We start from the raw sequence: 72,089 nt of genomic DNA on the forward strand, positions 1-72,089 counted from the left end.
ATAAGAATAAAACCACTCTGGAGTGCATGTGGGGGAGAGAGAGAGAGAGAGATCCTTCTTCCAGCATTGAACCTCTGGTGACTTCTACTGATATAGATTAACATTACATTGTGCCAGCTGATAAAGGAGAAATAATTTTTCATAGGATCCAGCTCCACTATCAGAAAATGAGGCAATAAAGGGAGGATTTGGAACTGAGAAGTGACAGATTAATAACTGGCATGGCAATGGGTGAATAAAGAAACTAATACACAGAAGTAAATCAAAATAAGCACTTGTGTGACCTAAAATAATAATGATGACTGATTTGGGGGACAGAAAAACTGAGGTGAAAATAAAATGCTGGCCAATAGTAGCAGGCAGATAAATAGGTGATTGGAGTTAAATTATTCTAAGGTCCCCATAACATATAATTTTAAAATGAAAAATTTTAACATTTGCTGCCAGTGGATCAACTTTCAGGATGCCCTATTACATGGCACTTGGTGAGGATCTCAGTTCCTTGTTGGTTGTTTGCAAAGGGTTTCAATTATTTGTCATGTGGAGCTTTTTTCTTTCTTTTTTTTTAAATTTATTTATTTTCTTTTTTTTTAAATTTCAGAACATTATGGGGCTACAAGCATTTTGTTTACATATATTGCCTTTGCATCACCCAAGCCAGAGCTACAAGCATGCCCATCATCCAGACCGTGCCATAGTAACCTTGATACCAAAACCTAAAAAGAATATTATAAAAAGGGTAAATTTTAGGCCGACATTAATCATGAACACAGATACAAACATCCTAAACAAGATATTAGCTAATCTAAGCCAGTAGTATCATAAAAAGATTAATGTATCAGGACCATGATGGCTTATTGCAAGACTTTAAGGTTGATCTAACATTGGAGAATCAATTAATGTAATTTATATTATGTCTTAGTCTGTTCTGACTTCTATAGCAAAATACCATAAACTGGGCTCCTAATATATATAAAACATAAATATAAATATATTCATAAAATATAAATATATTTATAAAATTATATTTGTTACATGTAAGTATAAAATATGTAAATGTATACACATATTTTTTTTTGAGACAGATCTCGCTCTGTCACCTGGGCTAGAGTGCCCTGGCGTCAGCCTAGCTCACAGCAACCTCAGACTCCTGGGATCAAGCAAATCTCCTGCCTCAGCCTCCCACGTATCTGGGACTACAGGTGCATGCCACCACGCCCAGCTAATTTTTTCTATTTTTAGTACAGACGGGGTCTCACTCTTGCTCAGGCTGGTCTTGAACTCCTGAGCTCAAGCGATCCTCCCGCCTCGGCCTCCCAGAGTGCTAGGATTACAAGCATGAGCCGCTGCATCCAGCCTGGGCTCCATCTAAGCAACAGAAATTTATTTCTCACAGTTCTGGAGGTAGGGCGTCCAAGGTCCAGGTGCTGGCAGAACCCACTTTATGGTTCATAGAGGTGCCTTCTTGGTGTGTCCTCACACAGTGGAAACGTCAAGGGATTTCTCTCATGCGTCTTTTTTATGGGCACTACTCCCGTTCATGAGGGATCTGCCTCTATGACCTAATCACCTCCCAAAGGCCATACCTCCTAATACCATTACACTGGGAGCTAGGATTTCAACACATGGATTTAGGGGGGATACAATCAGACCATAGCACATTATTAACAGAAACAGGTGAAAAGTCATATTACCATCTCAATAGATGCAGAAAAATCATGTGATTTTCAAGTATTCATCCATTCATGATAAGAAACCCTAGAATATTAGGACTAGAAGAGAACTTCCTTAATCTGAACAGTATAAATTTTTTAAAATACTTTTTAAAAATTTCTACAGAAATCCTATGCATAGCCATATTAAAATGCTGAAAATTTTCCTTTTGACATTGGAAATTAGACAAAGAAGTCTATTATGTGCACTTCTTTTCCTCATAATACTGAATGTCCCAGGAGTGGAATAATGCAAGAGAAACAAATAAAAGGTATAAAGATTAGAAAAAAAGAAATAAAATTGATATAACTATATATGTAGAAAATTCAGAAGAATTTAGACATTAACTATTAGAAATAAGTAAATTTATTACTGTCACTAGATGAAGGCCAAAATAAAAAAATCAACCGTATTTCTTTCTTTTTCTTTTTTTTTTCGAGACAGAGTCTCACTCTGTTGCCCAGGCTAGAGTGCCGTGGCGTCATCATAGCTCACAGCAACCTCAAACTCCTGGGCTCAAGCAATTCTACTGCCTCAGCCTCCCAAGTAGCTAGGACTACAGGCATGCGCCACCAGGCCCGGCTAATTTTTCTGAGTATTTTTAGTTGTCCATATAATTTCTTTTTATTTTTTAGTAAAGACGGGGTCTCGCTCTTGCTCAGGCTGGTCTCGAACTCCTGACCTCAAGCGATCCTCCCGCCTCGGCCTCCCGGAATGCTAGGATTACAGGCATGAGCCACCGTGCCCGGTCTGAATTGTATTTCTTTCCATGAACAAAAACAAATTAGATTAATAATTGAATTGTTATTTAGATTATTAAATTTTAATTATTAATTAAATTATTAATTGATAAATAATTAGAAAATAAAATTTTAAAGAAATCATGCTATTATTCTATTAACAATAGTATTAACTTATCAAGTGTTTCTGGAAAAATCAAGTGAAAAATGTGCAAAGCCTTTATACAGAAAATTGTTAAATATTGAGAGAAATTAAAGAAACAAAAAATTGGAGAGATAAACCATGTTCATTGATTGGAAGACTCAATATTGTAAATATAACAACTCTCAATTTTCTCAAATTTAATAGATTTATTGCAATAGGAAACAAAATACTAGAAAATATGGTTTTATTTTTTTAAATTGGGTGGTGGTTAGAAATGACATCTTGACTATAGAATTTATATGAAAATGCAAAGAATTAAGAATAACAAAGAAAATTTTCAAGAAGAATATGTTTGGAGTAATTATTCTAGTAGATATCAAGACTTACCGTAATACTATGATAATTAAGATAATTAAGACAGCATGGTATTGGTGCAAGGATAGATAATGACAAACCAGTGAAAAAGAATGGAGTGTCCAGAAACAGAACTATGCATAAATGGACACTTGATTTATGATGGGGATGCCACTGCAGTAAATGGGGTACTGATGCAATTGGATATCCATATGGGAAAAAGGAAAATGGGACTCCTAACCTCACACCAGACGTAAAAACTCATTCCGGGTGGATGGTAAATCTAAACATGAAAGGAAAAACAAAACAAAACAAAATCTAAGAAATAATAGAGAAAATATTTTTAAGACCTGGGAATAGGGAAAGATTCACAAAAAGGATCCATATTCGCTAAGCATAATGCAAAGGATTGATAAATTGGGCTATTTTAAAATCAGGAACTTCTGGTCATTAAGAGACACCTATGGGAGTTTCCATTTCCAAAATGGAGGTGTAAAGGTAAATTGGCTTCTCTTCCCCCAACAACAAACCAGAAACAAATATACAGTGCCAAGATCTTCACCAGCAACAACCCAGAGCTCAAGTATGAAGACAAGACAGTTCCAGGAGCACAGAGAAACGGAAAAACTCCAAGCAGACAGTAGGAGAACCAGACTTCCACATCCATCATGCCCCTACCCCCATTCTGTGTGCACCCATCATGAAGAAAATCTCCCTTAACTCATGGTTTCTACGTTGGAAAAAGTGAAATTAAAGTGATCAACCAGTTTCCCTACCTTCTTGGATTCCCTGCCAGGAGATCCGTCATGATCTCCATGATACTCATGGGTAGCTTTGTGACTATCTGAGGGGAGAAATATCCCTAAGGGTAGGCAGAGACAAATGAGGCAGGCAGGACTACCATCTCCAACCCAGAAACTCTGCTCTGTATCTTGGCCAAAGGAGATGCCGTATAAGAATGGCTACAGGAGGTATGTTCCCTGGGCCCCCTGGGCACTGACCCCTAGCCAGCTTTCCCACACTGCCAGGATAATCCCTTTGGGTCTTCTGCCATTTGGGACCATTGTTTACAAAATAAAGTGTTGTTAAACCAAGCCTGTTATTGTGCATTCATTTAAGATAATATATATATTCAATGCGGAGCAACTGGGAGCAATGCATACAATATAACACAAAGTGGAAAACAGTATATAATGTGAAGTGGAAGAAAGCAGTCTACCAAATGACTAGTGTGCAAAGAGTGCAAGTTTACACAAAAATATGTACTTGATAAATTAGTGGAAGAAAATATACTGAAAAGAAAATGTCATTGATTTTAAAGAAGTGGGATATGGTTGATTCCCTTTTCATATTCCCTATCTTCCAGTCTTTCAGGAAAATACTCCTAACAAAATGTTGACTGGGACTTTTCCTGTTATCTCCAAAGTTTGGCTAAAGTTTTACTTTTTAAAAGAGCCTTGATGAATTGCTAGACACAAACCCATCCTGTGACCATCACTCTATTATCTTACACCTGTAGACTACATGAAAAGACTTGAAATGTGAAAGGGACAAGTAGGAGCATTTAGTGTAGTCTTTGTTCCAGAGGGAGAGCAATGTGGCTCTTTCCCTCCCTTTTGAGTGTGGGAGGGAAGTGGAAATGAGGTCAAGTGAGAGAGGCTCCAGCAGAGTGGGTCAGAGAGGTTGTGGAGAGAGATTTGTGCTGAGCTGGTTTCCCCCAGAGTCTCTACGTCTCCTCCCTATGTTCATCCCATAATGCCATGGGACAGATGCACCAGAAAAGTCTGGGAGATTTTGATATCTGTCCCCTGGAGTTTGAAGGATGAATGAGTGCCTCCTTCGCAGCTGGAGAATTCTGAAGGCAAGAGGCTGGCTGGAGAGGCCCTTAAAGGCAGGAAGAGGAGAAAGGGCAACAGTGGGGCAGCCTGCACTTCCCCACTTGGTGTTGCAAGGATGTTTACCATGGGATGCTGCAGTGTCTACACTGCTTGGAAATGTGACTTGGCTCCTTGGTCCCTGCCCTCATGGAGGTTATACTCGGGGAGGGGGCAGTTAATAATCAAAGAATCATATAAATAAATATAAAGTTATTTGGTGGAAGTGCTGAAGTAGAAAGATGTGTGGTGCTACATGAGCACATAATAGGGACATTGTAGCCTCGTTAGAGAGATCTGAAAAGCTTTCCTTGTGGAAGTGATGTAAGAGATCCTAAATAGGAGTTAACCAGAGGAAACTGATGGGAGTGTTGAGAGCATTCCTGGGGAGTGAGCAGAGAACAACCTATGCCAACTTCCTGGTGCTGGAAGGAGCATGACCTGTGCAAGGAACAGAAAGAAGTCCAGCTAGGCAGAAAGCAAGGGAGAAGCAGGTGCAGATGTGCAGGGCCAACCATGGACCCTGTGGGCCACATGGGAATTTTGTTCTTTATCTTAATAGTTCTTAAGAACTATTAAGTCCTTAATAATGCTTAAGTTATTAAAGTATTTAAACCTGGGGGTGATACTTTAAGAATCATAATTTGAATGGGTCATTCTAGTCATAGTGTGGAGAAGAGATTGTCAAGTGAATGTATGCAGATGTAGATCCCTTTATTAATTTTTCCTGGAATATAGTGGGACATTTCCATATTCAGAGTATTTCTTTTGAGATTCTGAAATTTTTCCTATATCATGCCTTTAGATATTGCCTCTTGATATATTTACTACTTTCTTCTTTAGAAATTCTTTAATATTTGATCTATGCAACTCAATATTCATTCTGTAATTTCAGAATTTTCTTTCTTTTCTATTGCATTCTGGGAATATTTTCATTTTTATGCAAGATCAATTTTTCTGATTACTGTTTCCAGTTTGCAGTTATATTTTGACCACTGTGTCAAATTTTATTTATTGTACTTAATGCATTCTTCTTATCTCAGCTTATTACTTTCTTATCATCACCTGTTTTGTCCTCTTGCACCTGATTGAAATAACAAAACATCTATTTAAAAAATTTTTTTTGTCTCTCTTTTAAGTAAAGGGTTTTTCTCTGAGTCTTTAGTACATTTTTCTCTTAGTGGTGGTCACGGGAGTGGTGGGATGATGAAGCTGAATGATGGTGTTTGCAATGATAATGGGGATGGTGATAACACTGAGGATGATGATGATGGTTAGATGAATTGCATGATATTGAGAGTGATAATGCAACAGGGGAAGGATAACAGTTTTGGGGTGATGTTTGATGAAAGTGATGATGAGAATACTGATGGGATGATGAGGCTGTGATGATGTAATGCATGGTGACAATAACGGGGTGATGGCAGTGCAAGTGAAGGTGCCTTGGGTATGTGTTGAGTAGCTGGTGTACACACTTGGGATAGAGTTAGGTAAAAGTTAAAACAAGTTTCTTCAGATGCCTCTAAGGGACATTGAGTCACTTCTGCTTTTTCTGCTTAGCTGCAGGTGTTGGCCCAGCTGCTTAATAAGCTGAGGGTTTTTAATGATGTTCCTTCCATTTTCTTAAGCACTGAACTTAACAAGCCTCCCAGGAATTCTTACTTCAGAGCAACTCAATTGTGGTTTAATTGGGCCACAGCCAGGAAGGAAGACTCCTGGGGCAGAGGGACCCAGGAGTGGCCCCCAAGAACTGCAAATAAACTTGGAAACTCACAGCAGAAGGGTAAAAGAGGAAGAGTAGAGACTTTCAAGATATTAGCTTAATTGGGATTAGAAGAGTGTATAAATTGGCAGTTCTTATATTCTCCTGGGAAGTGTCAGCCTAATGCAGAGCTTGTGTGAGATTCTCAGTAGCTCTAAGGCTGGGGCCTGTGATTGTGCCTGCAAAGCCACATACACAATCCTAAGGCAGGTCGCTGAACCGGGGACTATATGCTTCTGTTTGAGAAGTTTTTTCCACCTTGAGCTGGCCTTGACGTGCAAGCCAGTCACTGAAGACCAGTGCTGTTAGGAGCCTTAAAGTTTGGTTTTGCTAGTTCTTAAGCAACAGTTCAAGGACCACTGACAGCCTGGCCACATCAGAAACTCCTGAAGTTTTTATTGCTATTATTTGTAATTTCTTTTCATTTTTCTTTAATTACACAAGTAAACATTAATATACTCATTATAAACATTCAAACAATAGAGACAAGTACAAGTTCCCTTTGATCCTCTCTTTAATACTAGTCCCCACAGCAGAGATTAAGTCTACTTCTACACTTTAAAAAATATGCTTTAACATTACTTATATGTGACGGGTAGAAATACAATTTTTTTTTGTTTCTTTTTCCTAAGAGGGAGGGATATAATGACATTAGAACATAACATAAAATATTACAAATGATATACTATTTTTATTGCTAGATCAAAGGTATATATACTAACTTTTAACAGGTACTTCCAAAAGGGCACTATTCAATTTAAAGCCCTATCAAGAATCTATGAAAGTATTCATTTCCTCCTATCGCTGCCCAAACTGGAAATCTATTACTTTTTCATTTTCAGCCAATCTAATGGGTAAATTAACAACTTCTTTAATTTGAATTTCACTGATTACTGATTCACTGATTACAATGAGGTTGGACATTTTTTAAAATGTTAGTTGGTCGTAATTATTTTTATTTTTTGTGAGTTATGTATTCATATAATTGGTCTGCTTTTTCTATTTTGTCTTTTTAAAGAGTTATTTATATGTTCTGAGTATATTCCTTTATATAGTATTTTTATTGTGTATATTTTATATATTGAGTGTATATATCTCCTTTGTGTCTTATGTGTGTTGCAGATATTTTTTCCCTGCTTATAATCTTTCCTTTGACATTTGTGTATTTCCTTGTTGTTGTTAAATCAATCAGTCTTTTCCTTGTGTGTGTGTATGTAGTCTTAGGAATGCAATCCACATCCTAAAATTCTAAAAACATTCTGCATATTTTTTCACATATATTTTTAGCTCTTTAACTCATCAAGAATTTATTTTTGTTGTGGTGTGAGAAAGGGATCTAACTTTTTTTTTTTTTCCCAAATGGAGAGCTGGATTGTCCCAATACCATTTATTGAATAATCTGTTCTTTACCCAACTGATTTAAAATTCCATCATTACCATATGCTAAAGATCCAGGTAATTATGAGCCTATTTTGGACTTTATTGTTTTATTGATCTGTCCATCAGGATGTTTTACTATCTGGTAGGGCAACTTTTCTTTTGTCTTTTTTCTTTTTGGCCATTTTTATATATTTTCTCTTCCAAATGAACTTTCAAATCAGCTTATCAAATTTCATAAATAAAATTTTGAACTTAGATTGGGTTTAGAGTGAATACATTTGCAGAAGTGACATATTAATAAGCTTATTTCTATAAAATTTATAATTTTTAAAGCTATTGCAAATGGTAGTCTTTTTTGCCCATTATATTGGTGATGATTGGAGAGTGTTTTTTCTTTATCTGTTCATCCTGTGTATGGTTTTATCCTTTTAACCTACTGATATAGTATATTAAATGAATATATTTTCTAATTTGGAATCACTTTTGCATTCAGTGGATAAACCCTACTTGTTTATGATGTGTTATTATTTTAGTATACTCCTACATTTCAGTTAATATTTTTAAAGGATATTTATATCTATTATTTGTAAAAGAAAATAGATATTTATATCTATTATTTACCAAACAGGTAAAATAATGCAATTATCTTTAAAATATTTTTATGTTAGTACTACAGATTAAATATATAGCCTCTATTAAATTAATTCTGTGCTTACAACCATAGTTTTTCATTCATTATTCAATAAGAGACCATAAAACTATATTTCCTGAGTTCTTGCATATAAAAAGTTTTGTTACCCATGTATTGGAATAAAGTTTGGCTAGATATAATATTCTTGGGTGATACTTTATTTTCCACTGAGAACTTTGGGTAATGATTGTCCCACTGTCACCTGTCTTCTATCACTGAATGATGTTGTGGAAAAGTCTGAGGCCAACCTAGTATTTTTCCCTTATAAGAATTTTTTTTCTTTGGACCTTCCAAAAGAGATTTTATTTATCAATGAAGCATACTGTATGTATTATAATAGGCTTCTTTGTTGATCTTCTATATCAGTTTTTACTAGCACATTGCATTGTGTCACCTTTCAATCTATAGAGTCAAAGCTTATTTTTCTTTTTAAATGTTCTTGCATTAAATTTTGAATATTAATTTATTCATTTTAGTCTCCAAAGACACATTATTTGCATATATTGGCCTTTATGCGTGTTACATATCTATCATTTCCTTATAATCCTTTCAAATTCTTTGTTCATTTCCATTTCACTTGCTTAAGTTTTCATTTTGACTTCCCCATCCCTTGATGTGGTTTTAGCAATGTCCAGCTGTAAACTAAAATCAAATCTTAAGCTCCCCCCCCAACCAGCTGACTGAATGGACCCCCTCTTGGCCAAGGGGATATCCTAAAACTAAATTGCCTGCCACAAGGAGGGAGGTCAGACAAGCCTCATCATGCCCCCCCCCTTCTTGGAGATATCCTTTGTAACCCATTAACAGGCCTAAGGGTATGCAAGATAAACCTGAAGGTCCTCAATTTACACAACAAATGTATGTCCCCTGGCTTGTTTCTGATTAACCGACCTCCTTATCTTAAAACATTTCAAGCCTTTAGACAAATCTTCATGTCTTTAACCAATTACAAGTCAAAGAATCTTTAAACCCACCTATAACCTATAAGCCCCCGCTTGAGATGGCCCACCTTTTGGGGCCAAACCAATGTATGCCTTCCACGTATTGATTTATGACTTTACCTGTAATCCCTATCTCCCTGAAATGTATAAAACCAAACTGTAACCCAACCACAGCAAGTCCCCATGCTCAAGGCTTCTTGGGTGTGGCTTTGGGTCATGGTCCTCAAATTCAACTTGGAATAAATTTCTTTAAAATTATTTTACAGAGTTTGGCTTCTTTTCTGTTAACAAGATTGGCGCCCAACTGGGGGCTCAAAGACTCAGGATCACCGAAGGAAGAATCCGAACTTGACACCAGGTACTGGTATGGCCTTTTTGGGCCCCCTTGACTCTCTGCTTCTCCTTTGGCGGAACTGGTAAGTCCTCCTGAGCTCCAGACCTCCTGTTTTTGGCTGATGGTCTTGGTTTACTCTGAACTGGTTCTTTTCCTAGGAATTATTGTTTGGGATCCTAATCTGGATTTGCAGTTGCATTCTAAAGGGTCTTCTCCATTGTCTTTTTATCCGAAAATTAATCTCAATTGGCTTTTCTGTGCATTTTCAAAAGAGGAAACTGAACTGTCTTGTTTGCAGATAAATGAGAGAGTGAGTTCTTCAGCTCCAAAGAGAAGGGGCATCTTAATCTCCTCCCAGCCTTGGCAGCCCTGGGTGACCGGGGTCCTGAGTGAGAGTTGCCTGGGCTGATTCCCTGAGGCAGGAATGGCCCCACAGGGAACTTCCCAACAAATTAATTAAAAGAAGGCTCATCCAGAAAACACATATAAGAGCTGATCACTTTCTGGGAGGTACTAGACCTCCAAGAGAGAAACTGAGACACGTAAGAGGGTGGGACTGACTCAGTGGTGAAACATTGAGGAGCCCCACCCTCAATCAACACACTCTGATCCATAACACCAAACCCTAGACTACAGTTTGGTTGCTTCTTTTAAGGAAAAATTGGAAACAAATCCATTAAAAATGAGGAAAGACAAGGAGGTGCCCTTTGGGCACCCCAGTTGGTTTGTGGTGCCTCTACTTCCAAGTATTTTGTAAATGAAAAGATTCAAAGGCATGCCAGGTTTTCTAGGGCTCCATCTGGTTATACTAATTCTTGTGCACAGGTCTTTATGAAAGGGCAAATTATATCAAGGAAAATTCAGAGCTCAAATGGTCGACCTACCACTACAGAGTTAAAATGTCTCAAGCTATTCCTCTCTTTTCTTTTCAGGCTACTCTAAGACCTGCTAACATTTTCTATTGATGTGAAGATAACTCACTGTTTATGGTATTTACAATTGAAAGGCTACCTGGAGATTCTGCAGCCAGTTTTAGCTAAAATGCAAACACTGAAAACTCATTTTGAACTGAAGGGAAAAAAAAGAGTAAAGAGTTTTTTAAAAAAATCAAACTGCCATGGAAATAGCTTTACCCAAAACTTTGAGCCACAGGCCTAATTAGGCTACCTATTAGGGCAACTAAAGTTTGCCATATGAACAAGTTCCAGTTTCGTCAGAGGAGATTTTGATCCAGCTGTCTTTTACAGAGTGGTGAGTTTGTGTTACCATCTCATGGCTAGAGTTCTACAGTAAAATCTATTAGAACTTTCTGTGCGTGTGTGTGTGTGTGTGTGTGTGTGTGTGAGTGTGTGTTTAGGTATGTTTTGTGTATGTCTATGTATTACATGTTTGTGCTTACATGGTTCAGGACTGGCTTAAAAATAAGGGAGCACTCATAAATTAAAAAAACCCAGATGGTCCACGTGAATTTAGTAATCTTTAGTAAATAAGCTGGGTTATTATTATTTTTTTTTTTTTGAGACACAGTCTCACTCTGTTGCCCAGGCTAGAGTGCTGTGGTGTCAGCCTTGCTCACAGCAACTTCAAACTCCTGGGCTTAAGCGATCCTTCTGCCTCAGCCTCCCGAGTAGCAGGGACTACAGGCATGTGCCACCATGCCCAGATAATTTTTTCTATATATATTTTTAGCTGTCCAGATAATTTCTTTCTATTTTTAGTAGAGACCGGGTCTCTCTCTTGCTCAGGCTGGTCTCGAACTCCTGACCTCAAGCTATCCTCCTCCTCAGCCTCCCAGAGTGCTAGGATTACAGGCGTGAACCACCATGCCCGGCCTAAGCTGGGTTATTATTAAAAAATAAAAAAGTGTTATTAGTAAAGGAATAGTAAAAATGTTTTCAAATTGTCAGCATACATTTGTTTTTGCCTGGGTTTTACTAGACATTTTTATGTTCGTGAGATGTCAAGATTTGACATAAAGTTTACAAAACTATAAACTTAGCCAAAGACAAAATGATATGTGTTTGTATGATTTTTGATAAGCAAGTTAAATTTAATATTTGGTCTAATGATAATCACCAAATCTGAGTTACCAACAAAAAATACCTATGTGTTTAACTTTAAGGTAAAAATGCAAATGTGCCTAAGTGTCAGCAAATTAGAATAAATAAAACACCAAGTAGATAGAGCACAAAACCAAACTTATGGTCAAAGGTTTATGAAAATATTTTGGTTTTGGTCTTTTAATCCTAACTGCAGATATAGTTTACTTCCACTGATTTAATGTCTGTAGAAAGATACACACAATGTGTTTCTAACTCACTGTCATCTGGTATTAACAGTACTGTTAGGGATTCAAAGTTGTCCTAAAAGTTGTAGTTACAAGAGCTTAAATTGAAAGCTTCAGTTTTCCCTTGGTCTTGTCCATTTTTGTCCTACTCTTTACAAGCTAGCCAGTTACCTGTATGTTATGTTGCTGTCACAAAGTTTTTACCTAAAAAAAATTTCTAAACTGTTCATTTTTGTGTAGTAATTTATTTAAGATAAAAAGTGAATGATTGGTAAAATCTAGAGAGAATCTCAAAACAGTCTTAACTCTTTGGAAATACTGCATGTACTCAAGTTTACACCCAAGGGAAAAAATGTTTTGAAACTATTTAGGTTGTTTTTAAAACAGCTTAATCTTGATCCTCGTGTAAAAAGCATGTTACCACTTTGTATCATTGTTTGAGGTGCTAAGGATTGGCGCTGAAGTTTTTTTTTTTTTTCCTCAGTCTATAGTCAGGTGATCTTATGTTGATGGAATTCAGAAAACTAACATATAATGAAGGCTTCAAAAGCAAAAATTTTCTGACCTTGCCTTGTCTGCCTGCCTCTTGTACCAATTCTTCCCTGAATCTAGCCATGAAAACCAGAATCCCTCTTCCCCAAGGCAGGTCATAAAGGCTAGAACCCCTTTTTCTGAAAGCTAGTCATAAAACCTAAAATTATTCTATGTAAAATGGCCATAAAGTAATTATCTGTCTTACTTTGTTTTACTGTAAACCCCAATCCAGAAAGGGCCTTGCCCTGCACCCAGAAGGAAGGGTGCACACTAACAGGTACCAAACGGAATCTAAATATAAAAGCCTTGCTGAGTTCTCCCATGCAGCCTGATTAGCTTATAACCTTTTGGTCCAATCACATTTCTACATGGCTGTCCATACTTTAAACATAAAAATGGACAATTTCCCCTGTATCTTTGAGTGTTCTTTCTGAAGGTATCCATGTATACCTTTTAATTCTTTCTCCTATTTATCTTCATGTCAGTAAATTTTCAGTAAGTCTTTATGAGAATAGTGGCCTTTGGGGGCCCAAACTTTGGGGGCCAGGGATGCTTTGATCCCTATGATGTCAATAGATTTTGTTTTGGGATGTGGTATTTTGGAAAGATCCAATTAACTAATGCCTTTAAACAGTATATTCTAAAATGTCTACTATGTTTATAAAATTTAGAAGTGATGTTATATTTGTTTAAAATAACAAATCTTATTGAAATACTTATTTGTTTTTCTTGGTAAGATTTATGAGTTTAAAAGAAAAAAAACTATAGTTAAAACTATACTTTGATCCTTGTTCTATGTTACATATCTAATTTACAGGGTATAAAAATGGTTAACAGAAAAGTAACTTAAATGGATAGCGGGAATCTAAGTGAACTGCTGAGATAAATAAATAACATAAATTAGGTAATATATATGGAATAAATACAAATGAAATTTTCATATAATTTAAAATCTTAAAGTCATTTTGTTAAGTTAAAAAAGATAATCATAAAATGTCTGAGTCATTTATAAGGTAAAATACTAGAACATTAATTCTTAAAATTAAGTTTAAGCTTATACCTTGATATCTTATTTTTATATTTGGGAATGCTAATAAAATTGGTGACTAATAGTTCAAAGTCACTTTAACTTCATAAGTTTTTCTAAGAGTTGACATTATGATTAATATATGTAATTGAAACTTCTAGATGGAAGGGAAACAATTATATATAAAAAAATTTTAATAAAAATGTTATAAGACATAGATATTAGTTTTGTTAAAAAGATAATTTTGTCTAATTTATTGGTTTTTGAAACTGCTTTGAAATTCAATACATAAATCATCATTAAAAATTAAGTGGATATAAAAGTTAAAGGTTATAAAAGGTTTATAAAAGTCTTAACTTACAGTCAAATTGGTTAAAATTAGATGGATTTGTTTATAAGATTTTATTGAAATTAACTTTATCATTAATACACTAATACAATGAAAAATTTGGCTTTCTCTTTTGACCTAGATTTTCATGTGATATTAATAGTAATAAGAAGATTTTAGTAATAGAAAAAGATTTCTTTAATTCACTTTTTAATAAGCTTCAAAAAGGAAGGGAAGGAGAGAAAGATTCAGCCTGCCTCCTCATTAACTTGTACTTCAGTCTGTCTATTAGGTCTTATACTTGTTTGAGAAGCTGAGTCTCCTCTCTATCAAAGAATGGGATTTTTTTTTCATTTTAAAAATATTTGACTGTTATTGGCATATATAAATGCCTCTGATTTGTGTGTATTGATTTTGTAACCTGAGACTTTACTGAATTCATTAATCAATTCCAGGAGTCTCTTGGTTGAATCCTTGGGGTTTTCCAGATATAACATCATATCATCAGCAAAGGTGAGAGTTTGATCTCTTCTTTCCCTGTTTGGACTCCCTTGATTCTGCTCTCTTGCCTGATAGCTCTCGCAAGGACTTCCAATACTATGTTGAAAAGTAATGGGGACAGTGGGCAGCCTTGTCTGGTTCCAGTTCTAAGTGGGAATGCTCTCAATTTTTCCCCATTTAGTATGATGTTGGCTGTGGGTTTGTCATATATGGCTTGTATCATTTTTAGGTAGGTCCCATCTATGCCTATTTTGTTAAGCGTTCTTATCATAAAAGGGTGTTCAATTTTGTCAAATGCTTTTTCTGCATCTATTGAGAGGATCATATGGTCTTTATTTTTGCTTCTATTTATGTGGTGAATTACATTTATAGATTTACGTACGTTGAACCACCCCTGGATCTCCAGGATGAAGCCCACTTGGTCGTGATGGATTATTTTTTTGATAAGCACTTGGATACAATTTGCTAGGATTTTATTGAGAATTTTTGTGTCTATACTCATAAGAACAATTGGTCTGTAGTTTTCTTTTTTGTTGCATCCTTTCCTGGTTTTGGTATCAATGTTATGTTGGCTTGGTAAAACGTGTTGGGGAGAATTCCATCCTTCTCGATATTAGAGAATAGTTTATGTAGGATGGGCACCAGTTCTTTGTATGTGTGGTAAAATTCGGGTGTGAACCCATCTGGACCAGGGCTTTTCTTTTTGGGAAGGTTTTTTATTGCTGTTTCGATTTCATATATGCCAATAACAGTCAATCGGAGAACCAAATTAAAGACTCAATATGCTTCAAAATAGCAACAAAGAAAATAAAATATCTAGGAATATATTTAACTAAAGAGGTAGAGGACCTCTATAGGGAGAACTATGAAACACTGAGGAAGGAAATTGCAGAACATGTAAATAAGTGGAAAACCATACCATGCTCGTGGATCGGAAGAATCAACATTGTTAAAATGTCTATACTACCCCAAATGATCTACAGATTCAATGCAATCCCTATTAAATTACCAACATCATTTTTCACAGATATAGAAAAAATAATTATATACTTTGTATGGAATCAGAGAAGACCCCGTATAGCAAAAGCAATTTTAAGCAATAAAAACAAAATGGGAAGTATTAATTTGCCAGACTTCAAACTATACTACAAGGCTATGGTTCTTAAAACTGCCTGGTATTGGCACAAGTGCAGGGACACAGACCAGTGGAACAGAACAGAAAATCCAAATATAAAACCATCCTCATATAGCCATCTAATCTTTGACAAAGCAGACAAAAACATACTCTGGGGACAAGAATCCCTATTCAATAAATGGTGCTGGGAAAATTGGATAGCCACACGTAGAAGACTGAAACAGGACCCAGAGATTTCACCTCTCACAAAAATCAAATCACGGTGGATAACAGACTTAAACCTTAGGTGGGAAACGATTAGAATTCTAGAAGAAAATGTAGGAAAGACTCTTACAGACATTGGCCTAGGCAAAGAATTTATGAAGAAGACCCCTAAGGCAATCACAGCCACAACAAAAATAAATGAATGGGACCTGATTAAATTAAAAAGCTTCTGGACAGCCAAAGAAACAGTCACGAGAATAAACAGACAACCTACAGAATGGGAAAAAATTTTCGCATACTACACATCAGATAAAGGACTGATAACAAGAATCTATTTAGAACTCAGGAAAATCAGCAAGAAAAAATCAAACAACCCTATCAAAAAGTGGGCAAATGACATGAATAGAAATTTTTCAAAAGAAGATATAAGAATGGCTAACAAACAAATGAAAAAATGCTCAACATCCCTAATCATCAGGGAAATGCAAATCAAAACCAAAATGAGATATCACTTAACTCTGGTGAGAATGGACTTTATCAAAAAGTCCCAAAACAACACATGTTGGCATGGATGCGGAGAGACAGGAACACTCATATACTGCTGGTGGGACTGCAAACTAGTGCAACCCCTGTGGAAAGCATTATGGAGATACCTTAAACAGATTCAAGTAGACCTACCATTCTATATTGGGCATCTACCCAAAGGAACAAAAGTCATTCTATGACCAAGACACCTGTACCCGAATGTTTATAGCAGCACAATTCACAATTGCAAAGATGTGGAAACAACCCAAATGCCCATCAATTCACGAATGGATTAGTAAACTGTGGTATATGTATACCATAGAGTATTACTCAGCTATAAGAAATAACGATGATATGACATCTCTTTGGTTCTCCTGGAGAGAGTTGGCACCCATTATATTAAATGAAGTATCCCAAGAATGGAAAAACAAGCATCACATGTACTCACCAGAAAATTGGTTTCCCTGATCATCACCTAAATGCACATTGGGGAATGATACCAATTGGATATCAGACTGAGGTGGGGGTTGGGGGGAGGGGATGGAGGTATAACTACATGGTGAGTGCCAGGCGCACTGTGTGGGGAATGGACATGCTTGAAGCTCTGACTCAGGGGGATGGGCAGGACATGGGCAATATATATAACCTGAACTTTTGTACCTCCATAATAAGCTGAAATTAAAAAAAAAGAAAAAAATATTTGAATTATCAGTTTGGCTATAATTTTATAGTACCCTGCAATCTTGCTTTATGACAAGTGTCTTATGATGAACAATTCATGACTTCCTGCTTTTTAAGCTTTCACTAAAATTTAAAGTTACTGAAAATAAGAATTCTAGTCAATGCATGTGACTCTATATATGAAGTGTGCCAAAGAATAAGATATATTTTTAATAAGAAAAATTATAAAAGAAACAGAATGTGTTCTTATTAAAACATATATAACTTTGTCTAATTCAGGTTGAATCAAATGGATTTACAAAGAAAATAAAAACAAAATAGAAAGTAACTTGTGAATAAGAGAAAGATGTAAAAAGACAATGAATATAGAAATATATTTTTTTGGTAAGAAAGGTTGAAAAGAAAGAATAATGTAAAGAAAGGATCTTATATTAAATTTTTGTCCTAAAATGACTGGTTATTTAGGAAAAGGGGATGTTAGGACAAAATAGAAAGTTTTTTGGCATGTTTTATAGATAGTCTATGGTCCATGCTGGTTGGGATAAAGTTTATAAAAGGGAATTTATTAAGAAATTTTATATGTGGTCCACTTGGCTATAATTTAAAAAGGAAATTTTTGTTAAAACAAACTTTTCTGTAGATATTAATTTGCTCTTAATGAAATGACATTATGTACTCATTTTGATTCTATAACCTGTTTCCTTTTTAATAAAAAAAAAAAATACCACACTACAGAAGGTTTTTCTTTACTTTCCAGTAACTGACCTAAAAGAAGCAACGATTTTATGCTTTATTAAGATAATCCCTATGCTCTCTTTATTAGGTTTTGACTAACTAGAAAAACTAAACTTTAAAAAGGTTAAGGTTTACACCTATATAACCTACTTTATCACCTGTAGAATCTTTTTTTTTAATTTCAGCTTATTATAGGGGTACAAAAGTTCAGGTTATATATATTGCCGATGCCCCCCCCTCCCCGAGTCAGAGCTTCAAGCCTGTCCATTCCCCAGACAGTGTGCATCGCACTCATCATGTAGCTATACACCCATCCCTTCTCCCCACCTCCAACCTCTGTCCTTGGTTAAATAAATGACCCTTATTTTATAGTGGTTTGTGATTGTATTTGAACAAATGTTTTAACCTTTGATATTTGACAAACTTTCCAAAACCTGAATTCTAAATCCAGCCTTTTGACCTTAAACTAACTTTTTATATATTCAGGCCACTGAAAGTTTAAGACAGACATTAGATTTATTTGGTGCATTAAAACCATACAGGGAACATTGTCAAGTATGAAGTGGCATTTAACTTTCTTTGGGGTATATTTGTATAAGTATGTTATCAATATATGTTCCAGTATTATAAAATATTGACATGTCTTGGTGTATGTTATCAGAAATAATTATGGTTATTATGTAAATTGCTGTATGCCACAAAAATAACCAGTTTTGTTTGTCAATTGTCTCTTTAACTATAGCTAGCCCAAGTTTTATCACCCCTAGACAATTATTATTTTACTTTGATTCATCTCAGAAAGTGGTTCTTTCTGGCTAAGTCCAACGTTTGCTTCTTCAAGTAAAGTCATGGAAAGGACCTACAAGTTCACTTGAATACTGGTTTCTGATAACTTTGGAGATTATATGCCACTGGACTAAAACAAAACAAACTTCCAGCACTTTAATTTAGAAAACTAATATGTCCATGAGTATTGCTAACTCAGCCTCATGAGACCAAACTAAATTTTCATTAAAAGGCTCCTTATTTAAAACATTGCTGATTCTTTTGTTTTCCAGTTTTAAGTAAATAGCAAGTTTACCTGATATCTCCAGGACCTAGAACTATGGAATCTGCCAAAGCCCTGTTCAAATTTCTTCCCTCTAGGCCCAGGGACTATCATGGAAGAGGGGGCATGTGAGATTGTAAGGGCCTATCCTGAGGGATGGAATTAGTTTAGACCCTCCAGATCAAGGAGGGGCACACAGAAGCCTAAACGAATACTAACTGAAATACTTTGTCTTTTCAGGCTGCATGCTGCAGAAATCCATCCCAATCATAAAATTTTCCCCCCTGCTTTCTATAGACTTAGAACTTCCTGATTATGATTGTTCTCACTTATGGGTTTATACAAAGGAGATATAACAAGTAATTTATTAGCCACATTAGTATAAATTACTAAAGAGACTGAAATATTGTGATATAATAAAAGTCTCTAAATTCCCTTAGCTTAAATATTAACAATGCTTATGTTTGCAAGTCTACCACCAGACCCAAGAATATAGTAGCTCAACACTTATAGATAAATTACTTTTGTAGCCTTGCCTTTGACATTTTGGATTTTACTTTTATATTGCCTAAAAGGTTTTAAAGTGTTGATGAGTGCCTGTCTACCTCCAGTCCTGTTTGTCCTAAAATATTTAATTGGCTGTAAGCCCCCTTTTGGCTCTTCAGTCCTCTTGGCCACAAGGGTCCCACTGAGGGACTGGATGGACCAGGGGCAGGTAGCCACACCACCCTGGCAACAGATGGGACAAAATAAGAGTTTGGCCATAGAGGCTGCCTCTGGCAGATCTTGGCCAAAATGGGGGAATTGTGAACTAAAATCAAATCTTAAGCTCCTCCCAACCCCCACTGACTGACTGAATGGACTCCCTCTTGGCCAAGAGGATATCCTAAAACTAAATTGCCTGCCATGAGGAGGGAGGTCAGACATGCCTCATCATGCCCCCTCCCTTCTTGGAGATATCCTTTGTAACCATTAACAGACATTACAATACACATATCTAACTTTTAACCATGTTCTTAGAATTAATATTTTACTACTTTTAGTATAGGAAATTGATCACCATATAAGCCCTTTACACAAATACTTATCATTGTGTTACAGTTGCTTACCATATTCAGTACAGTAGCACACTGTACAGGTTTGTAGCCTAGGAGTACTGTATAGCCTAGGTGTGTAGTGGGCTATACAATCTAGTTTGTGTAAGTACACTGTATGATGTTTGCACAATGACAAAATTGCCTAATGACACATTCTCAGTGATGCGTATCCCTGTCATTAAGCAATGCATGACTATGTGTATGTATGTATATATGTATATTAATATATACAAATTATATATATATTATTTGGTTTTGGAAGGTGAGCGAAAAAGAGGAGATGTGGATACCTGACTTATTTTTCTGACTTGGATAACTGGCTGGATGATAATTTTACTCATTGAGATAGAAAATAGTAGAGTATGACAAGATTTGCAACAGTGAGGAGATATAAATTTAGCTTGTATATATCAAGTTTCAGATGCCTGTGGATATCCTTGAGGTGGTGTCTGTTGAACAGTCCACCGTATTGTCATGGAGCTCAGAAGAGAGGTCTCACTTGGAGACATGGCTTTGTGAATCAGCAGCACATTGGTGGCAATTAAAACAATGGGTGTGGTTGGAGTTTGTTAGGAAGAGTGAACCAAGTTGGAATTTTCAGGTGCAGCAACATTTAAAGGATGGACAAATGAAGAGAAATGTCTAAATATATGAAGAAAGCAAAGAAAGAGTAAAGCCACTGAAGCTGAGGGAGTAAGGATTTATGAGAAAGGAACAATGCTGAGAGGTCATATACGACAAACATTTATTGGAATGTGTTCAACAAGTTTAGAAAACTGGAGGTCACCAAAGACCTTGGGGAACACAAATGTAAAAATTGCTCAGGGGAGTTGGCACAGAGGAAGAGGTTCTAAGCAAGTTGAGAGGAGATGACAACTGAATTGAGTCTTGAAAAGCCAGAGTGGAAAACACTAAAGCAGAATAAATTCCAGGCACATGAAAATTTGAATGTCACTAATTAAATCTAAGAGAGGCAAGAGTCATCATTCCTGTTCACTTCATAGGACTGACTTGAGGAGGAAATGAGTTTCTATATGTGAGAACAGTGCATAAAACACTAGATACAGCACTACCTGTTACTATCTTCTTCTGCCCAGCAGCAGCAGGCCTCAGATCCCGCTTCCTTTTGCAAGTGGCCTGCTGGAAATGTGGTCCCAAATCCTGCCCTGCTCTGATAGTGGGCCACTGGCCCATCTCACACAACAACGCTGGACAGACCAGGAGCAGGGGTGTGTTTCCTACATTCTCATGTTCTGAGTCAGGTCCAGGGAGTTTACACAGATGCTTCTAGGCTTAACCCCTAACTCTTCACATTATGTAAGGAGAAATGTCCAGGGCCACTGGGAACAATGGACATTGTTCAGTCTCCAGCTCATCTTCTGAATCAAGCAGGTGGCCTGAGAATGCTCCCTCCCAGAAGCTCCAACTGACTGCTAGGGTGGCTGACAAAGGGGAGCTCAGGATGGCTTGGGGACAAAGCCTTCCACATCCTGGATGGGGCAGCTGGACCTAAATATTGTTCTATTCAGGACTTGATGTCACTGAAGGGACTGGAGGAAATTCCGAATCTATGGCATCCCTCCCCACTATGGTCCCCACCCTACCCTTCTCCCCAGCACTCCCTTCTGTTTTACAGCCATTATTCACAGATAGCTTGAGTCAGAGGCCCTCTGAGCTGGTGTTTCCCACCTTAAACTCTGCACATTGCTAATATTCAAGGGACAGTAGAAGAGCACTGGGCCAGGAATCAGACTCCCGAGTGGAGGTCCCAGCTCTGCCATTTACTAGTGAGCGACCGGAGGATAAATGTGTGTTCTCTTGTGGGTGTTCTATAAATGCCAGTTAGATTGTCGTTCAGTTCTTCTATGTCCTTACAGAATCTTTGCCTCCTTATTTTACTGATTCCTAAGAGAGGAGTGTTAGCATCTCCTGTAATAATTGTGGAAATTTTCTATTTCTCCTTTTAATTGTATCAATTTTTTGCTTTATGCATTCTGAAGCTCTCTTTTCAGGTGCATGAAAATTTAGGACTGCTATGTCTTCTTGATTAACTGACCTCTTCATCATGACACAATGTCCTTTCTCATTCCTGCTAATGGTCCTTGTCCTGAAGTCGGCTACGTCTGATACTAATAAAGCAACTCCAGTTTTCTTTTGATTACTGCTTACATGATGTTTCATTGCCCATTCTTTTACTTTTAGCCAATTATGTTGTAAGTGTGTTTATTTTAGATACCTTGTTTTTTAAGAAAAAACCAATCTAACAATTTCTGCCTTTAATTGGAGTGTTTGGTTCATTCCCTACAGTGCTATTATTGATACAATTTGGTTTAAATTCACCATCTTGCTAATTATTTTCTATTTGTCTCAACTGTTCTCTTTCCTTTATTGCCTCTTTTTCTGCTTCCTGTTACACTTGATCTTAGCCAAAAAGCTGAGAAGCTATTCTGCATACTTTAATGTTGAGCATTTTTATGACTCCATTTTATCTCCAATATTAGCTACACCTTTTTTCTTTTAGTGGTTATGCTAAGGTTTACAATGTACACCTTTAGTTCATCACCATCTCTCTCAAATAACGTCACACCATTTCATGTACAGAGTCAGATTCTTACACAGTATACTTTTATTTTTTCCTTCTTATCATCTGTCATGCATTGGGTCATAGATTTTACTTCTACATATTATACAACACATTTTTACAATTTTTGCTTCAGTCAGTCATGTAGTTTCATCTGAAAGATTAAAAATAAGAAATATTTATATTTCCAAGGATCTTCATTTCTTGTGCACATTCAAACCTCCATCTTGTGCCATACATACGCCTTCTACTGAAGAACTTCCAGTAACATTTCTCATAGTGCAATTCTGCTGACAGAAGGGCTCAGCTGTTTTTTTTTCTGAAAAAGTTATTTTACCTTCATTTTGGAAAGATATTTTTGTTATGTATAGGGTTCTGGATTACCAAGGTTTGGGGTTTTGTGTTCGTTTTGCTCTTTTACATCACTTTGAAGATGAAGCTCTGTTGTCTTCTGGCTTGCATAATTTTGATGAACTGTCTGTTGTCATTCTTCACTGCTCTGTAAGTAATGTTTCTTTTTTCTTTGGCTACCATCAATATACCTTTTTACCTGAGGTTTTCACCATTTTGACCATAATTCCCCTAAGCATGTTTGTCATCTGTTTATTCTGCTTAGGGTTCTTTGGGCTTCTTGGATCTGTGGTTCATATTATTTTATTAATTTTGGAACATTCCTAGTTTTCACTTCTTCAAATATTTTTTTCTGACCTGTTTTTTTCCCCTTTTCCTTCTCTGACTCCAGTTATACATGTTAGACCATTGGCATTGTTCCACGTGTCTTGAATCTTCTGTTCTCTTTGTCCACCCTTTTTTCCTCCTAGTGTTTCAGTGGAAGATTTTTGTTGACCTGTCTTGGAGTGCATGGAATCTTTCCTCTGCTGTAGTCTTCTGCTGATAAACCAATAAAATAAATTATTCACTTCTGATATCATGCTTTTTCCTTCTAGCATTTTCCTTTAATCTCCTTTCAATTAATTAATTATTATTTTTAGAGCAGTGTTAGGTTTGCAGAAAAACTGCCCAGAAAGTAGAGTTCTAATATATCTCTTTTCCCTCTTTTCACACATGGTTTCTCCTATTATTAACATTTTGCGTAAGTATGGTAAGTTTCTTATAATTGATGTAGCAATATTGATTCATTATTAGTAACTAAGGTTCACAGTTGGAGGGAATATGTGTATGTGTGTGACTCCCTCCTCCTGCTATAAACTTCGATGTCTGAATTCAAGGGTGCAAAGGTATTTACAATTGTCAATGGTGTGATCACACCCTGCTGCTCACCAGCTATTTCCTGCTTTTATTCACTTAAAATCAAGTTGTGAGCATTTACATTATCAAATATTCTTAAAAATACATTTTCAATGGCTACATAGTATACCACTATGTGGCCATATCATGATATATTTAAATGACTCACTATTATAGAAGTGTTTTCAATTGGTTCCAATTTTTCCTTATCATAAGTAACACAATAAAAATAATTGTGTTACTTTTCCCAAGCTTGTGATATTCTATTTCCAAAGTTGTCGTAAAAGTGGAATTATTGGATTCAGTGGCATGAAAATATTTAATGTTCTTGATACATAAAGCCAAATCATTTTGCAAAAAATCAATTTATTTTCCCACTAGTAATCTATAAAAGTGTCGGCAGCTAGATTAACATTACTATATTAGAGATAGAAATGATTTCAGGAATTTTGCAAGGCTTTGTCCTAAAGGAATATGTGAATGTGTTAGTTTGCCTATCAAAAGTTGCCTTGCCTCAGGAGGGCGTCTCAATGGTCAGTAGCAGCTGCTTTCCAAGGTGACTGCTGCAGTCTCAAGCCTGCGGTTCTTGCCTGCTTTGAAGGACAAAGCAGGTTTGCGTGGAGCCACAGATGGAAGCTGATCAAAAAGACCTGCCGGAGAGAGACACCTGTGGCTAGAGCAATTAGCCTAAGGGACAGCTCTTGCTTAACTTCTGAAGAATCTGTCTCAATACACAATAACTAGATAAAATATGGAGCCACTATGTCTCTGTTTATCTTTTCTGCTAAAGTGATAGCTTTATGTTAAAACTTAGAAGTTTGTCCTAGAAAGATTTTGTAACCCTTTGTTCACATAGATAGAGTTAATTAAGGGACCCATAGACACATTCTGGGAGACTTTGAACCTAAAACGAACTACCTATTATTATGTAAATATGTTACCCCTGGCAATCGATCACTGTACCTATAAATACTGATGTAAAACTTCAGTCTTGACCTCAAAATCCATGGGAATATTTTGGGGACATCCGAGCTCCCTCACTTTTTCTATATTCATAAATCTATTCTTCATAAACTATGTTTTTGCCTCTGTGTACTGTTTTATTTCTATTTTCTACTTTCTATTATTTTTTCATCCTTTGTGATGACCCCTGCCTGAGTGAGCCAATTCTTTGCTGGAAGTGTAGCTAACTCCCAGCATAAAAGTCCATTTTCAGTGTATTCTGGTTGCCTCTGACATTTCTATTTAAAAACTCTTTGGCAATTTCTAAGGTGAAAAAGGGACATTGATATTTTAATTTGCATTTCTTGATGCCTACTGTGGCAGGATTTTCCTATATACTTATTAATGATTTGGATTTCTTTTTTTATGAACTGTTCATATGTGTTGCCAATTTTCTGAAGTCTTTTTATCTTTCTTACCAATTGGAAAGAGCTTTTTCTGTGTTAATGATGTTAACCATATGCCTGTAAGTATGTTGGAATTATATGCCTTGTTTTGTCACCTACCTTTTAATTTTGTTTTGTTAGTTATGCAACACTGTGGCTCCCAGGTGTGTGGGTAGGGTAGTCCTTTCGAGAACTTTCAGAACTCATACCCTTGGCATGGACCCTGGCTTCTCATGGAATTTGTAAAGATTTTATCAGTAATAATCAGAGTTTGGTGGGAGGATGCCCTTCTATTAATAAGCAAGAAAAAATAGAGCTAAACCTTCCCATTGAGTTTTTACCTGTCTCCAGACTCCTTAAGTTTTGCATCTAGGGGGTAACACTATGCCCACTCTTCCCCTTCTGATTTTCCTCATTTTTCTCACCCTTAGGAGGACAAGGTCCCTTTTCCCTGAAATCACCCAAAACAGGCTGTAGTGTTCCAAAATGGACTTTATTAAAAGCAAGGGGAAAAGGAAAATCAAGAGGTATAAAAAAATTTTTTTAAAGCACAGAAACAAAACAGTTACAAATAGCACTCCCACCAAAATAATTTCAATCAACCTCAGGTGCTCTAACTGGCACAGTTTGTAGGTGGGTAGATACAGGCTCATTTCCTCCTTCTGAAGTTTCTTTCTCACCCTAAGGTTCTCCATTTTTGAGTTCTTGAGTTTCTACTTCTTCCACTTTCTCCTCTTTGTCCTTTACTCTCTAGAGCTCCAGTCGCTTCCACAGCCCAGGAGGATCATGTCTGATGACTGATTAGTGGTTCATCTCTGAGTAATGAATTTAAAAAATTAAAACTAACATTTGTTGAAAGGTTACTATATGCCAGACTCTGTACTAAGCATATATTTATATACTGCCTCATTTAATCATTATCAGTTCCCTGTAAGAAAGAATTACAAACCTAGAGTAGTTAAATGACTTCCAAAAATTCACGTGCTTACTAAGTGGCAAAATTGAGCCTCTCATCTTGGTCTTTCTGGCACTAAAGTCCAGGCTCTTAAGCACGGAACTCTACCTTCACAATTGTCTCAGTCTCAAACAGCATCATGATAGATACTCAGAAGTCTGAGCACCCTTTTCCTCTCCCACCTGGGCAAAGGTGAAGAGTTACTATATCTTTATAGAGTCCAGCTCTTCTAGGTCATGGAAGAGTCCTCAAGGAGTTGATTGCAAGTTCTGCTTTGTTCGGCTCCCCAGGTCTTCAGCTTTAAAACCTTACTCTGGGGCCTTGCTCCGCCCCATGAATTTGAAAAAGGCCTTTTTCACATCCTTGTTTCTTAGACTGTAGATGACAGGGTTGAGGAAGGCTGTAGCAATGTTATAGAAAAGGGCCATTCTCTTGCCACTATTTGATAAGGAGCCAGAGCCAGGGCCCATGTACATGATGATACACGGAATGGCAAACATGGTGACCACGGTGATGTGGGAGGCACAGGTGGAAAAGGCCTTTATCCGCCCCTGGGCTGAGTGGATCTTCATGATGGTGGCAAAGATGTTGGCATAGACAAGGACAACCAGGGAGAGCGGGACCACGATGACATTGAAGCCGATGATAAAGTCCACCAAGTCATTGAGGGATGTGTCTGCACAGGCCAGCTTCAGAACTGCAGGGACCTCACAGAAGTAGTGGTCAATTTCATTGGGACCGCAGTAAGGCAGGCGCATAGCAAAGAAAGTATAGCACAGGCTTCCCAGCACACCATAGGCTGCGCAGATACCCACCATGAGGAGACACACCCAGCGGCTCATGATGACCTTGTACCTGAGAGGGTGGCAGATGGCCACATACCTGTCCACGGACATGATGGAGAAAAGCCAGGACTCGGTGACCCCAAAGAGGAGAAAGATGTACATCTGGGCCACACATCCAGCAAAAGAGATGGCCCTCTTCTTGCTGAGAATGTGCGCGAGCATCTGGGGCACAGTGGTGCTGGTGTAGCATATATCCAGCATGGAGAGGATGCTGATGAAGAAGTACATGGGCGTGTGCAGGCGCGAGTCCTGGTGGATGAGGGTGATGAGGAGGCTGTTGCTCATGAGGATCAGCAGGTAAAAGACCAGAAAAAAGGTGAAGAGCAGAGGATTGGTCCTGGGGCTGGGGGCGAAGCCCAGCAGGATGAACTCTGTCACAGTGGACTGGTTGAGTTCCTGCATTGTGATCTGCCTGTTTAAAGATTATTTATGACATATAATTCACTGAGTGTCTGTGCCAAGGGCGTGGAAGGAATTTTCACACTCATTGTTTCATTTACATTTCCTAACAGTATCAGGAAGCTTTGGATTGGCAGATGAAGTCACCAAGAGCCACGTCCCAATTGCAGTTTGAGTGATGTTGGGATTTGGCTCAGGATTTGGTTGAGGGTCATGCTGGGGAGAAACTGGGGAGAGTCAGGGAAGCACTGGAGGCTGTGCTCCAGTCTGGCCTATAGGTCTCCCTTTCCTCTTCCTGACACGGCCTTGTTTTCTCTCTACCATTTGCCCCATATTCTGCTTTCTCTTGGGACTTCGAGGTTGCTAAGCCTTGTGTGTCAATTAAGATTAGGATCAGGATTGGGACTATTACATTCATTATTCAGGTTAAGCTTTCTGTCACTGTTAGGATTAGGGCTAAGGATGACATTGGGCATTAAAGTCAGTGCTATGTAGAATAAACCTAGCGTTAATGTTCAAGATTTATATTTTACACTTCAAGAGTGTTCATGAATGAATGAATGTCATTTATTCAACAATTTTTATCAAAATGATCACTATAGTATTGTCTCCTCAATTGTGAAGATAATTTTTCTAAACTGTTGGGACATGATATTTTGTAGTCAAAGAAAGATCTTGGATAAGCCGAGTATAGTCCTATAAGCAATTTTTAGAATTACTAGAATAAAAATAATCCCAGTGCACAATACAAAGAAGATAAAGTCTTAAATTAATAATGCATCTATTGTAGGATTGATTTTCACTTTAAGACATTCTTAATTAGAAACGCTTCAAAGGCACTCTCCTTTACACTGTTGTTATGGTGCCAATAAATTGTTTTTGCTTTGTTGAAGACAATGAACATACTGAGATTTTAAAATTTTACTCATAGCTGGATGTACCTTTCACTATTCATTATTTTTCTGGTTTTATGACTCAGAGAAATTTACATTCTGCTTCTAACATATTCAGAATTCCAGAGATTGTGGGAAACTATGCAAAAGTAAATCCACAAACTAGAGTTTTGTGAAAAAGCAATTTGTTGGGAAAGGTCTACAATGCATAGCTAATCACCTGTCCTCTGCTGGGGTGGAGTATCTTGGCTACCTACTTACCCATTTCTGATGTACCACTTGGCTACCCTGGCTTCAGACATATCTCTCAACTTTCTATTTTGTGAACTGTCACAGAGACATTTAATATTACATCTTCAGAAACTTCCTTGACCCTAACAAATGTCTGTCACAAACAAACAGCGAACATCATGCTTAATGCTAAAACTATAGAGCAGAGGTCACTTAATGGGAGCCTACAAGGCAAGTAGAACCCACTGACATATTTTGCTTGGATTGTATAGTTTTTAAAGTTGAATTAACTGGTAATATTTTAAGAAATCGAGCTTACGCGTAAAAAATCTTGAGCTTCAGGATCACAAACTGGATTTGGCCATACTGGGCTTATGTTCCTGTTACTGGCAACAGCTAGGAGGTGAATGTGTGATTCCCTTATGGATGTAGTGGGAACTCCTCAGTTCAAAATATTCTTTATTATTCTTATTATTTTTCCTAGACTAGTTTTATGCATTTACATTGCCTGCTTGGCCCCTGGGGCATTTGAATTTATGATACCTGTTCTACTGGTGTACTATTATAATATTACCGGCTACTATAACTAATGTTATACAATATTATTCAGAAAATTTTAGCCAAATAAATGTTTAAGGCAAAAAAATGTTAAATAAAATTATAAAGATCAATTATCATGATTCACAAATGCCATAATGGCCTTATCTAGAAATCCAAGAGAATCAACTAATAAGGTTTTAAAACTAATAAAAGAGTTTGGTAAGGTGGCTTAATATAAAAGATTCTAGGAACAATATGCAAAGTAAGATTCCATGTGTATAGAACTGTATGCACACAAATCTGTGCAATGTGTTTTATATCATACTTTAAATGCATAGCAAATGGGTGGAAGTATACATGCAGAGCTGTTAGCACTTACTACTGTTGAGGGATTTGCAATAGAGGTAGGTGGGTAGATAGGAACAAATGAGCTTCCTTTCTCTTTTTGCATTTCTTTCCTGTTTACATGTTTCAACCATGGACATGTATTTTTTTATGTAATTGAAAAACTAAAATATAAATATGAAGATGAAACTGCATATACCAACCAAAAAGAAGTGTGCTGGCAAAAGGATTTACAAAAGCGGCAAATACCCCAAAATACACAAATAACTAGGAATAAACCTAACAAGAATTATTCAGGACCTATGTGAGAAAAATGAAAACAAAACCAATAGGAATTCCATAGAACTTCACCAAGAAAGATAAAGGAAGCTTTGATCAAATTCATAGATATACCATGTTTCTGGGTAGAAAGACTAAAAATTGAAAAAGAAAAGACATTTATCTCCAAACTTAATTATATATTTAATGCAAATCCAATTAAAACTCAATGGGATGTTTTTGTGGGACCTTGATAATGTGGTTCAAAAGCTCGTGCAAGAATAACGGGGTGAGCTTAGCCAAGGAATTATTGAAGAAAAAGAAAGAATAAAGAAGTAGAATTGTCAGATTTAGCATATAAAAATAAGTGTGAATTCAAATTTGACTGAGCATCTGTGTTTTATCTGGTACGCCTAAGTGTAAAACAGCCTCCTAAAGGTTTAAGGTAAGTGTATTAATATTGTAACACCAAAAAATGAAAATATAGTGTGAGGTCAGAGATAACCTGATTGATGGGACAGAACAAAGGACCCAGAAATAGACCTTGGCGTATGATGAAGGACAAGGAAGAGTTAGTTATTCAACAAGTGATGCTCAATCAGTTAATGATTTGGGTTATTTCATGCTGTGTATCAAGATAAATTCTAAATACTGTAAAAGGCTATATACAAAAAATGAAACTATCAAGTAACCTAGGAGAAAATATAGGTGAATGTTTATTTTATGGTGGGACACAGACCTGTTAAGCATAAGCTAAATGTTTCCAGGTCCTTCTGCCTCCTGGTGATAACCCTTGTCCCTTTCATATGCAAATGAGGGAACATAGGTCCTCCTCTGACCTGCTGTAAGAATCTAATACTTTCCCCAATATTTTTGAGGGTTCCTTGTGGTTACTTTGGTCTAAACATTCCTGCTGTCATTGAAGTCTTGATCCACACTTGCTGCCTTCCTTTGTGTGGCTACTGACCTCTTCCATAGTGCCTCCCTGTTCTCTTCTCCTTTATGGCCCCAAACCTCACTAATACCAGGCGGTCACTTCTGTAAGTTTTTCTGAGGTGTGGGTAAAATGGATGTGTCTTACAAAGCAGCATAGAACAGAAAACCATTTAAGCTTGAATATTTAATATTGTAAAGTCTCTAAACTATCTCTGCAGCAGAATGGGATTTGGGGGGTTTTTTGTTTGTTTTTGTTTTTTGGCGTTTTCCTCTTTTATCTCCAGTCAGCTATCAGGTTACTGGGGTCTGATCGCCTTCCTGGGACCTCCTCCCATCTTCTCTGGTCTTCCTTACCCCTGCCACCTGGGCAGCCAGCTATGAACCCCCATTCCTTTATCTCAGTGTTCTCAGATTTCACCTTGCATGGGAATCACCTGGAGGGCTTCTTAAAATGTCTACTACAGACTTTGTTAAAATATCTACTGCAGAGGTTTCTGATTCAGTAAGTCTGGGGTGGAGCCTAAGAATCTGCATTTCTAACAAGTTCCCAAGTGATGTTGATGCCCTGGTCTGAGATCACACTGTGAGAACACCTGATCTACTTAACTGTGCACAGAAATTATTTTAAAATAGTAACACCGGGATTTTACAGTAAAACAGAAATTCTCATATATTGCTGTGGAAAATAAATTGCTATAATCTTTCTGCAGAAAATTTGACACTGTTAAGAACATTGGATAAGAGAAAGCAATTTGAAGTGTGAGGAGAGATTTCATCAAGGATATTCATTGTAGTGTTATTTATGAGAGGGAAAATGGGAAACAACCTAAATGTCCTCCTACGACAGGGGATTAGCTAAATAAATTATGGCAATTGACAGGATTGAATACCTGTAGCATTTAAAGTCATAGTTTGGAGACTATCTCATGCTGTGGGGAAGTGCTTCAATAGATTGTTAAGTTAAAAAAATTAGAATACAAAAATTATATATGGCTCCATCCTAAGAGAATAAAGATTTATATTCATTGACAAAAAATTAGAAAGGAATATGTCAAATTTTGACAATACTCATTTCTGGTTTATAGGTGATATTTGTTCATTAAATTTCTCTGAACTTTCTGAATTTGTCACAATAAACATGAGCTATTTTTATAATAAGGAATACAGTTCCAGTTATATAGGAACTTAGTTTGTTTATTCACAGTAATCAGGTAAAAGGGTGGGTGTGAGAGAGGAAGCTCAGAGACGGAGCACACAGTGGACCCCTGGGATGGGGAGCTTCTCTGCTGTCCTGGTCTCCCCCCACTCAGCTTTTCTTGTGAAGTTTAATGTGCCTTTATTTACTGATTCATGTAAAAGTGTTTGGGTCGGGAGATTATCTGGGAGGAAACAGATCGAGGGTGAAAGCCTATGTTGACTGCGTGTATGTAGAGAAGTTAGGTGGCGAGGCAGACTGGTAACCCCAGTTGGCGAGACTCAACCCAGGAGGAACTAGAGCAGCTCATGGAGGGGAAGACAGTGATGGTAAAGCAAAGACAGAGATAAACTTAGATTCTGCATTCCTGAGGCTGGTAGAGCTCCAGGGCTAGAAAACGAAGGACACACCGGGCCCGAGCTCAGGCCGGTATGGCACTAGGCAGTCTGGTGGGGTAGAAGAGAGCCTGGTCTTGGTGTCAAGTCAGCTTGGGCTCTGGGAGCACCTTTGCCATATTTGCTGTGTAACAACCCAAGCACATTACTTCCCCACTCTGAGCCTTAGCAGCCTCATCTGTATTGTGGGACTCTACAGTGTGGTTGGGGTTGGATGATAAAGAGTCCTGGGTTCATGCCCGTGAATGAAGTGGCTGGTGAAGAAATGGCAGAGACACGTGAGGGACTGTTGGTGTGTCTGCTGAGCCAGCCCAGGAGGTGGAAACATAACACACACAGATGCTTCTGTCTCCTAAACCGCGGTGAGAACACACAGGGCTCTGGCTGAGGAGAGGAGGAAGCAGACAGGCACTGGGATGGGTGGAGAGAAAGGCAGAGAAAGGCCCAGGCCTGCTCTGGAAGGTTCCTGCAGGCTCCTTCATAAGAGGCCCCTGGCCCAGTAGCAGGTCTGAGAGCAGGTGGGCGGGCACAGGACCAGAATGAGATTGCACTCTACCCCGAGCCTGAATCCCACCCTCTCCCCTGCCCCTGCCTGCCATCCAGCTAGGGCAGGAAGGTCCTTGATCATTCTAGATAATCAAAGAGACCAGCATTCTACATCTGCACGTCAGGTCTTTACATTTGAGCCCAACCAGCGTTCCTGGCTGTTGGACCCAATATGTCCCGTGCAAACTGGGCTCTCCCTCCCGTTGGATCACTTGACTTTGGGCAAGTCACCTAACATCCTTGGCTTTCATGACCTCATCTGTAAACAAGGGTGGTGGATCATCAGTAATGGCTCCTCTAGGACAGGTATTCCACGTGTTTCTATTAATGCCCAGATGTGGGGCTGTAGAGATAGAACAGAGGGCCCGGAACCCCACAATCCCATCCTCCCCAGGTGCTTCAGCTGCACTGTGGGGACATGTCCTCTGGGGAAGCCACAGGAGGCTGAAACAGGCGGGGAGGTGTGCACAGCAGAGGGGACCCTGTCCTGGAGACTGGCTACTCGCTGACAACAGAACTGGAAGGCGTGGGGGACAGTGGGTACCGGAGTGGGGCCTGGAGTCTTACTATTTCAGAGTTATACATTTTCAACCTTTTTAAAGCCCTTGAATTTCCTTTGCTAAGGCACACTTCGGCAGGAGCTCAGAACCCACCCCACTCACCTCCACACAGATGCACGTGGTTCCCTGCAGCTCCTCTTATGAGAGAAAAACTCAATTTGGTAACCATTAGTACAATCCTCTCATTTTACCAAAGGCCAGAGAGGGGAAGCAGCTGGCCTAAGGTCACACAGCCTGACAGTGTCCGAGTAGGGTGAGCACCCAAGGGAGTTGACCTCCAGTCCTGGCTCTTGGAGTGCCAAGTGCCAGATGAGCCATGAGGCAGGGCATGGGACCTGGGACAGAGGAGTCTGATGCTGCAGACCACAATGGCTCCTGAGATAGGGGGCCTTGAGCAAGGGCCGCGATGATGAGCGGCTGCCCACTTCTTACCTCCACCTTATACCTGCAGGCTGAGGGCAGAGGAAGCAGAGAAGACGTGGGGGACAGGTCCCTGTCCACCAAGACCGCTTACCCTTTGATGAGTTTGTGTCTTTGTCCAGAGTGGAGCCTGGGGACTGGTTTCTACTTTCACTTTCCTTGGTGGGCTTGCTGTGTGTCTCAGGGCCAGGTGCTTGGCCTCTCTGAGCCTCAGGTTCTGACCCTGTCACAGCCAGGTTTGATGATGACCTGTTGCCAATGAGAAGACAGAGATCGACGTGTGATCACAAGGTCCTGGTAGAGGCTGAGCCTCTGCCCTCCACGTTGACTGGGGCTGGGGTCGGCAGCCTTGGTCCCTTGTCGGGATGTAATGAAAATCAGAGAAAAAGAGTTTGCTTTTTTTACTTTGGACCTTGTATTTCTCTCCTCCTCTCATATCTCCTCTCCTGCAGCAGAGACCAGGAGATAAATGACACAAGACAGCTAGTGCTGAATTTTCACTTTTGCCATTTACCAGCCATGACACTGAGCAGGTGATTGTTCCTTATCTGTAGAAAAGGGAGGCTGACGGCAATAACACTTGGTTCTGTCAGGTTCTGAAGACATACGTTTTCTCTCCCTTCCCCTTTCTCCCGCACACGCGCGCACACACACATACACACACACACACACACACACACACACACGCACACACACGCATGCACGAGCACACACCCTCCCCACTTTCAGCACCATCCTGCAGCACCAAGAACGGCCCAGAGAACAGGTACAACTGGAAAGCAACGACGAAAGTGGACACTGATGGAAACGAGGTGGCGAGGCCTCAGAAGGGAGAGACACACAGGGAGGCAATGGGGTAGACAAAGGCGCAGAGAAGCAGAACCTGAGGGCGCAGACGGGAGCAGGGGAAGGTGCTGGGAACACAGTCCACAGCTACAGGCAGAGAAGGGGCAGCTCAGGAGGGGAGGCAGGTGGAGGAATACTTACTCTTCCCTTCACGTTAGCAGAAGGAAAGGCTAAAGGAAAGAGGCGTGAGACCCTGAGACCACATGGGCGACTGCCAGAGGGACCCAGCAGAGCGAGGAAACAAGAGGGAGAGGGGCAGGGAGAGGGGCCAGGGCAGCGTGTCCACAACAGATGCTGAGAAGCAGGTGCGAGGCCTACAAGCGGGACACGGGGTGGGGTCGTGCAAAGGGCTGGTGACCAGCAAGGAGCAGGCACAGCCCAGCCGGGGTCAGAGAGAGCCGAGTGGTCTGACAGGGGAGGTGGGAGGGGCAGGCCAGTCCGGTCCCCCAGAGTCGGCTGGAAGAGCCCAGGAGCAGGCGATGGGAGACTGGGCCAGGCAGTGGGGAGGCTCCAGTGAGAGGCCCGGGGCAGTGCCAGAAGGGGAAGGCTCGTGAGTTAGAGAGGGTGAGGGGTGACAAGGACGGCTAGAGAGGGCTGCACTGAGGGCAAATCCAGAGGCAGAGAGACAGAGAGCAAGAGAAAGAAAGGTAAAAAGAGTGAGCTGAGGGCCCAGGCGGAGAACATCAGAGCTGGACAGAAAGAGGAGGGAGATGGAACATAAACTTTGGAGACAGAGCCAGCAACAGAGACAGAGGCAGAGAGGACAGGTGGACGGCGCTGGAAAGCAAGACAGAGAGAGTCTCCCAGGCCCAGAGAAAGAGGAAGGAACAGGTGGACAGAGAGAAAGGACGAGAGGCAACACAGGGAGCCTGGTGCACACTCACATAGACACGGGAAGCGACAGGCAGAGAGACCAGCATGGCCAGCGGGAAATGCAGACCAGGCAGGGCTCCCTCCCACAGCTGGGCCGGCAAGGTTGGGGACAGGGGCACAGCAGCCTCACTTCTCCCTAGGATGCCTGGGGACACTGCTGTCCTGAACTTATAACCTGCAGGGCAGGGGGTGTGGGCAGAGCCCTCTCAGCCTCAGGCGACCACTCCCGAGGGGCACTTGGCCCCAGGGCCTCCCCAGGACAGTTCCTGCAGACATGAGCTCAGGGAGGAAGTCCTGGGCTCCCACTGTGGGCCCCACTCCCCCAGGGCCTCAGGCCCTGCCCTCTCCTGGACCAGGCCGGGCTGGCAGCTTGAGGCTCAGCTGGGGTGGGTGTGGATCTGTGCTGGGCTTAGACGGGCCCCAGGGCAGGTCTTTCCTCAGCTGCTCCTCTTTCCCCAGGAAAGGAAAAAATGAGGCTCCCTGGGAGTTCTAGGGTGAGAAAGGCCATGAGATTGTCCTTTCCCCCTGCCAGGTGGCGTCCCCAGGGCTGATTCACCCGTGAGGCACTGCAGGCAGAGTGTCTGGGGTCCTCGAGCTTCATAGTCTACACACGTGTGGAGACCTGAGAGAAAAGATCATGGGCTCATACATGGGGATCCTCTGCTTTCCAGAAACAGATCATTAAAAAATAGGGATGCTCAAAATAAAAATTAATGTTTAAATGACTATTAACTATACTATTTTATCACTTGGTCAACCACAACTCATTAAACTCTTACAGAGTTATACAGTAAGTGATATATTAATTATATTTAGTGTGGAACATATGAACATTTTAATATGTATCTTATAAAGTCTGCTGTCCATGGAGGTCTTAAAGTTCCCAGCAGCCTCCTGGGTCTCGGCCCTTTTAGGGTGTGTTCTGGCATTTCAGATCACCTGGTGATGGCCCCCCTTACCTGGAGAACAGAGCAGGGGAGACGGGGCCAGAGCTGCAGTGTGAAGGACACAGAGTGAGGCCACAGGGAAGACCAAAGGGGAAGGAGGAGCCCAGTTTCGCAAAGGAATCTTTGGGGCTCCATCCATTCAGGGAGACTGAAGATATATTTGGAGCTTGGCCCAATGTGTCACTCCAGGAGCCAGGCTGGGCTTGGCAGGAAGTCTGGAGCCAAGGACAGGCACGGGGAGCTGCTGAGGGGAGCTGAGCCCACGAGCCTGGGTTTTGGGGCAGGAGGGGCCGCAGGCTGGACTGCCTGTCCCCTGGGTGGGTCGGGTGTCGGCAAGGCAGAGCTGGGAGCCCTGAGCCTCGCTGCTCCCTGCACTCTGGATGAAGTGCCCTCCCCCTCCTCCTGCTTCCTTGGCCATTCCTGGGGCCACCCTGAGGGCTGGGCACGTCCTCCATGGTGACAGGGCCTTCCCTTGTTCCCTGCTTGCCTGGTCCTGACCCCAGCAGGGTCCACTGCAGCACTGACTGGCCATGGAGGCCTCTTCCTCCAGCTGAGGGGACCTCACCATTCGGTGGTGTCCACGTCCGGTTCTGTCTGGCTGAGGCTCTCTCAGGCCCTCAGGCCTGGAGGCCCCACAGGGAAGCCCCCACTCCTGTTTCTTTTCCAGCATTCCCCTGGGACGGCCTGGAAGACTCCCTGGTGACCCAGCCCGGGGCACTCAGAGACTCTCGGTCGGTGACCCCTCTCCCTCCTCAGGTGGCAGGGCCTGAATTCGACAACCAAGCTCTGCAGGCCAGAAGTGCCCACGCGGCTGCCACAGTCGTCTTTCTGAACCACAGCTCTGACTTTGTTCCTCCCCTGCTCAAAAACCTTCATGGTTTCCACCTGCAGATGTCAATCTCTGGCTCTGTCTGGCAGCCCAGCCCCTCCTGAGCTGACTCCTGCCCAGCTGTCCTGCCTCCCGCCTGCAGTTGCCTCATTGCATCCAGGCAGCCAGAACCGCCTGCAGGTGTCCCTCCTCCCACGGCCTCCTCAGCCTCGGATGCCCTGTGCAGCGTGCTGCCTGGGAACCTCCGTGTGTCCTCAATCCCCGGCTCCAGTGCTCCCTCTTCTGTGAAGCCCTCCCTGGAGAACTTGGGCGTGCCTCCCTCTGCAGTCACCTGCTCTCATGCCCTGCCCAGCTCCTCCCTGACACTGTGCACCCACCCGCCGGCTCTTCCCCGTGACAGCCCTCCGGGATCGCTCGTCCCGTTCCTCTCTGTGCTGTGGTTTCTCTGACTGATGATTCTACAAACACTCGTAGGTGCTAATGGCGTATCAGACATGACTAGTCACTGGAGACAGAAGATGAACAAGACTGGGTCCCTGGCTCTGTCTGTGAGGAGCCTGAGGACTGCTTGTGGGGACTAACATGGGTCCAAGTGTCCCACAGGCCTGGGGAAGGACACACACAAGATTCTTCAGTGACACAGAGGATGGTAACTGACTCTTCTTCTCTGAGAGACATGAGAGAGTTCACAGAAGAGGCAGTATTTGAGGCGGGGCTTGAAAGAAGAAGAGTTTGACAGATGGAGATGCCAGGGAGGAGCAACCCAGGTACAGGCAACAGAATGTGCCAAGAAACAGAGAAGGGAAAGAAGATGGCCACTAATTTCCTCCTTCAGGCCATGTGAGGGGAGCGACGGCATTATTTACATTGGTGTTTCTTGTTTCTATCACTGGGCTTGAGGACGAGGAGGCATCAATAAGTATGGAGGGAATAAATGAATGAATGGTGCATTTGGAGGACAGAACAAAGTTCAGTGTGAACAGGGCTTGAGAAAAGTTATCTGTGGGGCTTGTGGTATCCTGGGAGGGCAGGATTCAAAGAAAACAGGTTTGGAATTTTTGGTTTGGCTGGGTCGGGGACACCCAGCTAGATCTCCAGTCCCTGAAAGCTCCCTGGAGCTGTGCAGTGGCCTTTGGGGTACTGGCGGGTGGCTCATGTCCACAGCCTGTTCCCAGCCTTGCAACTTGCTCCCCAAGGGCTGCACCCTTCCCATCCCAGAAAGGTGGCAAACATAATTTTCTAGCTACAGACCAGATAGACCAGAAATGGTTGGACAAAGGATTTGTGTTTCTGATCAGCAAACTTATTTATATGGAAAAATAGTTGCTTCAATTCCTTTCTGGAAGAAGGCAGAGTGTGGAAAAAAAAAGGAAATACTTTACAAAAGTATGCAAATCAAATTCATTCTAATGTGCATGTAATGAAATACCTTATTCCTTATTTAAAAGAATACTTTTACCCAAATCACTGGTGTCCTGGAAATCCCAGGAGAAGTAGTTTCTGTCCGTAACACAAGACGGAACTAACAGCAGGTGACTGTCTACAGTGTGCCTCAACATGTATGTTCTCATTAAACACAATCCTGAGCAGGCATTGTTATCCCTGTATACAGATGAGAAAACTGAAAGCTGAGCCACAAACCTTGCCAGCCATTCTGACAGATATCAAACTTTGGAAGAGGAGAAGAAATGGGGGTGTCCAAGGACAGCAATGACAAGCTGTTGGTGAAGCACATGGCACAGAGGAATGAGCACAAGCTCTGTTGACAGACGCATTTGAATCTCTTTTTGCCACTTGCTGGCTGTGGGACAAGTTGGTTCAGCTCTCTGTCCTGCCTCATTTACAAAGTGGAGGTGCTGTAACCTCACAGACAGGGTTACTGTGCGAATGGGATAATGAATGCAGCGGTCGGGTAGCGTGTGTTTCCTTTAGGAAATCTCAGCACATACCATGGCTCGTTTGGAGCAAAGACCTGGAAATTTGCGCACTAGGGAGAAAATAGCGGCATGTTTAGTTCACACTGAAACAAGTGCACGCTGGGTATGAGCCTTATATGAGGTTCATAAATGGGTAAAGCCAATCTAAATAAAAGTCTGAATAGTGGTTAACGTTGGAGGGCTAGTAACTGGGAGGCAGCACAAGGCAGGCTTATGCTCTTTGTGTTCTATGTCTCGATTTGGGTGGTGATTACATGGATGAGTTCACTCTGAAGATTTAATCAAGCTGTACCCTTAAGATCTGTCCGTGTTTGTTATGTACATTATACTTCAAAAAGAGGTGTTTCAAGGAAATCTTATGATTATGGATTTGCCCATTCTTGCAATTTGTCCTTTATCCATTTGGAGGCCAGGTAAATTTATAATATACATATGAATTGTATTTTATTGGTGAACTGAACTTTCTGTCATGAAGTTATTGTCATTACCTCTAATAATGCTTTTTTGCTTAAAATCTATTTTGTAAGTTATTAATATGGCCATACCAGCTTTCTTTGGGTTAGCATTTACATTATATCTTTTTTCTATCTTTTTACTTTCAATTCTATGCATCCTTATGTTTTAGATGTTTCTTAAAAGTAGCATATAATTAGATTTTAGATCTGCAAACCAGTCTGATAATCTGGTGAATATAATGACTTGTATATTTTATTTATTTATTTATTTATTTATTTATTTATTTATTGAGGAGAAGGAAAGAGGAGTTTATTGATTTGCTGGCAAAGGAGGAGGTTGGCAGACTTCCCTGCCATGCAGGTATGCTGATGGGTGCCAGCCCCCATTCCTGTCACATCTCCATTCTGAGCTTAATCCACACACCTCCTGTGGCAGACAGTGCTCTAAGATGCTCACTTCCCTGCCCACTGGTATTCACACCTTAGTGTGATCCCCACCAAAGCTATGAGATACCACTTCTGAGGTTTGGTTATAAACGACTGTGACTTCCATCTTGTGTAAGTTCTCCCTGACTCTCTCAATGACTGGCTCTGATGAAGCAGGTCCCATGTTGTGAGCTACCCTGTGGGGAGGCCCACGTGAGGGCAACCTCTGGTCAACAGACAGAGAACTAAGGTTGTTGGTCCAACAGCCAACAGCCCATGAGAAACTGACGCCTGCCAACAATCATGTGAGTGAGCTTGGAAGCAGATCCTTCCCGAGTTGCATCTTGAGATGCCTGCAACACCTTCTGACACTCTGATTGCAGCCTTGGGAGAGACCCTGGGGCAGAGGACCCAACCAAGTCCTGCCAGAGTTCCTTACTCAGAACTGTGAAATAATAAACATTGATTGTTTTAAGCCACTAAACTCTAGGGTAATTTTTAATGCAGCATTAGAATACTAATGCACCTCCTAATGTCTCTTCACAGTTTCATTGGTATGTCATGTCTTGTTCACTCAGTCTCCAAATGTTCATTGAGAACCCACTGTGTAAGTTTTAGAGGAATCCAATGTTGAACAAAGATGACCCTGGAAATGTATGCACCAGGGAGAAAACAGCATCACATGTCCAGTTCACAATGAAACAAGTGCACGCTACAGATGAGCCTATATGACGTCATAAATGGGCAAAACGAATCTAGATAGAAGTCCGAATAGTGGTTAACTTTGGAAGGCTACTAACTGGGAGGTAGCATGAGGAAGGCTTACAGGGCACTATTTGTGTTCTCTATATGAGCATCCCTAATCTGAAAATCCAAAACCCAAAAGCTCCAAAATCTGAACTTTTTGAGCACCGATTTGACACTCAAAAGAAATGCTCATTGGATTTTCAGTAAGAATTTGCATTTTTTCAAGTAAGAATAGTACAAATTTTCCAAAATTCCAAAAAATTCGAATTCTGAAACACTTCTGGTCCCAAGCATATCAGATAAGGGATACTCAACCTATATTTATATTGTCAAAATAAAAGTGAGATTTAAAATGTAAGTTTTAAACTGACCAGGTAGGAGTCAGTTTCACAAGCTGAGCCCAGACTAGAGCAATTATTAGCCATATCATTGTACAAATATGAGCTAAAATAGTTCTACCTCTGATTTTATAGCAGCCAGTGCAAAAAGCAATGTTTAATATTATTTGTAAGTGCTTGTCAGATGGTAACACAAAACTGTCTCCCTCCATAATCTGCCTACTGTTTATATCATTTTTACCCCAAATTCGTCTACAGGGTAGAAAAACAATGTGTATGTTAAACATATATATTTCACAAAAGAAAAATATATGTGTGTATTATGCACATCTACATCTACCTGTATCTATATGCACATATTGATTGATAGAGACAGAGATAAAAAGATAGAGATACAGCAACAGAGATTATAGAAAATAATATAGTGTGCATGTTAAGCATTTGGCTGGGATCATGTTGAACTGACATAAACTTCCAGAGGTAAGGAGAGAACCCAGGAAAAACAATAAAGCAATAGCCATGAACCTCAAGGACACAGTCTTTGTAAAGAAATCCTTTGTCTTCAATACTCAACTGAGTCTTTGGGTGGTGACAGCCGAAAATTTTCCAACAAATGGGTTGGGGGGAATCCTCAGTTGGGGTGGCCAAACCCTTCTGGCTGCTCACAGCCCCAGGAAGACTCAGGTGGGTAAGAACTGTTGTACCTTTACGGTACCAAATAAGGCCCATCGATTCTGCCCATGACTGTGGACAACTCTGAAACACCCCGGGTCATTGAGCTGTCCCTCTGTCACCAAGTACTTTTAGAAAGGCCATCTTTACATCTTTATTCCTGAGGCTGTAGATGATGGGATTGAGGAAAGCAGAGACAACGTTGTAGAACAGTGCCAGCTTCTTGTCCCGCTCGGGGTCATACCAGGAGCTGGGCCTCATGTACATGATCATGGCTGGCGCATAGAACATGGTGACCACAGTGATGTGGGAAGCACATGTGGAAATGGACTTGAGCCTCCCCTGGGATGAGCGGATTCTGAAGATGGAGCCAAAGATGCACAGGTAAGAGGCCAGGATGAGAGAGAGTGGGACCAAAAGCAGGATGAAACCCAAGATGAAGTCCAACCAGTCATTGAAGGATGTGTCTGCACAGGCCAACTTCAGGACAGCAGGGACCTCACAGAAGAAGTGGTTTATCTTTTGGGGGCCACAATAAGGCAGATGCATGGTGAAGACAGTGTAGACCAGAGCCCCAGCTATGCTAATAGACCAACACACTGTGACCATCTTGATACAAATCGGACGGCTCATGAGTAGGGTGTAATGAAGGGGGAAGCAAATGGCCACATACCTGTCATAGGCCATAATGGCATAGAGGACACACTCAGCAATGCCCAGGACTAAAAAGATGAACATCTGGGCAATGCAAGCTCCCCAGGAGATGGTCCTCCTTGGACATACCATATTAACCAACATCTGAGGCACAGTGGTGGTGACATAGCTCATGTCCACCATGGAAAGGATACTGAGAAAAAAGTACATGGGTGTGTGGAGGCGTGAGTCCAGGTAGATCAGGGTGGTGATGAGTCCATTGCCCAGAAGGGTGATGAGGTAGAGGAGGAGGAAGAAGGTAAAGAGGGCCATTCTGACCTGTGACTCACTGGAGAAGCCAAGGAGGATGAACTCGGACACAGAGCTGTGGTTTTCCTTGCCAAGGCTCTGCATGGCAATCTGCTTATTAAGGAGAGACAAGGACTTTCCTGTTCTGTCCTTGGCCCTGGGGAAGGGAGGATGGGATTGACAGAACCCGAACCACACACACAACAGCATGCACAGTAACTTGCAGATTAGATCCAACCTTGGTTGAGCTGGACAAAAAGGTAAAGGAAGCTAGGGCAGCCGTGGCACTGGGCAATGGGTCACAACATCTGGATTCATGCCTGTAATGCAGCATAGGGTGCCTGAATGCTCACGGGGCCTTCTCTGGAGACCACCCTCACCATAGAAGACAAGGCATTAGGTAGCCATGTTTGTAGCCAGGAACCCAGCCAACCCCTCACCATTGCCAAATTTTATCAGGGCTGCACAATTTTCCTACTCTGGAGTGAGCAGATGCTTCTGCTGAGAATTTAAAATGATGACATTGAAAGTCTGTGTCAGTGGGCTGTGGGTATTGGGATATTGTCAACTCAGAGCTAGTGTGGTGGCAACCCAAAGTCACAGGGAGCTGCAACTATAGAGGAGAGGAAGGAGGTCTTACAGAGATCATGAAAGACATGCTAGGGACAGAGGGGACAGGCCTCCCAGCCCTGAGCACCCAAGATGTGGGCCCCTGGCTCCTGGCTTGCTCCTCCCAGTCCCCCCGGAGGCCTGTCTGGGCCTTGTTTCCTGTACTAGGTATAAGTGGAATTTTCTGTTGAATCCTTACAATTACCACCCCATGACCACATAGTTCCATTGTTCTCTGAGTGTTCCATGGTTGTCACTTACCCAACTGTGTGACCTTAGGTGAATCCCTTCACCTCCCTTGGCCTCAGTCTCCCCATCTGTTAAATAAAGATAGAACATCGATAGCACAGGGTTATGGCAAGGAGCATATGAGATGCTATATGTCAAGACATCTTGCAAAATATAAAACACCAGGCAAAGAAAAAGGGTTAGTATAAGTGGAATGAGTTGGGAAAAGAAGGGCTGGGGGCTAGTCTTGACTTGATCTTGGGTAACTCCATATCCCTCTCTGAGCTTCATAGCCCCATTTATGATATGAGGCTGTTGGACTCAATGGCCCCAAAGGGCCCTTCCAGCTCTGATGTTCTTTGGTACCAGGAGCACCAGGTTACTGACCTGTGATTGCATCAGTGCACCACAGGGTGGGCTGAGCAGAGCAGCCAGTTGAGCAGGATTGTGTTGGCAGGAGATTCATCTGCAGACACACACCCAGAGCCTTGGATAATATACAGAGCACAGACTCGGGCATGAACACACCTGAGCCTGGAAACCTCTTTACCTACTCTTGAGTCACTTAGCCTCTCAGAGTCCCAGGGTCATTTGTAAAATGGGGGTGATATCTCCATAGTGGAGATTGCATGAAATATGCCTGGTTTCTAGAAAGTGCAATAAATGGAAGCAATTTAGATCATGGGAGGCTGGTAGAAGGAGGCGTGGAGAAAGGATTGAAAGCAGGTGCACTAGCATTCTTGAGCATCTGAGGTTCCAGAGGACGAGGCTGAAATCCTGATCATGAGGGCCGAGTGTCACGAGATGATGGTGGAGGAGAGGGAGATGGAAAAGCTGCCCAAGGCTGAATGGGCAAAAGAATATAGTGTTAGGTGTGTGTTCTATGCTTTCAGAAACAACAATAATTGGATGAAGGAGAAAAATGTCCCAGAGAAGGAAGGTTTGTGAAAGTAAGAGGAGGCTGGGGCAGCTCAGTCTCAGACATTGAGAGGGGAAACCTTCAAGACATAAGATCTGGTCAGCAGTGCACATATCAAACCCTGGCACCAAGACGACAGGGCTGAGAAAGAGGAGGTGCCCACATACTCCTGTCCCCAAATCCCACATCCTCCTTTGCCCCAATCCACACCCCAGACCTGCACTGCTGCACAGGACCCCTCCTGGTCTCCCCTGCCCGTCTCCCACTAGCAGATACTGTCTCAGCAATCACGCCCCTGTGACTGGAATTCAAGGTCTTTCTCAATCTGGTTCTAACCATTTTTTTCAAATTTCCAAAATTAAAATGGGTACAAATGTTTTAGGTTAAATGAATCTCTTTTGTAATGCTTGAGTCCCAGCTATAGGTGTGCCCATCACCCAAATAGTGTTCACTGGACCCACTGGATAGAGTTTTGCCCCCACTCCAGCCTCTCCCCCAGCTTGATTTCCACTGAATTTTACCTGCCTCTGGGTAAAAATGTGTGCTCATCAGTTAGTTCCAATTCAAGAGTGAGTACATGTGGCGTTTGTTCCAGCCATAAAAAAAAAAGATGAATTAATACCTTTTGCAACAATCTGGATGGAACTGGAGAATGTTCTCCTCAGTGGTTCTAACCGATTTTCATGTCTGTGTGATTCTCTGGTTATCTCAGTGCGACTTCTGAGCCATGATGCTAACACACGACCACCAAAGAGAGCCTGGTCTGGGCCGCTGGGGTCTCCCACCGCGGAGCCATAGATCTTCCAGGCTAGCTGGCTTCCTCGGTGCCTGCCACACATGCCACCACCTTCTGCTCCAGCTGTTCCTCTGCTGGGAATGCCTTCCCTAATCCAGTCTGCCTCCTACTTCCCACTCTTCCTCCTCCTCACCTGACCGGTCCAGCCTTGTTTATTTTATGTGTTTATTGTCCTCCCTGCCAGGCTGAAGGCAGAGGTGTGTCTCTTTTACATCTCTTCACTGTATCTAGCACAGAGACGGCACATGTCCAGGGCTTGACAAAACCCTGGGCTCCTGACTGCGTCAGTGCTTGGGGAAAGACAGTGAGCGTCCACCCAGCCAGGAGAAAGCAGGGATGGGCAGGCCGCTTTTTCTAGTTTTCTGTGCTTTAAGATCAGAGTCTGCTCTACCTTCCACCAAGCTAATAAGGGGCAGGACCGTGACTAAAACCCGGGACTCTGGCTGCACTCCAGCCCTCAGGCTGACTAAGCTCCTATTCTTACCCACCCTCCTCTCTCCACCTGCCAATGTTCCCCTGCCCCCTCCTGGCCTCTGGGCTTCTGGCAGAGCAGAAGGGAGAAGCTGCTTCATCAGGGCTCCCACTAGGGAGCCCCAGGACACTGTCTGGTGCAGAGGTGGGAAGGTGCTCCTGAGAGGGACGAGCGCAAGTCTGGAAATGGCTGGGAAAGTGCCCTGGACATCGATGGACTCCCACTCAGTAAGGGCAGTTCTCCCTCCTCTCCTCCCCGGTGAGTGGGGAGAGAAGACTAGGCTGGGGCTCCTTTGTCCATGGCTGGGGATGCCCAGGGAAGCAAACTTGCCGGGTCTCCCTCAGTGCCACCTACACATGCTTGTCCTTCTGCTTAAGTGGCCTCCTTCCCTCCTGTGGCAGCATCGGCCTGTTTTCTCTCAGTTACATGCCGTGCGGGAGAAAGCAGTTCCTCCCCTTCTTAGCTCTGCAGAGGGGACACGGTGCCTCTCTTAAGTGTCCTGGTCCCAGAGCAGGCCTGGAAGGAGGGGCTTCCAGTTGGCAGATCCAAGGGTCCTCTTTGTGTCAGAACAGGGCTGGAGAGTTTCCAGCCCCTGAAAAGCCCCGGAGATTCCCTGTCTGTGCTGCCAAATGCAGCACTATAAGCCTCTAGGTGAGATGAAAGATACAGCCAGAAAGTTTAATGCCTCTGAGATGTTTTGGGCTTAGAGCTGGAGAGCTGGGTATCCTTCTGAAGTTTCCATTGGGGACTGAAATTTCTTCCCGCTGAGAGTTGGAGCGGGGTGGGGGGGTGTCCTGTGGCTGAGCTGCCACATCCCTGTGTGACACAGTGATGACACTAATAAGATGTGCTGTGTTTCCTTCCCAAACACATTTGTGTGTCTTTTACATCCTCAGGTATCTTATCCAAGGATACACACCTAATGGGGGGAAACTAGGGTTCAGATACAATTGTCCCCCTTTACCCATGAGGGATCAGGGAAAAATGCAGGTTCCTCACCACACAACAAACACTGTGCCAGCCTGGAGTGCTCAGCAAAATTGTTACAAAGTAGACTAAACAGGTACCAGGATAACTGCTGGTGGGGGCAGAGTGCCCAGCACTTTCTTGCCCTGAAATGGCCAGCTCAAACTGGCCCTGTTTTAGAGCTGCTTTGGTTGTCCTTAGCTAATTATAATACTAAAAGTCCCACCTAGTGGGAAATTGTAATATCATTAATGTCACATGGGTTGCATGACAGCCTATGATGATAGTACTGCGCCTGCATGGTTTGTTTCACTGTGAACAAGCAAAATTACAATGTAAACACTTTGCATTACTCATTGGGAAGAGATTTAAAGCAACACCACAGTGGGCAGATGGCGATTTTGCATGCACGAGGCTCCAGTGGAAGACGTTCCTGGGCCGCCCAGCAGCAAGCGCCCTAGTAAGTAACCTCTTTAAACTCACCTACTCGCAAGCTGGTCTTGTCTGAGTCATTCTTTGGCCTCTCAGTTCCCTCGTAGTTTGGGGGGTGGTTTTCCTATATTGTCCCGGGATTTTCCAGGGACAGGGATTTTCCAGGAATAGGGATATGTTCCAAGACCCCCAGTGGATGCCTGAAACCACAGACAGCACTGAACCCTGTATGCGCTATCTTTTTCCCTATACACACATACCGATGAAAAAGTTTCATTTATAAATTAGGTATGGTAAGAGCTTAAAAACAATAACTAATAATAAAGTAGAACAATTACAACAATGTACTGTAATAAAAGTTATGTGAATGTGGTCTCTCTCTCAAAATACCTTGTACTATACTCGCCTTTCTTGTGATGATGTGAGATGATAAAATGCCTACGGGATGAGAGGCAGTGAGGTGAATGATGGAGACTTTGTGTTGAAGCCTTAGGCTACTATTGACCTTGAGCAAAAGCGTCAGGATGTCACGACAGGGGATCTGATAACCAAGATGACTGCTGAGCTGCTAAGCGGTGGGTGGCACATACAGTATGGACATGCTGGACAAAGGGATGCTTCATGCCGCTGGTGGGACGGAGCGGGGTGGAGTGAGATTTCATCACGATGCTCAGATCAGCACATAATTGAAAACTTAGGAATTGTTTACTTCTGGAATTTTTAATTTAATGTTTTTGGACTCACAGTTGACTGCAGGTAACTGAAACCATGGATAACAGGAACTGTCATATAAATGCTCCTAATATTTATTAGTGTCCCCATAACTACCATATATTGAAGATCTACTGATTTCCTCAGGTACCTACTCAAGGCCACATACCTTACTGTGGTATAAATGCTACCAAATCTATTACCATAACGATGCCTACCTAGTATTGAACACCTCTTATCAGATGCTACCCTGGTCATTACAGCTAATATAATTAGCACATTGACTGCCACACTAGAAAAGAATTATTTTTTCCCCTGGGGCCATGGTGTTTTATTATGAAAATAGAATAAAAACTTCAAAAAACCCCCAAAATGATCCTTTCTAATTTAAAGAAAAATTTGTTATTTTTTATTGCTTTCTGTGGTTTTGCCCAGGGGGCCACCCATCCCATAACATGTATGCTACAGCACGGCAGTGGGAGTTGTCTTTGCACCACGTGGCTCCCAAGGTAAAGAGACGTGTGAGTTACATATGCTTCACGGGCTCAAAACTAGCATAAGTTAAATGCAACTCACGTGGCAAATAATGTGGTAATCGTGACAACAAGATCGATATGCCATTTGATAGACTAAGAGGTTCAGAGTTTAAAAGAATTAAGTGGTTTTTTCCCACCACACAGCAGGTATAGCCCAAATCTAAACTTAGACCTGTTGGATTCTGAATCATTGCACTGCAGTGTTTCTATCGCTGAGCAGCAGCGCTGGTTTACAGGGTGTGTATAGTCCGGCTGTGGAACGCTTCTAAGGCTGGGTGCAGGAGCCAGAGGGTCGAAGGGACAGATGTGCAGCTTTCCTCTGATCCACTCTGGGGACACTCTCCCCAACTAAGTTCTCTCTTGACTCTTTCTTGAATTCCAAAAGAGAAAGGCAAGAGACTCGCTTGGCCTCGTTAACAGCTGCAGGTCAGGGATTACTGGAAAGGAAGCCGCACCATGGGTGAGAACCATTGACCAATTGTGAGAGATGGTCTAGTCTTGCAAGGTAGAATTCAGACTCTTTTTTTGTGTGTATTTCTTTCTGGTCACTTACTCAGGCAAGTTACTTAACCTCCCCAAGGCTCAGTTTTTTAAACTGTAAAATTTGGATAATAATATGAACTTCTTATGATCTGAGGGTTAAGCGAGATGTGGTTTTTAAGCATTGGACAACATGAACATAGTATGTGCTAAAGAAATGGGAGAAATTATCGTCATCATCATGATCATCATGATTCATCTGATGTAAGACAGCTAGGAAATGGTCCAGATGGGCTGAGCCCACACCTGTGCCCCTTTGAAGCCTGTCTTCATTGCAGCACACATCTCTGTCTCTCTTCACCTCACACTTGGCCATGGCATAGTAGGATTCAATTTGTTAAAATTCTGTTAAGAATTTTTGCATCTGTGTTCATGAGGGATATGGGCTTACAGTTTTCTTTTCTTATAATATCTTCTGTTGGTTTTGGGATCAGAGTGGTGCTGGCCTCACAGACTGAGTTGAGAACTGTTCCCACCTCTGAAAGTTTCTAGAAGAGTTTGTGCATACTTTTAATTATTTCTTCTTTGAATGATTGAATTTCTTCCTTAAATGGTAGAATTCACAAGTTAATCCATTTGAGTCTAGAGTTTCTACTGTGGAAGGATTTTAACTACACATTCAGTTTTTAAAACAGATATATGTCTAGTCAGATTATATATTTCTTTACAAAGGAGCTTTGTGAGTTATTGCCTTTCAATGAATTTGTCCATTTTATCTGTTATCTAATTTATTGAAATAAATTATTTATAATAGTCCCTGATTATTCTTTTAATGTCTATATAATCAATAGTGATGTTACCCTTCTTATTTCTGAAATTGGAAATTTGTCTTTTACCTTTTTTCCTGATCAGTTGGGCTACAACATTGTCAATATTATTTGTCGTCTGAAAAAACAAAACAAAACAAAACAAAACATTAGCTTTTGGTTTCATGGATTTTCTCTATTGTTTATCTGTGTTCCATTTCACTGATTTCCTAATCTTTATTGTTTTCTTTTTTATTTGTACTTTGAGTTTAATTTGCTCTTATTTATCTAGTTCTTAAGATGGAAGCAGAGGTCATTGATATGAGATCTTTTTTCTTTTTCTTTTTTTTTTTTTTTATTTTTTTGAGACAGAGTCTCACTTCGTTGCCCGGGCTAGAGTGAGTGCCGTGGCATCAGCCTAGCTCACAGCAACCTCAAACTCCTGGGCTTAAGCGATCCTACTGCCTCAGCCTCCCAAGTAGCTGGGACTACAGGCATGTGCCACCATGCCCGGCTAATTTTTTGCTATATATATTTTTAGTTGGCCAGATAATTTCTTTCTATTTTTAGTAGAGACGGGGTCTCACTCAGGCTGGTCTCGAACTCCTGACCTCGAGCGATCCACCCACCTGGGCCTCCCAGAGGGCTAGGATTACAGGCGTGAGCCACCGCGCCCAGCCCCTTTTTTAATATAGACACTGTAGTGCTATAAGTTTCTCACTAAGTACTGTTCATCTCTAGCCCAGGCAACAAAGCGAGAGACTCTGTCTCAAAAAAAAAGAAAGAAAGAAAAAGTACTGTTTAGCTACATCTCACAAATTTTGATATATCATGTCTTCATTTTCATTGTTTCCAAATACACTCTAATTTTTTATTTTCTTCTTTGATTGATAGGGAGTTTTTTAGAAGTGTGTTTTTAGTTTCCAAATTTTTGACATTTTCTAGATATATTTTTTTCATTGTCTTTCAGCTTTTGATGTCTGAAAAATTTTTTATTTCACCATGATTTTTTAAAGATATTTTCTTTGGCTAAAATGTTTTACTTGACAGATTTTCCCCCTTCCTTTCAGAACCTTCAAGATATTGCTTCATGGTCTCTTGGCTTCCATTATCATTGATAAGAAGTCAGCTGTCATTCTTATCTTTGGTGCTCTGTATGTTGTGTCTTTGTTTGGCTTCTTTTAAGGCTAGCACTGGTTTTAAGCAATTTGATTATGATGGGTCTTGTTATAATTTTCTTCATATTTATTTTTAATTTAGTTTGCCTTAGAACTGTGGGCTTTTATTTTTAATCACATTTAGGAAATTTTATAATTAATATGTGATAATATTAATATATAATTAATAATTATCCATTATTTTTTCAAATATTTTTCTGTTTCCCCTATACTCTCTTTTGGGAACTTTTATTAAACATTTATGAGGCCACATGAAATTGTACCACGGTTCACTGATACTCTGTTCACTTTTAAAGTCTTTTTTTCCATGTTTTGGTTAGTTTTTGTTATAATATTGTTATGATTATTAATATTTTCTCCTGGAATCTCTAATCTAATGTTAATATCATCCAGTGCATTTTTCATCTAACACATTGTAGTTTTCATCTACATATGGTTTTACAATTACATGTGAATCTTAGACTTATATTCTTCATGTTTCTCCATAATAAGTTCAGTCTTTCTTGCAGCTTTTTAAACATAAGGAATATAGATATATTGACTCTTTAATGTCCTTACCAACTTATTCTATCATAGGTGTAATTTCTCAGTCAGTTTTAACTGAATTATTTCCCCCCTCATTATGGGTTGTATCATTTTGTTTCATTGCACTCCTGGTAATTTTTTATTGGGTGTCAGACATTTGAATCTTACCTTATTGATTCAACATGTTTGATATTTTTTGGATTCTTAATAAATATTCTTGAGGGTTTTCTGGAATGAAGTTAGGTTACTTGTGAACATTCTGACTAGATTTTGTGAGGTGAGACCAGAGCAGCATTTAGTCTGGCTAGCAGGGGTAGGAAATACCTCTGGTCTTGTCTGAGCTCTGAGAATTGTTTCCACTAATCCGTCCACTTGTTTTCCCCACCTCCTTTCCTCCCTTCCCCATCCTCCAGTAGTTTCCTCACACACATGCATTGATCAGTACTCAACTGAACACTTGAGTGGGATTCTCTGCAGATCTCTGGAGCTCTTTTTTTCTAGAAGCTTTCATTTTCCCAGTACCCTGCTCTATGAACTCTAGACACCTTGGCCTCTCTGAACTCCCAACTCTATCTCCTTAACCCAGGGAGACCACTAATCTCCTCTGTGTTCTCAATCCCCATGGCACAACCGGGTGACTCTCTCTAAGCAGCAACTTGGGGAAATTGTAGGGCTCACTGCATTGGTTTCCCTTATCTCATAGATCACTGTCTTTGTTGCCTGATGTTCAGTGTCTTGGAGAACATTATTTCATGTATTTTGTTTGGATTTTTAGTTATTACAAATGGGAAGATAATTTTTTTGTTTTTTTGAGACAGAGTCTCGCTGTGTTGCCTGGGCCAGAGTGAGTGCCGTGGCGTTAGACTAGCTCACAGCAACCTCAAACTCCGGGGCTTAAGCGATCCTACTGCCTCAGCCTCCCCAGTAGCTGGGACTACAGGCATGTGCCACCATGCCCGGCTAATTTTTTTTTCTATATATATATTTTAGTTGGCCAGATAATTTCTTTCTGTTTTTTTAGTAGAGACGGGGTCTCGCTCTTGCTGAGGCTAGTCTCGAACTCCTGACCTCGAGCAATCCACCTGCCTCGGCCTCCCAGAGTGCTAGGATTACAGGCGTGAGCCACCGCACCTGGCCGGGAAGATAATTTTGATTCCTGTTACTTTGTCCTGGTTGGGAACAAAGTCTGTAACTGGTATCTCTGTATTTTATAACTCTAACTCAACTCAGTAATTATTTGGGGCCAGGAAATTTTACTACATTGCAGTGATAGCCAATTTGGTTTCATTTCTAATAGAAAAAAAAAAATGGAATCAAAACTATATGTTCAACAATAGGTGAAGAATTCCTTGAAAATAATAAAGTATATGCAAGTGGATAGTAAATTGCTTATCATATAATATTAAATCTTTTAAAAAGGCAGAATAATTGATCCATTAGGATTTGTCTGCAGAAAACAAAAAACCTAACTTATATTGGCTCAGAGATATACAGGAATTTTTTTTCACATAACAAAATGTCTTGAGGTAAGCAGCTACGTGTATTAGTGCACAGCTGAATAATGTTAGCAGGAGACCACCGTGATTCTCTGAGTCTTTTCCTCATGGTCTCAAGAGAGTTTGCCCAATTCCAAATACTACATTTGTATTCATGGTGAGGGAAAGGAGGTTTGAGGGTTGGGGTTTTTTCGTAATCACTATCTCTTTTGTTAGGAAAACAAATATTTTCATAAAAACTCCCTAGTGGAGTTTCTCCTTAAGTCTCACTGGACAAGACCAGGTTCCGTATCTGCTCCTGCTAAAAGGGATGCTGGGAAAGGGAGAAACAGGGTTGTCATTTGTGCTCGGACTGCTCAGGAGATATTGATTACTCCAAACAAATGTCATAAGTAAAAACATGGTTCCACTGGCAAAAAAGGGGGAAATGGATAGTCAACCAACTAGTGTCTGTCTCAATAAAATTGAATCTAAAGTGTGATATCAACCAGGTGAGAGAGAGAGAGAGAGGGGGGGGGGGACCGCTATCATTTCAGCATAGAAAAAAATTAGAAACAAACATTAAGAAGTCACAATGGGTCCAACTCTCTCCAGGAGAACCAAAGAGATGCCGTATCACTGTTATTTCTTATAGCTGAGTAATATTCCATGGTATACATATACCACATTTTGCTAATCCATTCATGAATTGATGGGCATTTGAGTTGTTTCCGCATCTTTGCAATTGTGAATTGTGCTGCTATAAACATTTGGGTACAGGTGTCTTTTTTATAGAATGACGTTTGTTCTATTAAGTGAAGTATCCCAAGAATGGAAAAATAAGCACCACATGTACTCACCAGCAAACTAGTTTCCCTGATCATCACCTAAGTGCACATTTGGGAATAACACCAGTTGGGTATCAGACAGAGGTGGGGGCTGGGGGGGAAGGGATGGGTGTATACCTACGGGATGGGTGCATAACCTGAACTTATGTACCCCCATAATGAGCTGAAATAAAAAAAAATAAAATAGGCCAGGCGCAGTGGCTCAAGCCTGTAATCCTAGCACTCTAGGAGGCCGAGGCGGGTGGATCGCTCGAGGTCAGGAGTTTGAGACCAGCCTGAGTGAGACCCCTGTCTCTACTAAAAATAGAAATAAAAATTATCTGGCCAACTAAAAATATATATAGAAAAAATTAGCCGGGCATGGTGGTACATGCCTGTAGTCCCAGCGACTCGGGAGGCTGAGGCAGTAGGATCGCTTCAGCCCAGGAGTTTGAGGTTGCTGTGAGCTAGGCTGACGCCACGGCACTCTAGCCTGGGCAACAAAGTGAGACTCTGTCTCAAAAAAAATAAAAATAAAAAAATAAAATAAAATAAAATAAAAGAGGTCACAATGGAAATTTTCTTTGCTGTGTGGAACTAAAGGGTAATTTTTTCTTCTTTCTACCTTTCAGTGTTTATTAATTTTCTCAATGAGCATGGATTACTTTTGTAATTCAGGAACAGGGAGGAATCTAGTGGAGATTATCCTAGGTATAAGGAGTCCACAGTGGAATAATGTCTGGACCGAGAACGAGGACTCCCTATTTTCTCCTCAGCCTCTGTCACCTTGCAGCTCAGGTAGAGATCTCAGTAACAGCTCAGACTCTGGAAGGCTCCCTGCCTCTGGTCTGGCTTGTCCTGGGTCATGACACTGGGTTGGGTATTGGTTAGGGGCACAGTCCGTGTGTTCAGACAAAACTGTGTTCGTAATCCCAGCTTCACGTAGGCTACTTAGTGTTCCAAGCTTGCATTTCTGTCTCTGTAAAATGGGTATGATAATGCTGCTAGGATTTATTAATAGTACATATCGCATATCTGGCTCATAATAACCACTCAAAAAAAAAACCCAATTAAATGCTAGTGCGAATATGATCTACAGAACACAGCTCCATTTTATACAGGAAAGGCAGGCTCTGGGAAACTCCGTGACTTGCCTAGGTCACAGTGACCAAGTCTGACTACAAATCCCTTGGTCTTCTGCTGCACCAGTCTCTTCCCCAGAGGTTGTTCTTTGGGGCCCTTGGCTGCTGAGCAGAAGGGCGGGGTGATCCATGGCTGGCAGTGGGGAGTGTCTGCTGGGGCTGCTGTCTGGCATCGGAGATCTTGAGAAGAGGCAGGGGTCCAGCTTGGGAATTATGGGCGGGATCAGGACGAGAAGGGAGTATTAGAGGAGAACAGGGACCCTGGCAGCCCCACATCCCCTCCTAAGGAAAGGTGAGGGCAAGTAAGGGCCCCTGCAGTGTAACACAGGCTGGGACTCTGGAGCAGAGGGGAGTGTGGTTGGGGGGGAAGGGGAGGAGCAGAGCGTGGGGCACAAGGTGCTTTAGAAAACTCACCATCAACCTCAAAAGGGACCAGCACTTGCTTTTAGCTAGTACAGGAAAGGATTTTATGCAGGGCAGAGTCACAGCCACCTAAGCTGTCTCGAGAGCGTGAGCCTCCTGGGCTATGTGAGCAGCACTGGCGCATCCTTGCCAGGGAGGCTGCAGAGAAGCTGGGTATCCTAGTCACCAACTTCAGGACAGCCTCGAGACCCAGGTTTGGTGATAATCTGAAGTTGTCCAGAACAGACTGTGAGATCGTGGGTGTCGCTGAGGGCTCAGCGAGGGCCCTGCAACCCAGAGCTCATGAGAGTACGATGAGGAGCCTGCTGGCTCAGGACTCCTGCCCAGCCCCGGCCACCCTGGGTGCAGGCCCCTCCCAGGCACAGAGGCTCTGTAGAGGACTGGGCGTGCTCTCCTGAACCTGGAGGGGAGCACCAGGTGTGGGGGTCCATGGGCTGGGGCAGTGTCATTCCCTGAAGATGCTCCGGGAGGCTGCAGGGTGCATCAGCTGCCTTAGGAACAAGGCTGGCTTTGTCCCCTCCCTCCATCTGCTGGGCTCTATCAGCTGCCTGCCCCAGCTTCACTCATCCTTCTTTTGGGCCATGACTCCTGCTCCTCCTGCGCCCTGTCACTCAGCTCTGTCCTGCAGGAGGCGGGGAGTGAGTGGGTGCGTGGTGTGGGGCGGAGAGGACCTGTCTGCAAGCCGGTCAGCCCAACCACACCCTTGCCACAGATGCTCAGAGAGTCTGCGCTGCCTGGTGGTGATGAGTACGGGCTCTGCGTCAGCCACAGCTGTGGCCCTGGGCTGGGTGTGTCGCTTTCCTTATCTGTAAAGTGAATGTAGTAACAATCTCAACTCACAGGGTGGCTACGCGCAGGCTCCTGGTACAGCTTTACCTGTTTCCTGCGACAGGTGTCTGGTCTGATCGGACAGTGCCCATATTTGCTGTTAAATCTTTCCCATCGCCCCAGTTATGGGGATAAAACAAAATACTGAGTGTAAAGCACACAGTATGGTGCCTGGCACGTAAAACGCCGTTATTGTGGGAACTATTATTATCAGCTGGGGCAGGGACATGGTGGAAAGATTCATGACATTCAACGCCAGTTCTTCCAACCTTCAATCCAACTGACTTGTGCCCTGGTTTCTCCTGAGGGACGTGTGACCTGCAGACACAGGCAGTTCTTTCCTGACCTCTGGGAACGAGAGATAAAAGCGTAGGGAGAAAGACAATGTAATCGTTCCTCTCTCTTTGCTTCTGGCTTGCAGGGTCTCCCAGTCCGTGGACAGCTCAGTAAGCATTTGTGGGTCTTACCAGGTGCCAGGCTCTGTATCGAGTAGGGAGGTTACGATGGGAAACAGCAAGGTCGTGTGCAGTGGAGCCCGGCTACTCAGTGGGGATGTGTCTGACCTGCAGAATTTCTGAGTTATCTGGGGCTTGCCTTGCGCCGGGACAGAGCCCGAGGAGCTGACCAGCTGGGAGCCAGGTGCTCTTGGCCCTGGTCTCAACCCTGCCACAAACTCCCATTGTGACCTGGAGTCCCTCTCCTTCCTACTGCAAATCCGTTTCTATGTCTCCTCTCTGGCGATGGCCTCTGAGGCCGCTGTGATGCTTTCTGTGTCAGTCCTTGAGCAGAAGATCTTCTCTCTCAAGCATCGAGGCCACTAACCTGCCTTGAAGCCTGGTGACCACAACCCAGTCTGGCTTTAAGGAGTAAAGCCGGGGTATCGGTCTAACTCCCTTAGACTTTTCCCTGTAGACAAGGAAGCCATGGAGGAGAGCCCCGGGCAGGTTTTTGTCTTGGAAACAGCACTCTGCAGGCCAATGCAGAGAATGGGCTGGGCAGGGGGTCCAGGGCGAGGACTGACATGAGACCAGGTGAGAAAGAGATGCCTCATGTCTGAGCAGGACATTGCAGTGGGAATGGAGAGGGCATTTTCGAGGTGGCAGCAATGGAACCCGGGGACAGAAAGGATGTAGGGGGATAAGACAGAGCTGAAGGAGTTTCCCCAAGTTTCTGACTGGATGGATATGACAGGTTACTGTGTGCGTGTCTGTGTGCACATGCGTGTGTATGTGTGTGTGTGTGCACTTATCTATATGCATGTATATACTTAATTAAACTGAACCCCAAACAAGAGTCGTTGCCCTAATGACCTGCCTTTTTCTCCTAAGAATCAAGGACAGAACATGTCAGTAACCTGATGGCTCGAACTGGTTGAGCTCTGGCTTTGCTGCACAGGGGAAGCCGTGTTTCTGCTGAAGAATGTGCGAGATTCGGTTTCTCCCGCGCATTCCCTCAGCTTCGGCTTCCCCACCTGTGAGGTGGAGAAGACGGTCCCTACCCTGTCCTTCTCACAGAGTCACCATGAGGCTCAACGAGAGAAGGGGTGTCAAGGCATTTTGTAAGGCACAGCCCAAAAGCTGACTTCTATGTTTTTGGTCCAAACGGAGGCACCGAGGCCAGGCTCGTCGTGGTAGATAATGGCGTTGCTCCTGTCCCCTCACATGGGGTTTCTGCTTCCAGTGCCTGAGAGTCGGGCAGTGTTTCCCCAAGGACTTCGCAGGGGCTGCTGTGCACTCTCAGGAGAGTCAGGGCGGGGTGCCGGGGCCCAGGGATTCGGGGAGCCTCAGTCCTGGCTGTGGAGCAGCGTCTGAGGATGCACTTCACTGGCTGGCAAACAGCGTGTCCCCTGACCGCAGCCTGCCCTCGTGGCACAGCCAGGCTGCACACTCTTAAACACCAGACCCTAATGAAAAATCCCACTCGTTGGCTCTGTGTAAAAAATCAAAAGTGAGAAACGGCAGCACATTTTTTCACTTTAGGCCCCAATGTCGAATATTCTGACATGTTTGGGTGGCTTCTTCATAGGAAGAACGTGGCTTGCCAAGTATGTATTTGCATTGCTTTCATACAGCTGAGGAAACAGGCACTGAGCTAACAGCCCAAGTCACACAGCAGGCAGAGGGAGAGCCGGGTTCAAGCAGAACTAGCTATCTCTGAACCCGTCCCCTTGGCACCCTGCCATGCAGTTTCTCTCCCTTCAAGACCACCTGGCCCCAGCACCATTATCTGTCGTGCAGATGAGGAACCTGAGGCAAACCTAGAGAGATAACACGGGCTACAATGGCTCTTTGGTGAAAGGCAGGGATTTAATAAAGACAGTTGTCTGACAGCCACCTGACAGCTGTTAGGCAACATCTGTGAAGGTCCTGGGAAGGCGTCGGGCACATAGGAAAGTCAAACTGTGTGCTGTCATTTTGGCCAAAGTCAAGAAACCGTGTCCAGTATGGAATGTAGACGCAGGTTCTTGTGAAGACTCATTCATGGTGCTCCGAGGGAGAACAAGCAGACTGGGGGACACGTAGGTTGGGGTCAGACATATTGGTGCCAAGAGGGAGAGTAACGCTGAGAGCATCATGACTGCTCCATTCCCTAAGTACCTGCGATGCATGTGACATCTCTTCAGAGACGATGTCCTCTCCCTGTTCCTGTGAAGAAACTGTGGTTCAGAGAGGTTGGGCTGAGATGGAGCTAAGGGCCAGTAAGAAGCTAAAAGAGTGAATGTGATGCTGGATTTCGTGGGGAGAAGGAACGGAGGGTGGACATCTGGGGCAGTGAAACTGCTGGTGGGCGTGACTTCTCAAGGTGTTTGCTCGCACAGCTGCGACCTGGATCCCAGTCTTGTGTCTGGAGGACCACGAAGAAATGTAGTTAATGTTTACTGAGCATCTACCACATGTTAGAACTTCTGTGGGATGACTGTCATGCCAAAATGTCATTCACTCCTTGCAGCAGACCTGTAACAAAGAGACAATTGCTCTCATTTTGTACTTGTGGAAGCAATCTCCACAAGGCAGGGCGAAGGGAATGCCTTGCTCAAGGTCATTCGCCAGTAAATTACACAGCCTAAGATGGGGTGGGTGGGTCGTCAGAGTGGCCTGTGGACAGACCGAGGGTAAAATTAATGTGGGAAAATAAATTGATGTTTTCAAAAGGACCAAGTGGGTTCTCTCTCTGTCTCGGGCCTCTGAAATCTGCCAACTTGCATAGCGTCTGCACACCAATGTTTACCTGTAAACACCTGGCCACAGGAAGGACACTGAGGTGTCTCACCAAGAGTAGGATGCCAAGGAGAATTGAGATCAGCCAGCCCAATGCTCCATTTCACAGCTGAAGACACTGAGGCTGTCATGGGGAATGGCTGGTGGTTTATAGGCACAGCCAGTACTAGATGTGCCACTCTCCTCTTCGTAAACATCCTGAGAGTGGTGGCACTGGACAAGAGCAGGCAAAAAGGACTGTCTTGTTGGGGGGTATCATGGTGTTTAATCATGACTGGGCACTGACCACTACCCAATCCCACCAGTAGTCCCAGCTCCAGCACATACCTTAGCCAGTCCCTTGTCTGAATCCATGCCTTTCTTTTTCATTAAAAGGTAGAACATGATGCAAGAGCCCAATCAGTCCTTTGTGACTGAATACATCCTTCTGGGCTTCTCTGTGGGCCCGAGGACCACTCCTCTGCTCTTCTTGGCCTTCCTGATGATCTACCTGTTGATTTTTCTGGGCAACGGCTTAATCACCACCCTCATCTGCCTGGATTCACACCTCCACACTCCCATGTACTTCTTTATTGGCGTCCTTTCTATGTTGGACCTGGGCTACACCACTACCACTGTGCCCCAGATGTTGGCACATCTGGCCAGCCAGAGGAAGACAATCTCTTTTGCTAGCTGCGTGGCCCAAATGTACATTTTCTTGGTGCTGGGCATCACCGAGTCCTGGCTCTTTGCCATGATGTCTATAGACAGGTACGCGGCCATCTGCCACCCACTTAGGTACAAGGTCATCATCAGCCCATGCCTATGTGGGATAATGGTCGTTTTCTGTGGACTCTGCGGTGTTGCCTCTGCCCTTGTCTACACCATTTTTGCTATGCGTCTGCCCTACTGTGGTCCCAACAAGATCAACCATTTCTTCTGTGAAGTCCCTGCAGTCTTAAAGCTGGCTTGTGCGGACACCTCAGTCAATGACCGAGTAGACTTCATTCTTGGTTTTAGTGTTATCCTGATTCCACTGTCCCTCATCCTTGTAATTTATGTTAACATTTTTGTTGCCATCTTGAAGATCCGTTCAGCACAGGGACAGCTGAAGGCCTTCTCCACCTGTGCCTCCCACATCACTGTGGTCACCATGTTCTGTGTGCCAGCCATGGTCATGTACATGAAGCCCGGCTCTAAGGACTCCCCACAAGAGGACAAGAAGCTGGCTCTGTTCTACAATGTCATCTCTGCCTTCCTAAATCCCATCATCTACAGCCTCCGGAACAAGGACGTGAAAAGGGCCTTCCTCAAGGTGACAGGCTGGGGCAGGACCTCAGAATGAGTACCTGGAAGGATAGCTGAGGGTCAGAGGAACAAGACTCATGGTGCACAGTCAGGGCCCTAAAGACTCATTCACATGACCCAGCAAGATCAGTGCACACTGCCCCTCAGCCCCGGTCTCAACTCTACGCAGGCGCTTGAGGGACAGCCCACTATCTGGCTGACAGAACCAGAAGTTATGAAATGTCTTCCAGGCACATCCATCCTTCAGTTCCCTTTTGTACTAGCTTCTCAGGGTTTAACAAAAGAAGGGGATGTTTGAGCCATTAAAATCTTTTATGGAGACAAAGGAAATGTGCTTGGGGCTATGCCCTGTGGCTGCATCTTGAGAAAGGCCCGTGACCCTCTGGAAACCACACAGACAGTATCAGGTGACATAGAGAGAAGGGCAAGGGTGCTGATCTGGGAGGATTCCTGGCCCAAGAGGAACAACAAGTTTCAGAGATTCAGACTGGAGACAAGTCGGGATGGCTGGAGCCCAAGTATGACCTGTCCCACTGACCTTCCCAGACTTGTGCCACATCAGTCTGCTCCTCATTCCCTCTCTCCACATAAACTGGATGTCTGCCATTGCCTTGACTGTCTTTTGCACCTCAGGGCTTCCTCGTGTGCCATTCCTTCTCTCCTCACCCTTAACCCCAGCCCACCTCCAGCCACCTCTACAGGCTATTAACTTCTGTTTGTCCATCAGGTCTTGGCTAAACTGCAGCTTCTCAGAGAGGACTTTGCTTGAGACCTAAAGAGTTAAGAGCGAGTGAGCTTTCCAAAGCATCCTGCACTTCCCTCTCATGAGAATGAAGGCACATGGCTCAACATTTAGTTCTCTGCTAGATATCAAGTTCCACGAGGCAGGGACCATGACTGTCTGGTTTACTGCTGTATCCTCAGGCTCTAGCCTTGTGACTTCCACATACTGGCCTTCAACACATATGTTATGTGTGAAGGAATGAGCAGCCCACAGGAAAAGCCAGAGAGGGAAGATGGTGCTGGTGAGTGGCAAGTTGATGAATGAGAAATAGCAAAATGCTACAAATGGTGGCACATTTAAACAGGAGAGGAGATAAAAAAGGATTCAATGTTGTTGCTTAGCCTGAATCATATGAACAAAATTGTTTGTTTTGTTATTGATAAACATGAATTCAATCCGTAGAATATCATTTTTCACTGATCAAACTAACAAAATTATTAATAGAAAATGGTGACACTCAATGCAGATAAGGATGCAGTGAAACTGACACCCACATTCACTGCTGAAAAGAAGATAATTGTTTCTACCTTCCTAGAACAGTGACTTCCACATGGTAGGGACTCAACATACTTGTTAAATAGCAACGATGCTAATTATTAAGGCTTTATTTATTGAATATTTATATACCAAATATATTTTTAAGAATATTACGTATATTAATTCATTTAACAAAAATATCAACAAATGGAAAGCATATAAAAATATATATCATAAATGTTTACAATGTTCATATATTTGGGTCTAGAAATTTCAACTCTAGGACTCTGTCCTAAGGAAAAAATAAGAAATGTAGACCAAGTTTTATGCACAAGATTTTCATTAAAGAATTATTCGAAATAGCTATAAATATGATTTATTAACTTTATGAAATACTGTGCAACTAATATTATACGTGTTTGAAGTAATGTTAAATATCACTGAAAAGTGTAATGTTAAGTAGAAAAAAAACAAAATAAAGATTGTATAAAAATTAATCTGACAGGGAAATGCAAAGCAAAACCACAATGAGATATCACTTAACTCCGGTGAGAATGGACTTTATCAAAAAGTCCCCAAACAACACATGTTGGCGTGGATGTGGAGAGACAGGAACACTCATACATTGCTGGTGGGACTGCAAACTAGTGCAACCCCTGTGGAAAGCATTATGGAGATACCTTAAACAGATTCAGGTAGACCTACCATTCGATCCAGCAATCCCATTATTGGGCATCTACCCAGAAGAACAAAAGTCATTCTATAACAAAGACACCTGTACCCGAATGTTTATAGCAGCACAATTCACAATTGCAAAGATGTGGAAACAACCCAAATGCCCATCAATCCATGAATGGATTAGTAAACTGTGGTATATGTATACCATGGAGTATTACTCAGCTATAAGAAATAACGGTGATACGACATCTCTTTGGTTCTCCTGGAGAGAATTGGAACCCATTATATTAAGTGAAGTATCCCAAGAATGGAAAAACAAGCATCACATGTACTCACCAGAAAATTGGTTTCCCTGATCATCACCTAAACGCACATCAGGGAAGGATACCAATTGGATATCAGACTGAGACGGGGGTTGGGGGAGGGGTTGGGTGTATGCCTACATGATTAGTGCGTTGCGCACCATCTGGGGAATGGTCATGCTTGAAGGTGCTGACTCAGGGAGGCGGGGGGTGGGGGGAGGGGATGGAGGTATGACTACATGGTGAGTGCCAGGCGCACTATCTGGAGAATGGACACGCTTGAGGCTCTGACTCAGGGGGATGGGTGGGACATGGACAATGTATATAACATGAACTTATGTACCCCCATGATGAGCTGAAATAAAAAAATAAAAAATAAAAAAATAAAAATAAAAATAAAAATTAATCTGAGTCTTATAAAATATGCATATATTCATTTTAAAACCCTGAAATGGCCTGTAATCCTAGCACTCTGGGAGGCCGAGGAGGGTGGATCGGTTGAGCTCAGGAGTTCGAGACAAGCCTGAGCAAGAGCGAGACCCCGTCTCTACTAAAAATAGAAAGAAATTATATGGACAACTAAAAATATATATACAAAAAATTAGCTGGGCATGGTGGTGCATGCCTGTAGTCCCAGCTACTTGGGAAGCTGAGGCAGGAGTATTGCTTGAGCCCAGGAGTTTGAGGTTGCTGTGAGCTAGGCTGACGCCACGGCACTTGCCCAGGCAAAAAAGTGAGACTCTGTCTCAAAAAAAAAATAAATAAATAATAATAATAATAAAACCCTGAAAGGATATATATACATTTATATGTATGGAAATCACATAATGGTAAGATAATACATGATTTTGGTTCTCAGTTGTACTTTCTTCTAGTCTCTAAAATTTTTTCAATCAGCACATACTGTTTTACAGCAGGAAGCAATAAACATTGCTGGAAAAATATTTGCTGTCCTGTCAGAGAAAAGACAGCCATAATATTGGTCCCATTCATTTATCTGTCAAACGTTCACTGATGTCCATTCTGTGATGGGTCCAGCACTCAGTCCATGGATGCAGGTGTGAATAATCCAAGTCCCAGTCTAGCGGAGAAGAGACAAGTACTGAGACAAAGATGCCCTGAGGTGCTTAGTGTGGTGCAGGGGGCATGCTCGAAGCTCTGAGGGGGTGAGGAGGAGACAAGGGCAGGGGAGCAGGGTTGGGTGTTCCAAGCAGAAGACATGGGATATTAAAAGCATAGAGACATGGAGAATAAGCAAAATAGGCAGGATAGCCCAGGCGGGAGAGAGCAGATGTGACCAATAGAGCCTGGCATGCCCTGTTGGAGAACTTAGGGTTTCTCCCCCTCTAGACCAGCATTTTCCGAGGCCTGTTACCTGGAGCTCTGGTCCTATGGAGCATTCTGTGATGAAGAGATTCTTGCCCAGACAGGCTCAGCAACGCTCATCACTTCTTCATGCTTCATGATGCACAGTAGTGTGTCAAAGACTCTGAGAGGTTTGATAATGATAAATAAACAATTAAAAACAGGAAAAATATCTATGCTAATTCTATTTAAGCAGTATTTACCAAATTTGTTGGATAACAATCCTTTTTTCTTGGAACACTTATTAGCCAAAGAAACTAGTATTTTCTAAAAATGTACTCTGAGGAATGCTAAGGTACACAGTAGAAGGGGGAGGAGAAATCAAACCTTTTCCTCATTATAAACATAATATATACTCATTTTAGAAAATTTGGAAGATAAAAAAAAACACAAAATGACCAAAATATACCTCAAAAGTCACCCCTCAGAATTAACCATTTCTAATATCTTTGTGTATTGTTTTTGTGTCTGCATGTATTTTACATGGATGAGATCCTATGTAAATACTGTTCTACAGCCTTTCACCATGACCTGACCTGTATTGCTCTGATACACTTATATTTTCCATGCTTGTATTTCACTCTGCTTCAGTTTCTATGATTTCTTTTGACTTGGTTGCCAGTTGGCTGGTTTTTCTATTCAGTTGTGTCTACACTGCTGTTAAACCAGTAATTATCCCTTTTCAAAAAATCTTTAAATTATTTAAATTAATATAGTCTCTTGAGATTAATAACAAATTGGCAAATTTTCTGCAGTAGAAGTGCATTCCTAAATAAGTAAAACCCAAGGCAACAGTTGACAAAAAGGTAAAAAAATAAGTAGATTTATTTTAAAATACAGTTGTTCCTTGGCATCTGCAGCAGATTGGTTCTAGGAACCCCTGTGGATGCAAAAATTCTTGAATGCTCAAGTCCCTTTCATCAAATGGCATAGTGTTTGCATATAACCTACTCACTTTCCCCTGTATATTTTAAATCACCTCAAGATTACTTAAAATACCCAATACATTGTAAATGCTACACCAATAGCTTTTAGGCTGTATTGGCTTTTTTATTTGTATTTTTTTATTGCCATATGGTTATTTTTTATTGGTTTTTTTCCCCTCTGGATATTTTCAAACTGTAGTTGGTTGACTCCATGGATGCAGAGCCCAAGGATATAGAGGGCCAACTGTAAATGCAAGAAAATCAACTTTACAAAATAACTTTATCAATGTGATTTACTTTTAAATACAACTAGGGACTGGACACACATGCATCAAATTGTACTCTCATTCACTGACATGAACACATCTCCAAACATGTTAATATACAAATAAACACATGCACCCAAGTAACAAGCCACAGAGCACCCACCATTTTCCAAGACCAAAATTTTCACACAATTATACTGGCAAATAAAGCACATGTACATATTCATATATACCAGAATCCAAAGTGACATGTAGACATATAACACAGGTACTTATATACATACCTATAAACACAGAACTCAACCAGAAATAGCCCAGAGAGAAATCGTGATCTATGAAACACACAGTAACACCATGACCTTTTCACTAGCAATGAAAATTCAACAGTTAATGATAAAATTGAGATTATTAAAACATTCATGCTTTAAATAACAGAAACCAGGAAACCAGACTGTAAAGTCCCTCCTCATTGCCACTTGGTTTCTTATAAATTCATAATGTGAAGACAACTTCAAAGACTTAAAAGCACAAAGAGGTTGATGACTCCTATCTAGAATAAAGATTATTTGCTAAATGAAATTACTGAAAGTGAACAGAGAAACATTCTGTAAAGTGAGCTAAATTCTTTTTACTTTGAAGGCCCTGCTAGAGACTTGCTCCTGCTGTGATTCGTGACTTGGAGAGGCAAAACTAAAAAAGCTGTTGCTGGGTTCAGGTGCTGTGGGAGAACCCACAAAAAATGGTCTGAACTGAAAATCTCCATCTCTGATTTTGAACTGGTGTATTATCCAAAGAAAACTTTGAGTTGTTCCCAGATGAGAAGCCAAAAACACCAGACTGTGCAATCACGGATGGTCCTACTGTGCCTTCTTGGATAGCAATAGTTAGGTTTCGTAGCTGAAGACCATCATAGAGGCCTTGGAGCGGTTGATACTGGTGATTGCACTCCACAGGTTTCTCAGAGATGTCACTGAACTTTTTCTTGTATTCTTCTAGCCCTTTCTTTGTGGAGGTGACCTCCCTTTGCATAAAGGTCAGTTCTACATCCTTACTCTGTATTTGCTGAATATATGTCTTCTCCTTCTGTTTCAGATGGCCCTCAGCCTTGCTAAAATTATATCCTTGATAGAGACACTCCTGATGTACCTGATATGTCCAGAAGGCCAGTGCTCGAGAGCTAATGTCCAACACAATCTCTGGTCACAGTCCTGCCAATACCATAGCTTCATATTCCTCTGAGGGACTGAGTTCTGTGTGGACAATATTTAGCTTTCCAGAAAGGGCACTGTTGCAGGCAGGGCAGATTGACTAAACTCTCCACTACCATGCTGATCACAGAAGATGTGAGAGCAGGTGGTGACCCAAGCATAACCAGAAAGTTTGATGCAACACTTAAATTACAGAGCAGCATGTCTTCACACAAAGACATTATGGGGATACTGAGGTCTCCAGATGCTGCAAAGAGTCATTTTTGCAAGTTGATTGTATAAAACCATTTCTGGTAAGAAAAGTCAGCTTCCATCTTTAATTTGAAGAATCATCTGCCTTCATGTGTAAAAGAAAAATTCAGTCATCATCTATGGTATATCCAGGATTTACAGCACTGAAGTGGTCCAGACTAGAAAAGTGAGATTAAGGTCTGGTTTTGGTCTCTTGAAATTTTACTTCTTTGGTATCAGATGAACCCAGCTTCTATCCAGGAATCAAGTTAAACTGCAGGATCTATCAACTACCTAAAAATCTCTGCCTTTATACTCCCATCAGCCTCTAACCCTTTCTATTGAGAATGTCCAAATCCAAGCCCACTTGATTTTCAGGGGGTTGATAGATATTACAAAGGCTTTTCCAGAGCCACTTCTGGGCTGGCACAATGGAGCTAAAGACTCAGGCCTTCCCTCCTCAGTAGATTTCATCTTCAACCTGAAACAGAGTCTATTGTTCCTGGGTCACCAGGTCTTGGGGAAGGAAGTTAACCCCAGTACTGCAGAGGCCCACGTGGAAACAAGCCTGGCAGAGCATTTCATTGCCTTCCCCCAACCTCCTCTCAGCCGAAATTAATCACCTGCAACTCACACACATCCCAATCCTGTCTTGAAATAAAGTCCTGCCATGTGGGTACATGGCTCAAATGGAACAGAAACTCAAGACAGCTGGAAAGCAAAATTAAGTGCACACTCGCCAACCCACCAAAATGGAGAGGGAGAGTAAACCTAGTAATGATTCTTAATTTCATTTATTATACTTTTAGTTTCAAAATTTCAATTATATTCTTGTTGGTTTCTAAGTCTCTGCTGAAATTCTCCATCTTATTTAATCACAGTTACTTGAAATGTTGTCTGATAGCTCCAATATCTGGATTTTCTGTAGGTCCATTACTATTGTCTCTTTTTTCTCTTAATTTTGAGTAAACTTTTATCTTTTAGTCTGCCTGGTAATTTTTGATTGAATTCCAGACACCATATTAAAAACTTCTGAGATAATTTAGGCTATGGATAAGGCTATATTTCTTTCTTTTTTTTTTTTTTAGACAGAGTCTCGCTCTCTTGCCCGGGTTGGAGTGAGTGCTGTGGCGTCAGCCTAGCTCACAGCAACCTCAAACTCCTGGGCTTAAGCAATCCTACTGCCTCAGCCTCCCAAGTAGCTGGGACTACAGGCATGTGCCACCATGCCCGGCTAATTTTTTCTATATATATTTTTAGTTGGCCAGATCATCTCTTTCTATTTTTAGTGGAGACGGGGGGGGGGGGGGGGTCTCACTCTTGCTCAGGCTGGTCTCGAACTCCTGACCTCTAGCGATCCACCCGCCTTGGCCTCCCAGAGTGGTAGGATTACAGGCGTGAGCCACCGCACCTGGTCTAGGCTATATTCCTTCAGAGTGAATTTACTTTTACTTCTAGCAAGCAGTTAGGGCATTGAGAAATCACCTGAAGCTAATCAGAAATTAGGCTGACTCAAAGCTGAACTTCAGTCCTTGTATTTGCTGGTATATATCTGATTCCCTCTTACTCACAGTCCCCTGGGTGTCTCAAACTGGAAGCCTGAGATATTAACCAAGGCCCTCCTCCTTAGACTGCCTAAGTCCAGTTTCACCCTATTCCTCCAAGCTCATCTTCTCTGTCTCACAATGTGGGCTACCTTTTTCATTTTTATTTTTTAAAGAATATCATGAGCATTTTCTCATAACATGAATATCTCTTTGAAAATGATTGCATTAGAACGGATGATCGAACATCCTCCTCCTATTTTTTCTATTTTCTTCCATCATAAGTAGTAGTATAATGATCATCTCTGCGCAAAACTCATTAGCTGAATTTGGGGATTTTTAAAGATAGAGTCTTAGAAGGAAAACATTTTTATTTTCTCAATATCAATGACCAAATTACTTTCATAAAGAGATGGTAACATAAAATGTGATCCATTCTATATTTTTAAAGGTCATTCTGTGGCACATCTAGAATAGAAAGAAGAGATCAGTTAACAGACCATTTTAATAGTCCAAGCATGACATGATGGTGGCCTGGAAAACGGAAGTTTTAGTAGAGTTGGGGAAGAAAGGGCAGGTTTGAAAGATTAGCTAGAGGCAGAGTAGCTAGAAATGGCTGAATTTAACTCAGCAGGAGAACTGTTTTGTACTCAGAGCTCCTGGGAACCTTCATATCAGGTTTTCCTAGTTTTGTGGAGAATTTAACACACATTGACTATTTCCCTGGAAAGTCTTCACCACGGGCACCTGAGAGCAACCTGTGCTCTTCTGGGAGCCTCTGAGCCTTTCTCAGCACTACAAGTCCCAGCACTGCTGGCATTCCAGGCACAAGGAGCTCCCCCTGCGGCATGCTGGTCTTGGTGGCCGTGCCTCCCTCGCCTTCCACGTCTCTCAGAGAGATAGTTACAATGGTGCTGATAAGAATAACAGCTGACCTTTACGGAGCACCTGGTATATGCTATGCCCTGTGCTATGAGCTTTATATAAATTAATTTATAACTCATTTAATTCTCACAAGAGCCTTATGAAGGAGATTATATTGTTAGTCTTGCGAGGAAACCAAGCAGAGCCTGAGACCTTAACGACTGAACTGTATGTACCTTTATGTTCTAGGGCAGAGACTCCCAGAGCACAGAGCATGTTCGGGTAGTGTGACAGCAGAGAGTCAGACCAACCAGGGCCCTGCATGGCAGAAAAGCATGTAAGTCCCTCTTCCCTTAGGATGGGGAAAATGATTCTAAAATGTTATTTTCCTTTTCAAAGAATAATGGGTAGCTCTAATTAATTAGGTGTTTACCAAAAACTAGTGTCTCTTAAATATCTTTCACATGTTTTGCTGAATTTTTTTATTATCGATTTGTAAGAATTTTTTCTGATACCAGTCCTTTGTTGTATTTTGGAACATCTTACTTTAGACATTGATTTTGTCTTTTCATTTTCTTAATGGTGTTTTTTTGATGAGTGAAGGTTTTTAATTTTAATGAAATCAGTTTAATAGTTTCTTCTTTTATGGTTTGTGCTTATCCTGTCCTAAGAAATCTTTTCTTGTGCCAAGGTTATGAAGATATTCTCTTATATTTTCTTCTAGAAGATTTATAGTGTTACCTTTTATGTTCATGTCTATCCCATATTTTAAATTAGTTTTGTGTGTGTGTGGTGTGGGGTTGGAATCAAGGTCATTTTCATTGCAAACAACTGTGTGCTTGTCTAGCATTATAAGTTAAAAAAACTTTCCTTTCCCCATTAAAGGGATTTGGCATGTATGTTGAAAATCAAATGACTGTATCAATCAAATATACATGTTTAGAGAGAGAGAGATCATGTCTATATCAATCAAATATATGTATCTGTTTAGATTGGTCTATCTACCTATCTATGTATATATCTGGAGAGAGAGAGAGAGGGAAAGAGAGAGATTTCACTGATTTATTCATCTAACCTATTGTGAAAAGAATTATTTTATTTTACAATTGATTGCTGCTAGTATATAAATATAGTATTTTATTTTACTTTTGTATCATATTACCTTGCTAATTACTATTACTAGTTTTTATAATTTTTTTGTATATTTTTTAAGAATTTTATACACAGCAATCATCTTGTCTGTGAATGGAGACAGTTTTACATCTTTTCCAATCTGCATATGTCTTGTCCAATTCATTCTGTTGTAACAGGATATGACAGACTAGACAATTTATAATGAACAGATATTTATTTGGCTCACAGTTCTGGAAGTTGAGAAGTTCTAGGGGCCACATCTTGTTGAGGACCTTACTGCTGTGTCATAACATGGTGAAAGGGATCAAGGAATCATGTGGAAGAGAGAGAGCACACAAGATAGCAAGATGTTGAACTCACAGCCTTGAACCCTTTTATAGTCAGCATTAATCCATTCACTGCCCATTAGGCATCACCTCCCAGTACTGTTGCATTCCCATTGGGTATTAAGTTTCCAACACAGGCTTTTTGGAGGACACATTGGAACCATAGAAATATGTGTTTTATTTTATTTTCTTGACTCATTGCACTGGCTAGGACCTCCAGCACAATGTTAACAGAGGTTGTGAGAGCAGATATTTTGTCTTGTTCTTGAGGGGGAATAAATTCCCAATTTTACCTCTAGTATTATTTTATCTATAGGTTTTTCATGATTGTCCTTTATCGGGTTGAAGCAGTTCACTTGTGTTCCTTGTTTGTTGGGAGATTTGTTTAAAATTATGAATATGTGTTGAATTTTGACAAATACTTGTACACTTACTGGAGTAGTTATTCTATTTTTGCCCTTTATTCTATCAGTGTGATGAATTATGCTGATTGATTTTTCAATGTTTTTTCCTCACATTTCCTTCATGATGATTTTTAAATGTTAATTCAGTCTTTCCTTTCTGGGGAAAATACTAATTGCTTATGACATAAAATCTTTTTTATACATTGACAGATTCAAACTGCTAATATTTTGTTAAGGATTTTTGTGTCTATGTTCATGAGGCATATTGCTCTGTAATGTTCCTTTGTTTTAATGTGTTTGTCAGGTTTTGGAAGCAAGGCCATACATTCCTCATACAATGAATTGGGAAGTCTCCACTTCCTCTGATTTTTGAAGGTTTTCTTTTAAGATCACTATTATTTCATTCTTAAATTTTGATAAAATTTGTCATCAAAATCATCTGGTCCTGGAGTTTTCTTTGTGGAAAGGTTTATTTGTTATAAATTTAACTTCTTTAATACACCGTGATGATTAATTTTATGAGTCAACTTGAATGGGTTAAGGGATGCCCAGGTAGCTGGTAAAGCGTTATTCCTGGGTGTGTCTGAAGGACTGTTTCCAGAAGAGATTAGTATTTGAATCAGTAGACTGAGTAAAGAAGAGCTACCATCACCAATGTGAGTGGGAATCATCCAATCCACAGAGGGGCCCAGTAGAACAAAAAGTCAGAGGAAGGGCGAATTTCTTCTCTCTCTTCTTAAGCTGGGGCATCCATCTTCTCTCACCCCAGGACATTAGAGTTCCTCGTTCTCGGGCCTTTCAACTCCAGACTTATATCAATGTCCCCTCACCCCTTCTGGTTCTCAGGCCTTCACCCTCAGAGTAGGAGTTAGATACTATCCATTCCCCTAGTTCTCAGGTCTTTATACTCCAGCTGAATTATACCACCAACTTTCCTGG

The 72,089-nt window shown here is 41.7% G+C and overlaps 3 protein-coding genes and 1 pseudogene across 3 annotated transcripts; 1 reads left to right on the forward strand and 3 right to left on the reverse strand.

Moving 5' to 3' along the window:
* Window positions 1–26,516: 26,516 nt before the first annotated feature.
* Window positions 26,517–27,455, reverse strand: LOC123634256 (olfactory receptor 2D2-like). Its single transcript, XM_045545678.1, has one exon. It carries the CDS (start codon window positions 27,453–27,455, stop codon window positions 26,517–26,519), a length of 939 nt encoding a protein of 312 aa, XP_045401634.1.
* Window positions 27,456–41,940: 14,485 nt separating this feature from the next.
* On the reverse strand, window positions 41,941–42,888 carry LOC123634257 (olfactory receptor 2A12-like). The gene has a single exon (XM_045545679.1). It carries the CDS (start codon window positions 42,886–42,888, stop codon window positions 41,941–41,943), a length of 948 nt encoding a protein of 315 aa, XP_045401635.1.
* A 16,851-nt stretch (window positions 42,889–59,739) lies between these two features.
* LOC123634258 (olfactory receptor 2A2-like) lies at window positions 59,740–60,678 on the forward strand. Its single transcript, XM_045545681.1, has one exon. The coding sequence runs from the start codon at window positions 59,740–59,742 to the stop codon at window positions 60,676–60,678; it is 939 nt and encodes a 312-aa protein (XP_045401637.1).
* Window positions 60,679–66,056: 5,378 nt separating this feature from the next.
* LOC123634259 lies at window positions 66,057–66,868 on the reverse strand (annotated as a pseudogene).
* Window positions 66,869–72,089: the final 5,221 nt, after the last annotated feature.

The sequence above is a fragment of the Lemur catta genome, chromosome 3 (genome assembly GCF_020740605.2).
Source record: "Lemur catta isolate mLemCat1 chromosome 3, mLemCat1.pri, whole genome shotgun sequence".
Lineage (NCBI taxonomy): Eukaryota > Metazoa > Chordata > Mammalia > Primates > Lemuridae > Lemur > Lemur catta.

Bases quoted from the DNA above. Each gene is read 5' to 3' on its own strand.
- LOC123634257 (XM_045545679.1), bottom strand. From the start codon at position 42,888: ATGCAGAGCCTTGGCAAGGAAAACCACAGCTCTGTGTCCGAGTTCATC.
- LOC123634258 (XM_045545681.1), top strand. From the start codon at position 59,740: ATGCAAGAGCCCAATCAGTCCTTTGTGACTGAATACATCCTTCTGGGC.
- LOC123634256 (XM_045545678.1), bottom strand. From the start codon at position 27,455: ATGCAGGAACTCAACCAGTCCACTGTGACAGAGTTCATCCTGCTGGGC.